Source organism: Ptychodera flava, chromosome 2, assembly GCF_041260155.1.
Source record: "Ptychodera flava strain L36383 chromosome 2, AS_Pfla_20210202, whole genome shotgun sequence".
Classification (NCBI taxonomy): domain Eukaryota; kingdom Metazoa; phylum Hemichordata; class Enteropneusta; family Ptychoderidae; genus Ptychodera; species Ptychodera flava.
In genome coordinates this window covers 16896768-16968856 of record NC_091929.1, presented here as the reverse complement: position 1 = coordinate 16968856, position 72089 = coordinate 16896768, and the positions used below count along the sequence as shown (strand labels likewise).

Genomic DNA, 72089 nt, shown 5'->3' with positions numbered 1-72089 from the left:
ACATATTTTCAATCAAAAGTTTCACACAAAAAACGGGGTCTCACACCCAACACGTGGTGTATTTTCTGTAAGGTCTATATTTGAAGAAGGTAAAAATTTTGTTAAGTTGTCAAAACATGCATTCGTATGTTTGCTTAAAGCAGAAACGTGTGATTTTGAGTTTTTTCACTTAAAAAAGTATAAGTAAGAATTGGCAGCACCCCTAAGTGATCTGTTAACGGCACTGGACAGCTGGATATACTGGGTGGAAAACCGTGTTTTGGATTTTTGAAATTCGCATTTGTTTCTGCACAGTGAGCCTTTGAAGTGTAAAATTGTCGGATTTTCGCATAAATTATCGTCGTTGTTCACGTTTGTCAAGTTATCGTCACTTCAGGGGGTTTATCAAAAATCTAAAACACGGTTTTTCAGGTCTAATCATGAAGTGTTAGCATGCGAAGAATTTGGGAAATCCGCCCACGCGTCGCCGACTTACACTCATTTGAAGGTGCGCATACATAGCAAAAATCGGAACTGAGAAAATCGACGATTTGTGTAAACGTCCCATTTTTCACACAAAATGGCCGAAAAATTGGAGAATTTCTGACAAGTCTGAACACTGGTTCGCCAAAAAAGATGAAAATTGTGCGTGGAAATGTGAGGCTGGTCAGCGTAAGCGGTTGGTACTATTTACACGATAAACACTAGAAAGATAATTCAGGGCATAATCTGTTTGTCAAATACGTATCTAGCTTATAATTATATTAACTGTACATTGTTTGGTAACGGTTAGAGTCGGGTTTCAAGACTAGAAAAGTTTTAAAAAATACAGCCGGAATGGTTTACAGGTCTGCGTTCTGCCGACGACGCGTACTCGCTTGCTCGCAAGCGCTCGACTTCCGGTCTCATAGCCCGTAATTTATGCACGTACCAAGTGTGAAATGGTTGTCAAGTTCATTTTAGCGCCGATTTTTGTGCCTATAGTACAGGACGTCACTTGCTTGCTTGCTTTCGAAGATGAGATGACCAACTCTCGATACTCTAAACAATTCTGTAGTTGAGAACTTTCAAGGAATACGGGTAAAGTAGCACTTGTTTTTGTAGTTTTCACATGTGATCTGCTGCAGTCTTTTTGCTCACCATCAGGAATGATACCGGGTTTTTCGTGCGCTATTTCGCTTTCGACTGTGACATGTACTATTATGGCCCCGTGTATGAAACCAAATCAACTTCAGTTACACGTAAAAGCGATTCTTCATGACTTAAAATAAACGACTGAGGCGATACTCGACAGATTCACTGATTGTAAAATTGAAACGGAACGTGTCGCGACACCCAGCGACACTCTCATGTTGACCACAGATAGAAACAGACCAGCACCAATCGTGAAGCGACGTTTCGCGCGCTGTGCTCTAGACCGACATAACAGTGTCGAATTGACAATTTACAAACTAAGTCCAAAATATGGGCTGCTGTTTTAGAACCATATTTTCCAGTGAAGATTAAATAGAGTCTCGTGGGGCGGCAGTGTAATCTACAGGGCTGTACGTGCGCGCATGGAGCCCGGGTATCAACATCACGCGTGCAACCATATTAAGGACCGAGCACAATTAACGGCAGGGGGGCGGAGAAAAATGGGGGGGGCCACGAAAAAAAATGAGTGTTCTTGGGGTGGGCCATGAAAATTCCAGGGAAAGTAAGGGTGGGCTACCAAAATTTTTTACACCATGACAGACAGAGAATATTTTTCAGCATTTTTGTTGGAGTTCCTTGTTAACCCCTTGACTACCTATGGCGCTAGATATATCCGGCGCCATATTGAATTACCATATACCTTGAGTGCCGGAAATATCCGGCACAGTTAAATAGACGTATTTGCTCCGTTTTGTCGCTAAAAATCCCATAATTTTGGCGTCGGCACGTAGCGACTAAGATTGATGTATTCCGATCTGGCCTGAATGTGATTGCGCCCCAGTATGTCCGAGTATGGCCAAAATCCGGAAGCAAATGTTGTGACCCATGACCTCGACCCTGAAAGGTCAGGTTGATCACAGAAGCTTCGCGCTGATTGTTTACAGTTTTCAGAAGTACAAACGATCGCGAAGATGTTTATGGTTTGTTTTTTTTAAAGAAATGAAATGTTTATTTATTGAAAACAAATGATTTATATGTAAATATGTTCTATTAACAGCAATATTCGAGAATGAAACTAGAGGAAATACAATTTTTTACTATAAGCCAGTGAAATTTTATAGCAGCCATATTATCAATATGACTGGTCACATGACTGGTTATGTGTTTGGTCATGTGATATGTTGTTACCTAAAATGTATTTTTAAATATTGTGAATTATTGTTTGATAAATCATAACCATTTTAGATGCATGTTTCTGCAAGGAAGACATAAAGCAGGTGTTTACAAATAAAAATATGTTGATTTTCAAATACAGAATCATGTCAGATGCTGATGTTTGTGGTTCATTTACACTGTCTTTTGTGAGAAAAATCTTAAATAGGTACATCTATAAATAAAGTAAAGGGTAGTTATTATTATATATATGTAAAGACAATGCCATGAAAATTGCAACTGTTTTCAACTTTGCGTCATTTTATGGACTCAAACACGTCCTGATGCTTCAAATATTCATATTCTTTGCAACTCTTGTCGCATGATGTGTCATGTGATCAGTCAAGTGACCTGGAAATACAAAACTTATGTATGAAAAAATGGGAAATTTCATGCTGATTCAGAAAATATATGGTTTATTGGTACTTACTTCATTTTACTCTAAGCAGTGTTCATGCAATGACCACACCCAAGATTTTATCAATATTTACATAAGGGGCCTGGTATATAGGAATACATTGGCCTTGGTAGTCAAAGGGTTAAACTTCTTGTAGCATGATGAAATACCAAGTCTTAAACCTCACAATGCAGTTGTTATGTGTAAAATGCGCAATATTATTATTGAAAATTGACTTCATTTGTCAACAGTAATAATGGTTGGTAATGATACAGAGGCTCGGTTGAAACTGGTTATTTCATCATGCTATAGGAAATTCCCTTATAGAACAGGAATGCCTGTCAGTACCATGTGAAATTAGCATTCACATGGCTAGTTGGCATGGCTTAATGCATGTGCATAGGGAATAGGCAGTCAGGCAGTCCACATTCATTTCAGAAGCACGTGGGTAACATGTGTATAGGCCGAAATATTTAAATGAGCTAGCCATTCACATACATGTGAACGAATGGTTATTCTGAAGCCACTCACACATATGTGAACGAATGGTTATTTGAATGCACATATGAATGACAAGGTCATCCTGGCAGAAAAAGAGCACCATGAAAAGTACTGATTTAACACCCGATTTTACTTATTTTGATGTTGCCGTTATGAATTTGGTACATTTGGTTATATTTGCATGTTTGCAAGGTGTAAGCAAACATCAAATAAGTGAAATCAAATTCCAGTAAAATCAGGTACTTTTTACACAGCCTCTATTGGTGAATTATATGATACAATTGGTTGGAGATGTAATTTAACCATATTTGGCCTAAAACTAAGACAGGCCAAACAGAGTTAAAAGCAACTCTGACTCACCTGAACACAGCAAACACAAGCAGACTCACCTTTCCAAACGTTCAAAATAAAAAGCACAAAACATATCTGTAAGTCTGATGACCAATTTAATAAATTTTTGGCTTCAACAAATTTCATAGACACAGTGAAAAGTGATTTAGTCAAAAATTAGTTTTTAAAAGAGTTCATTTAACTCTGGCCAAGTCTCGTCTTTATGTCCTATTTTGTTTTGAAATTTGACATTGAAGACTTCTTTACGTAAGTCATGATTATTCTTGCCAAATTTCTCTTGGGTCTTGGCTGACATGCACACTGAAATGAAACAGAAAGAAGAGAATGAACTTAGCAACATTTATTAAGACAACAACTTTACAATAAAGTTTCAGAACATGTGTGTGATTTGTTACATACACATAGAGGAATTTTTTACATACATCTTTGCGAGTACATTGAAAGTGTAACATATATGTCTAGAAATGTATTGGGTTTGTGTATGTTGTATTGACTTGACTAGTTGCCACAGCCACTTATACCGATTAATTTGTGTACATCTTTACAAAGTGAGGGCATCACAATTCATAATTTGAATCAATACAAGAAAGTATGTTATACATGAGGCAAACAAAGTATTGAACTCATTAAAAATTACAGCTGCTGTCCCTTGAAAATTAAGACGTATCACATTTCTAAATATTTTTCTGTCTTTCAATACAAGGCTTCTTACCTGGCAATATCATATTAACAATGGATTTTAAAACTTACCATGTATAAAGTAAAAAATGCAAGTAAGACCGGGTGGTACAAACAATCATAAGTTTACATAGCCATGTTCATCCTACGATCTACCGGTAGTTTTTTTTTTAAATATTTTCATTTCGCCTATTTTTTTTTATAGCAGTGTTTTTGCACTGAGTGAGACCATGGACGCAAACTAAGCTTAGGCGTTGTTCAAGCCCAGCTTTGTTTTGCGTTAATGGCATCACTGTACACCTCCCTCCGCCCTGTCCAGGTATACAGATACGTACTTTCTTTTCAGGAAAACATCAATGTGCAGAGAAAAGCCTCTAATTATAAAATTACGAATACAAGAATGACAACAATGGTATAGTCTGTCAAAATTTTTAATGACAGACATTGAAATCCAAGCTATGGGCTCATGGCGGTCACAATTTCGCAGGCAAGTATGAATTTGAGCTGTATTTCACCAAAAAATTAATACATGACTGAATTGCATACAAAGTGACTGGCCGTTTTTAAATTTGTGAACCAATGAAGTAAGTGCAGTTGATACATAACAAAAATATTAACAAAATCAAAAACTTACAGCTTTATACTGTCACTTTGAAATGGCAAACCGTTGCTTCTGTATCCACTAAATATTTAAGTCTGAGAACAATTTAACTGGTAAATGTGACCCATGTGCCATTTCTATAGTGCAAACATGAGTAATTTCACCTGAAAAACTTAACCCAAGTAAAATCAACTCTACACATGAGTGCCGCCTAATTTATTTAAATTAAATAGACAATAGGGATGTGAAAACATGAGAATTGACAACAAGTCAGTCCTTGGAGTTTATTAATGCATGTCTAAATTTTTACCGCCACATGTGTAAGCTACCATTCAATCCATTGACAATCTTCCCTTCTATCATGAATTCAATAGGACTGCTAATGAATGGTTACTTCACATGGCTGAGTCTGATTTCACATTCATAGCCAGTGATGAATGTTCAAATTTTAACATGTCATATTTCCAATACTGGCATGTGGCAGGTACGACTGCTATGGACTGCCTATTTTTCCTCGAATAACCATTCAACCTGTTCCTCACAGGAATGTGGACTGGCTAATAGGCAGTTCAGAACTAGAATACGTAGTGGACACACAGGAAAAAAATACTGAAAAAAGGAGGAAAAAATGGCATTAATGGGTCTTTTATAGTTAGCCCATGAAGGACTATTCCAATGGCAGACTGTCATTACAGTGGAGTAACATTGAATATCTTGGGTAATCATAGAAAGGCAGACACTGGGTTGTAGAAGTGCATTGAAATCACAATGGTCATGTTATACATTTTTCCCCAACATCTGAAAACATCTTACAGATACTCAGTTGAAGTAAAGTTATTTTATTTGTTTATTATTTATATATTTATTTGTTTATTATTCTATTTCAAGAATGCAAGAATGTTGTTTTCACTAAAGCATATATTAAAAGTTATAAGGATTATATATATTGTTACAACTTTGTACCTATGTAATCTTTCTTTTTTGGGAAGGGGGGGGCCACAAAAATTTTGTCGCCGGTGATGTGGGGCCGCTAAATTTTTTGCTGGTGTTAGGGGGGGGCCTGTAAAAAATATACGCACCACATATTTTCTCTTCCGCCCCCCTGCCGTTAATTGTGCTAGTTCCCTTACCATAGTACCAACAAATGTTTCAAACTCAATGGCAGTTGTAGTATGAGCCAAGGTCGGAAAGTTTCAAAACTTTCAAAACGCTTGCGTCCATCAGCTTTCCATTTTGCTCTTTGGCCCCCGTTTACGTTTTCTACACCGCTTATAACTGCCGGCAGTCGTCAGCCATGTTGGAATAGCGTCTCTTATGAAGACGTGCGCGCATGCGCAACATAGTGCGTAAAAATTTACATAATCTCCTTCAAGGTATAACGATAACGCTGACAGTAATCCGGACCGTTAAAACAAAAAGAAAATAATAACTCACGCAGTGGTTAGAAGGCCGTGTTTTCACTAAAATTTCAGACATTTCCTAGTATAATGTTACCTCACAGTTTTCTCTAATAGAAAGATCATATTTCAGGGGTTCAGAATATGAAATAATCACAAAATTGCTAAAATTGACCAACGAACCTGAGTCACTACCTTAAACTCTCATGATGCAAACATGTGAAACCATCCATGTTACTTCCAGTGTCAATGGCTATTCGGGAGTGACTTATCCAGGATAATCCCTCCAAGGTAGCTGCCAAAGATTATCCAAGTATTGTTATGCAAATATAACCTTTAGCTTTATCACTTCTTGACCTTCAAATGGTAATAAGCCTAAATTTTAGATCTCCTTGGAGTTACAATACACCTCCTGGGACCGAATAAACGGACCTAACATCTCTTGCAGTTTACAAAAATAGCGATTTTTGTAAAAGATAGAAAAAGGATTGCTGTATAACTCCTGCCACATGAAAACTCGTCGAACTCAAGGTTGATGTAATAAAAACTCACGTATGTGACGAGCTAGCTGCAGTACAGTAGCTCGAGGTTTTGCCTGGGTATTTGGGTCGGACAGGAAGACAAGCCGTCGACCCAAACACCAAGGCAAAACCTCGAGGTACGGGGCAGCTGCTAGTGACGAGGATACATACCTACGAAGGAAGGTCCATTGGCTGTCCGAGGGCTGCTGTAGGGGCATTGCTACGGCGACCAAGATCATGCAGTGTTGTCTTGTTGACGCTGGCGTGGAATATCTGAGTTCTCTGTTGTCAAACGGGACCCTTGAGTTACCCTGAATAGGAGTGAAAAAATGTGGTGCCATGATTGTTACTGGCAAAACTTGGCTCTCCCGGGAAATTCGACTCATTCGATGCGTTTTGGCTATCGACACGATGATCGTGTCGGTATTAAGCAAGAATAGAAAGCAACTTAGCGACACGATCATGATAATTTGCGATCAAATGCAAATTGTACACTTATGTCACCATTTTGCGTTATCAAGTGGACTCAAATGTACGGCTTTCGAGTTGAAATAAAGTTTCCTCGTGTGACAAAAAGTGTGTTCTCAATAATTTAGCCTTAGGCCTACGTACTCAATTGACAATTGAATTGCTGGCATCGCTTGCTAAAATCCATTGCCGTTTTATAATAAACAACCAATGAAATCTTGTTCGCGATCTCAATATTTCACGTTTTCGAGGCTCAAACTGCCAAAAAAATTGAATTAGAAAGCATAAAAAACAAATCGCAGCTTGAAAGAGACAACAATACTTCTTTTATTTATATTGCTTATTTTCTCCTCTAGATGTATCGATGATCCGATGTGCACACCGTGAACATAGACTCTCGCCAGTCGCTTGGACTGCTTGGTCTTGCTTAGCTTTCGGTCAAGGCCTGATTTCGGGAAGCATCCAGCTGCCCAAACAGCAGGCCTTGGCAAGCGAAGATGATACACACTGTATACGGTACACTACATGTTTACTTGTGCATAAAATGAAATAAAGTTTACCGTCAGTTTGTTTCCCACTCATTGTGATTTTAGATTTCACACCAAATAGTAGAATTTGAAAAACAAGAAAATCCAAATACTACAGTACTGTAATCCAGAATCTAACATTCATACATGGTACATACCGGTACATAAATCAAAAGAAGCACATTACGCTTGGATTTAATAAAAGCACCAAGGTTCTCACACAACGACACTTTCACACAAATTTCTTTTTAACACCCTTGGGCCTTGTACATTTAAGTTGCATTTATAGCTTGGGCCTCTTAAAGCTGACCCTTGACCTAATGGCTAAAGCTAATGATATGTACACTGTGGCAAAGTTGAAAAACACTTACATGGACTACCGTAGAGTTTTCTGAGGTTAAAGGATCATGAAGTATTTCAACCTTCATGCAAAGTCTCCCCTTCTCTTCCCTGTTTGTAAAGAAATTCTTTGTAGTAGCAATCTATGAAACCATATGACAAGAACAATTCCATATACTCATCACAATTTCTATGCGGGATTGCTGTGGCACTAAATAGCATTTTAGGGTCTCAAAATTCATTGCTGGCTGGTCTCTCATTCACCAATACTGCATAATTTATTGATGTAGTTTTGCAGAGAATGAAGATATATGATTTTCCAGTGTTAAGAATTTATGTTTCTCTACAATTTACAACGTAGAAAGTTTTTGTACAGTTTCTGGCCTTCTTCTCAGTGAATCAAATGATAAAAAGGGGACCATTTGTTTCAAATTGAGTCACACAGAATAAAACTTTCAGTTTCTACTTAAGTGACTCAGTGACATGATGCTACACAAGCTTCATATTTTGCTTGTTTGTTTGTTTGTCTTTTTGATCATTTGGATTTGTTAAATGATTATACATTAAAATTTAATTCTTTCTATTGAAATGTGAAAGATGAAGTGGTTTTATGAAGTCTGAACTCTTTGCAGTTTGTCTTTTTTCATGTCTTTGCAAAAAGTGAAGATATGTAAGTTCTATCACTAAGACAAAAACCATAACCCTGATTTACTTCTGGCTATAAAGTATGAGTCTTCTCCTAAATAAAGGCTGTGTATTCCAAAACAGAAACTTTTTAATAAAATTTACACATCAATAAACCCTTTCAATAATAGCAGTGACGATCAACCGGATAGAATTTTGAGGCACTCACATGTCACACATATTACTTAACAAATTTTATGCACATATTTGTTTAATGCCTTTTTCAAAAGCTGAAAATTTTCATTCCTGAATTACGACTTTTAAGTTTGAAATTGCAACACTGGTTATCACACCTTACAACATGTTCTTTAGTCTGTCACTGTCTGTGTGGGAGAGAGTGACAGCGTGTCAAAGCACATGTACGTTGTGTGAAAGTCAATGATGAATGCAGAGGTGACAAGCTTTGTTTCTTACATTTCTCTTTCTTCTTATAGTATACCGTGATCTTCACACGTTGCTGCTGGACCAGGCGACCTTTCTCTATATTGAACTCTTCTTCTGCCTGAAAGAGCAGCAACCAAACCATCTCAGTTTACCAGGAGTCTCATGACAACCAAGTAATGTACAACCAAATTATATGGTATTATCTAGCATCAGACGATAAAGTTAGCAATTATTAACAATGTCCTAGCAGCCATCACCTGTACATCCATCCGAATGGATATACAAGTTTTATTGCCATGAAAAAAGGCTAAATACATGTAGTAATAAAATCACACTATACATGTATTTCCTGTTTTTATTATGTATCTTAACCAAATAAATGTAAGATCAAACAAAAGCTAAACGTTAAATTAATAATGTTTTGATGGTTGATACATATTTGATGAACATATTGTATTATTTATTTATTTAAATGTAGTGTGAATTGATAATTATGTTTTGACATACTTTTACACTTGATTCAATTTCCTGCATTGTTCAAATATTAAAACAAAGGTCATCATAGTGAAAATTTATTTCACCTTTAAAACAACTGATCACTAGAATTTGAAATATCTGAGTAAAAGACATACGTTATATAATTGCAGGTTAATTAGAGATACATTTAAAGGTACTGATATCCTTCCTTTTGCCTGTTGGTGTTATTTTAATATTTACAAGATGTGGCAGGGAGGCGGCGTAGCCAAAGCCGGACACTCTCGCCATACCCGTAGGGCTATTAGCCCTAGCTACGGTCTATGGAGATAACTAGGGTCTCTGCAGCGAGATTCAAAATGGCGATCTCCATGGGTAAACAACTTGTCGAGTACGTTATGTTTCAGAAACGTCCGGACCGCAGAGACCCCAGTTATCTCCATATACCGTTGCAGGGCTGTGATGGAGGCCGTACAACGCCGGAAACACACAGACCTGTACGCAGGGTAGCTCTGCATGGCAGGGCTGTGTGTAGTGAGAGGCCGTATAACGCCGGTAACACCCAGCCCTGCCGTGCATGCAGGATACGCAGGGCTACCGTCGCCAGGTCCATGGAGCTACCCGAAGATGCTCGGACGAACACCGTCAAAAATGTTTTCATTGCTCTCTCAATGGCACAGTGTGGAATTTTAGATTACCTGGATCCAAAACATACCTGTTATGCACATCTGCGTCACTCAAAGCCATTTTGATGTCTTACATTTGATTATTCACGGCAAAAAGATCAAGGTCGCCCTTGAGATGATCACATGACCATGTGGATATGGTTGAGTGTACTTGATAGACAGGGGTGTACGTTTTTCTGTATGTGGCTTTAAGACATATAACATATTTTCCATGAATGAAATGTGAACCGAACACGGTAAATTTGTATAAAATACTTTTTTTGTCTTGAGCAATTCATATTTCATACATTATTTGACAAAAACTCGAGGCATATCATGTTATAAGTACAGTTATATTCCCACGCCGCAATCCTTATTCAGTCACCCACTGTATCTGGTCACCTGATCAAAGTCACCCATGACCTGCATGCTAGTAGCACGCTTCAGACTAAGAATCTTTTTGCAATCATTGCATTTTGTTCACATTGTCCAAAAGGGCTTTCGATAATTGTTTCACTATTTTTGTCAATTAAATGTCGACTACAGTTTCTTGTTGTATTCCAGAAAATATGTTTTTAAGGCATGATTTTTGTGTTACCCCCATTGCGTGAGATACAAATTGTTGAATTGTCAACTCAGCCTATAAACTGCAATGGTAGTTTTGAAAAGTAAATTCTGCGGACTACAAGTTACAATTTAAATGTAAACGTGATAGTGCATTATACACATGTATACATGCTGAGTTTACGTGCCTAACGATTGTTGTTTCTGTGTTTCAACAGTCGAGGGGTAGAACAAAAACTTAGAATATTGATATACCAAAGAAAAGCAGTAAAGCAATATAAAATGTTACTCATTTAACTGAAACTTGTATATAATTTAACTGGAGAAGGAAAGCATTACAAAAATGACAAATGAGGCAAGTATGATGTACTGTATAAACTTGTTGTTAACTTTATTTGTTTTAGTTTCATTGGTTGAGTATTTTGAGCGGTTCTTCTTTTTTACGTTTTTAACCCAGCCACCACTTTAGCGAGGGGAATATAGACCCACATCTAATACCTTTTCGATTATCAACATGTGCGATTATATTATCGAGTGATTATCGTATCTATGTAGTAGCAATATTCTTATGAAATATAAAATATTTAATTTACTCATGCCCTATATAGTCATTGACGCGCATCACAACAAAGATCTGAAAACGAATCACAGTTAGAAAATGTTGTAAAATGCCTGGCGGGGTATTCGAGGACATTGATAAGATCTCGAGAACTACGCACCGTGTACGTGTAGTACGCCTGTTGCACACTTCTAATTGCACTGTGTCTTATCCAGAAAGACGTTCGATAAAACTTAAAGTGGAGGTATCACGTACACATTCGACACGGTAACAACCACAGGCTCTAGAGTCAATGCAGGCGAACCGCCAGCCGCCACTGTATTTTATTGTATCAGTGGCGGCTGGCGGTTCGCCTGCATTGACTCTAGAGCCTGTGGTAACAACTGTCCCCTTTTGTCCATTCGAACAGTTTTCTCAGCTGATCGCTTTCGGAGATCGTTTGAGGGTGGGTACCGCTCCAGGTAAGACAATGATACCCTGACTACTGTGGTTCCGTAGCCAACAACTTTCACCGGCGATTTTGATGGCCTTTCCTCACCGCCCAACATCGCTGAGGATAGGGTTTTCAGGTGATTTTTAAAACTAATTTCAACACAAATAAAAATAGTAAAAATGGATAGAGCTCACAATAAGCAGCAAAATGCAATTTACTTGAACAAAATCGGACGAACCGTTCTCAAGTTACACATATTTTTAGGATCAATTTTTTACCTTAGTTTCAGACAACAGTGAGTTATATAACTAATTAATTAATAGGAGGGGCCATGGCACCAATTTTATGATCTGAATTAACAAAATTGAATGAAATCCTGTATATTTTTGCCATTTCTCCATCGATTTGCTCCAAATTTTCAACACTTTCCTTTGAGATACAGAGTGTCTGATGGAATGCACAAACACCCAAAAAATTATATTTGCCTTGATGAAATAAACAAATAAACAAACAAAAAACAAACAAATTAACATATATTGATCTTTATTTGCTAATTAATTAACAAATTGACTGACATCAGTCAATTATATCAATTGATGATACATTTTGTTGACTTGCTTGTTACTTTCATCAATAGAGATATCATTTTGTTTGTAAACAACATGAAAATAAACAAACAGCATAAACAAATTATCGGTAAACAAATCCTCAAAGTCTTGCCATTTTGCAGTCAATATTGAATAATTTAAGCGACAATCAACGTTGAAATCGCGATACCGATTGAATTAATAGATGGATAAATAAATAAATAATAAATAAACAAAAACAAAAGTAAATAAATAAATAAATACAGTGCCCAGTGTACTTGTTGCAATATTAAAATTCATGTGAAGACCTTAGAAAAGTGCGATGTACCATGTGAGGCTGTGGCAGAGTAGGAATGCACTGTGTTGACCCGACGATCATCGCAATTTTTCCAGACAAAAGGTTAGTCTATTTTTTTCATTTGCTTGAATTTCTTCTTAAAAATAAATAAATAAATAAATAAATAAACAGGTACTCATTAAAAATAATGTGGAAAATATATAAAAAGTTGTTGCTTTTTGTAATTAAATTCAATTTTATATGAAAGTGATAAATGCAATTACTTTTCATATTACATCGATAAATGTTATGATTGCTAATTGTGATATATTTTCTGTATTTGTCAACAGAAGGTTCAATTAAAGGGACAAAGTCGCTCATTTTTAACATTATTCCGGTTATTTTTGTTTCTTTTGAAATATTATTTGTATTGTTCTGCTCATTGAAATGGGATTCAATCACTGGTTGCCACAGCTCAACTCACACACTGTACATGGACATAATGTATGGTTTTTTCAATCATTTAATTTTTGTATGTACCAAAAATTGCTATATATGCTATATTGCTATAACCATGCATTATGTCCATGTACAGTGTGTGAGTTGAACTGTGGCAACCAGTGATTGAATCCCATTTAAGTGAGCTAAACAATACAAATAAGATTTCACAAGACACTAAAATAAATGAAAAAAATGTCAAAAATAAGCTACTTTGTCCCCTTAATGGAAAACAATTCCACGAATTATATGCCGGATTGAAGATGCAAGATACTTCCATCTTTTTACTTCCAACAACCAGTTGATATCTTTCCATCAGCACTGAAATAAATATAGGAAAAATATGTCATCGAAGGCAGCATGACATGTATGATAACATTTCAAAGCACATTACAGTAACAGTATTCTTAAATTTTCACAAGATTGACAAAATTACTTTGCTCACCTATAGGAAAAAATCAAAATTCAGGATGAAGTTTTCAACATACAAATGACTTTTTTGTATTTGTATTACCTCTGTACACTTCAATGTGACAAATAAATATACATCTGAACAGGAACTTCCTCAGAATATTGATTTTACAGTATATGTTTAGCATTAGAATCAGTTTTTGTTGATAATGTATCCTTCAACGGAACATCTCTATCCATCTTATAAATATTTCAAAGTTGCCACTAGGGGGACGACATTCTTTCGTTTTTATTCTCATAGAAAAACATGTGAAAAGGGCGCCCCAATTACCGGCACATTACCGCGCAGTAAATTACAGGACGTCGTCAGCTTCACCAAAAGAAGTGACCCATAAACAGATAAAATCATACATTTTTCACTAAAATCTGCCCTCGCAATATAAATTCTTTAATATTCAATCCAAGTCAAACCAGTTTCAAGTAAATTTAGTGCCTTACCTCGGAATTTTCTCGATATTTCCCTCACTGGTCGCCATCGTGCATCGCCGACGCCACTTGCATTTGTTGTTCAGCAGAGCACCAGTGACGCGCGAAAAGTGAGGCGGTACCATTTGGAAATATTCTGTTCCGCACAACAAATCCGTACATAATTTTGAAAATAACACTTTTTTCTTTGTCTATGATAATAAGTCATGTTACTAATCAATCAAACAGGCATTTTTTTGCTTTTTATCATAAAAAATCAACCTGTAAACTCTCATTTAGACCGTATTTCCTTATTTTCGGCCGATTTTTACGTTTGACCCCTCAAAATGTACCCTGATCCCCCCTCTTTCACACAGTGTACGTTTTTAATGGTACGGTCCGTTTTAGCAATGCGGCCGACTGCGTAAACTGATACTGCAATGTGACCTGGTAGCTGTGCCGGTGACCGCACGGGACCCGGGCTACAGTTGCCCCAAATCTGAAATTCGTGACGTCGTTGCTCCGTAAGGGGAAGTAGTAACGCATTCATTTTTTTGCATATATTTGACGACTTATCAGGCAAAATATATGGAAAGTTTTGTTTCATTTTGATCATTTCTTGCTGTTTTATTCAGGAAAATGTGAAGCAAGGTATGCATTTCACACTGTGTCCGACTGAAATGATCACGTGACTGAAATCCCTAGTTAGGAATGTTATTTTGCTAGGGAACTGCGGCAATGAAAACGAAAGAGATCCAATTTCTTTATTCTTTACTTTCACAAAAGACAAAATCACTTTCCCCAAACAATATGTCCAGTGTTCAAATACTTAATGGAATAGAATGTCACTACACATCCTACAACTCATGCGTCACGGTCCCATGTGGTTCGATACTGGGCAAAGGCCCCTACCCTGTAAGATATTTCTAATGCTTTCAGGGGCCTTCACTACCATGTATCGAACCACAAGCGATGGTACTAGTGCTACAACTACTGGTTGCCCAAACTAGGTGATATGGCCATACCCGCTTTGGTGGTAGTGGAATCTTTCAGTCCACATGTAGACACAAGGAGAGTGTCCACAGTGGCTTTGCCTTGTGATACAATGGAGTGCTGGCTAGAATTCAGTCTGGGAGTAGTATGCTGCATCACTAAACAAAAGCAATTTATAGGTCTCTGCATAGTGGCCATTAATATGGATATTCAGGTGTATGGTGACAATGTTGCAGCCAGGAATTTTAAATGTGAGCAGAGGATACTGTGTCCCAACACCGTTTACTTTGTGGGACATTTCGCACAATCCAGGGGACAATGTCAATCAAATTTTGTATAACTTTATTATAAATCAGTTTCACATTTAACAAATTTCAAGCTACCGGGACCGCGTCGCTATGATTAATATCAAGCAAGTGTAACAGCATACCATATCTGCCTCCCATCAGAACTCAGTTGGACTAGAACCAAGTGCGGTGTTTATGTTATCACAGCTTTCAAAGTTCATAAATATAAGCCTCAAAATAATTATGCAAAACAAAGGCAATTGTCATTAACAGATATCACATGCAGACTACACCCATTGAACTCAGTCAACTCATGAGTTCGCCCGAGGTGGCCCGCAGTGCGCAAGAATGTGGGACAACGGGTTCCATTTTGGGGACATTGTTGCAAGGGCATGTCCTGGCTGCAACACTGATGGTGCACACCTAGTTGCTATATATGTAGCCCTTGGTATGGTAGAGTGCAATGTAGAGGATATACATCCTGGTATGTGAATAACCCTATTATCATAATAAATCTTTTAAAGTCGTAATTTACTAGTCGAAAGTATAGTGTTTTCAGTTTGTCTTGTACATACACTGTGTTGCGGGGCTATTTCACATAAAATCACAGATATCTGTGAGGTGTTTGACTGGCCTTCATTGACTACATTACTGGGTGATAGAGAGATGTATAGTTTTTAGAAAGTTATGAGATCTTGTAGTTTTCCCAATGTTTACATAAAATGTGACTCTGAGTTTGTATCTTTGATATACATCAATGGGCAGGTTTTAATTTGGTTTATGTTGTACCGGACACATCAAGAAACAACATCCATAGGTTTGTGTGGCGCCCCCACATTGGCCTCTTGTTTTACCATTTGTTTTCATTGCTCTATTCCTGCATAGTATTTGCAATCTTTCATGACAGTTACATGGATGTGTTTATGAAAATTAATGCTTAGTGACAAATGATAAAAGTAGACTTCAGTTAGATCAGTCAGTTGCTGAACATTCTTGTTGTTTTACAAAGTAATATTATTGTTGCATTATATTCATATATTTGATGGCCTGCTGTTCTCACACATATTCTACATCTTTCTACACAGGATGAAGACTCAGAGATTGATGATTTTGAGTTTGAACATCTCAGAGATTTTCATCATGGAACAAGGGTAACAACAATAGCATGAAGCCCAGAAACTTCATTAGAAACTCTACCAAGACAAGTCAAGTAAGTTCCAATTCTGTAAATCAACCTCTTCGTTATTATGGTACATGGATTGTCTCATTGTTGTGTAGACTTTGAATTCTAAATATGTCTATGGCAACCATGCATGATCATACAAATTGAAGGTCACTGACTGTTGGTTTCTGAAAAGAATGTTGACTATAATGATGCATTGCAATGCTCTCCAAATGTTGCCCTTTTGCAAAATTGTGATACATGTTCAAAAGACTGATATGTGACCACTTTGTACCATATTCCTAGAAAGTGTGACAGATATTACTTAGGTAGAAAGATTATGTAATGGAACAGAACTAGGATGCATCTTATATCTGTACCATAATACGGTACAGATATAACATACAAGATAAATATATTTTTCATAGGATTTCTTCATTCGAATAATAGCACTCATTTTTCAAACAAAAGAGCCTTTAAAGGTATACTGTCACCTGTTCCAATTTTGCCACAGTTACCATAGAAAGATAACATCTAACCAATAACAAATTTTTAGCGGTTGGCCGCTTTTTAAAAACAGCGCCCTCACATGGCCATTTTGAATACCAAGGAACGCCCCTTTGATCACATACGGGCATATTAAGATTACAGGTGACTGTATACGAATACTAGTACTCATTTTTTAAACAAAAGAACCTTCAAGCTGACTCAAACAAAGCTTAAATTTCAATTTCCATACTGGTTCTGAAATTAGGCATCAATCTTGTCACTTGATGAAATATCAACCAAAAGGCTGTGTTACAATCAGAAGACCAATGTCACTGCCAGATTGGCATCACATCCGCTGTTTTATGACATATACACCAAAACTAGAGAGGGCCTTGCAAAGATTTCATGACATTTTGGTCTGATATCCAATCACAGCTCATACTGTATAAACATGTACAATGAGGAATTATTTTGGTCAAGTCTGGTGACAAATACAACAGAGCAAAATTGTGTATGAGTGAGAGGTCAATAATGAAAATTATATTGGCTGAAACCTGTGTGTAGACTGTGATATTTCTCACTTGTAGCAAATTTCATAGGAATACGTCATTGCTCAAAGCTTCTCATTCCCTGTCAGTCCCTGAAAGTTCTGTTTTATAATTAAGGTGGTAACAATTTTGACAATATCCTTATTCATATTCAAGTAGACATATTGACAGCAAATTGTTTGCAACATTGTGTAATGTTTGAGACATTTAGGAAAGTAAAATTACAAAAATGTTTTATTACGTGAAAATCAATAAATCAGTCATTCAACCTGTGATATACGTACAGTTTTCTCACATTGTTCAGCAAAACACTAACTTTGCAGTGTTCAATCTAGGATGTCAAACGGGGCCACTGTTGGCCCCTACTTCTGTACCAAGGGGGGCATTTTAGAAAGTTTGGTGCCATCATCAACACACATGTAAAACCTCGAATTCTCTGCAGAAAATACTATAGTCAATCAAGTCAAGAATAGGAGAATGCAAGAGATCCTAGACCCCCCCAACCCCGATCCTCGCAACCAACCAAGCCCCACTGCATATCTGTCCACCATAGGTACACAACAGGCCCAACAATGGCTACAGCAAGTAACTTTTTTGTTTGATTCAGTTGTTTACGTAACTTGTGTGATGAATTATTGATATACCGGTATATGTCGGACTTGAGCAACTGTACGTATTGCTAAGGATTGTATTTAGCTGTGGAGAGGATCAAAGCTTAGTGTACCACTAGGAATTCTCCGAGAGAGGCCCCCAATTTATATGCATCGATCCTGGGCATTGACAATTACTCATACACTGATATAGCTGCAGTACAGTAGCTTGAGGTTTTGCCCGGGTATTTAGGTAGTCTGGTTTTGCCGTCCGACCCAAATACCCAAGCAAAACCTGGAGCTACTGTATTGTAGCTAACACTGATACACCACGAGAGAGTAACCCATACGATCTACATGATTGATGCATCAACTTTTAAACATAACCTGTATGTATTAAGAAATTTATGATCAATGGTAATAATCAAAGGGTTGTACACAGTGGTGTTGTTCTATGCATAGAGCCAGCTACTCTGGAAAACAAGATATGTCCGACTAAAAATGTATTATTAAAAACTATTATCTGGCCCACCACGATGATTTTCTTGCAGTGTTCAATGTTTGTGTGGACAGTAGACGTCACAGACATTTCAAAGGGTCCTATTATCTTTGTATAAAACAAGGGTTCATCAACTACTGGCATTACAAGTCCAAGTGGTTACTAGCCTTTCACCATTACGTGGTGGCTACTGCCATTGTTTACATTCATCGGCCATGCCACATGCACATGACTGGAATCTGCATCTCTTTCCTGAATATTTAACTGTGCAGCTAGGAAATTTGGCGAAGTTTTCAACATTACGCGGAAGCTTGATTTGGCTCTCTTTACGCTCATTCAGCGTATGGGCGGCAAAAAATTGTCACAACTTGAGTGAACAATATAGAGGCCATTTTGCCAACAGTGGATGGACTCCAGAGGGCGTGATTTCCTTTGTACCACCTGGTATGTCTGTGTGCTGGCATCCAGATGAACCGGCTAAGGTAACTTGTCACTGAGCCAAACAAACATTTCTGTACATACTTTTGTTTGGTTTTTTCCATACAAATCACAGATCTTTAATAAGATGGTGCTCTTTTGAGTATGAAACTAAGGTTCTAATCAGTGTTTTCAAAATCAACACAAATCTTGAACAATGGGAGTGGTATTTTAACCATTGACAAAGTGAGGTGTGGTGTTTTAAACATCATTCATGCATCTTGAATAAGGACAAAGCTCTCCCTACAATATGAAAACACAAACCTGAAAACTCATAGCAACTGTAAATACAGTAAACAAACAATTGACGGATCTTGAATAAGATAAGTGCTCTTTGACCTGTACGAAACTGAAGTTCATTCTTTTCAACATAAATCACAGATCTTGAATAATGGGAGTCGTCTTTTAACCATTGTAAAAGTGAGGTGTGGTGCTTTCAACATCATTCACCAATCCTCAATACGGGTATTGCTCTTTTGAATTCAGTGAAAATGAGGTCTCAGTCTGGTGTTTTCGACATCAATCATGCAGCTTGAATAAGGAGAGAGCTCTCCTTACCTGTACGAAATTGAAAACTCACACCAACTACGAGTGTAGCAAACAAACAAGGGTGACCCATTTCAGATAAACATTACTGATACACTCTCTCTCTGTTGCTGGAAATACCATTCACTGAATACCGGTACTATGCAATGTTTCAAATGATATGTCAGAATCCTTAAATTGTTATGAGTCTGTATATCTTGAAATTTCGACGCCTATATCATCAACACATAAAAGAGGACTGACACCATTCGCTAAAGTGTACTGGTTACAGTGGCACTTATTTTCAATATTGCGATGAAACAATCGGATTCTACGACCCCTATAATTTTATCCTCTTGTTATCATGTTTATTCTGTATTTTTAGCCGAATAATTTTATCTCAACATTTCTCTAAGTACTACTAGTTCATGGTGGCTGAAAAGAAAGGCACAATCAGATTTTATCTCAAAACCCAACAACCAATTCTGTCAACAGATGCAGGTCATGTGACCCTAATGTCGGCTGATATCTGCTTTCTTGATCCAGTTCGTATTGGTTGTATTGCGAATGGATGAGGATAAATTTCAAAATCTCCTGTAGAAAGAGTGATCATAGTGCCAATTTTACCTCTGCGTTTTTAGTTTTAGTACATATGTACATACGTACTTACGCTACGTGTATGTGTTCCGGGGAGTTGCAATGTAGTTTTTGAATCCTTTACATGAAAACAACAAATTTAGCACGCCATGCAATCTGAAGAGAGAAATTCCTTTTCTAAAACAAAATATCACCTCAATCTTGAAATTTGCTTAAATGAACAAGCATTTTTGGTTTGTCATCCTTCCCTTCAATTTACTGACCTTGTATCTTCATCAGTTATATGTATTTGTACTTGCTTTGTAAAACCGTCTCATTACATTAAATCATCACTTGCTGTGAATTACTATTATTTGATAGCTTTTGCATGAGGAATGACACACATGTAATGATATTTTCAAACAACTGGATTTATATCATTGGACTAATTGCTAAAACAAAACTCTGACAGGTTAACAGTTTGTCCTGTTTGTTTTCAGGTAATGGATTGTCACACAAGTTATGTCAATGATGTTTTCTTTGAACCAACAGAAGGGCAACAAATTGCCAGTGTAAGAGATGATCACACTTGCTGAGTCTGGGACTTGGCCGGACTCCAGAGGGCGTGCTTTCCTTTGTACCCACCTGGTATGTCTGTGTGTTGGCATCCAAATGAACTGGCTAAGGTAACTTGTCACTGAGCCAAACAAACATCTTGCATGTACTTTGGTTTGGTGTTTTCCATACAAATCACAGATCTTTAATAAGGTGGTGTTCTTTTGACATATATGAAACTAAGGTTCTAATCGGTGTTTTCAAAATCAACACAAATCTTGAATAATGGCAGTGGTCTTTTAACCATTGTGAAAGTGAGGTGTGGTGTTTTAAACATCATTAATACATCTTGAATAAGGACAAAGCTCTCCCTACAACTATGGAAACACAATCTGAAAACTCATAGCAACTGTAGATACAGTAAACAAACAAATGACCGATCTTGAATAAGATTAGTGATCTTTTGACCTGTATGAAACTGAAGTTCATTGTTTTCAATATAACTCACAGATCTTGAATAATGGGAGTCGTCTTTTAACCATTGTAAAAGCGAGGTGTGGTGCTTTCAACATCATTCACCAATCCTCAATACGGGTATTGCTCTTTTGAATTCAGTGAAAATGAGGTCTCAGTCTGGTGTTTCAACACCAATCGTGCAGCTTGAATAAGGATAATAGCTCTCCTTACCTGCGTGAAAACGTAATCTGAAAACTCATACCAACTCCAAGCGTAGCTAACAAACCAGGTGACCCATTTCAGATAAACATGGCTGATACACTCACTCTGTTGCTGGAAAATACCATTCACTGAATGCTATGCAATTTTTCAAATGATATGTCAGAGTCCTTAAATTGTTATCCAGTCTATATATCTTGAAATTTGGATAAGTTAGTTGCCATTGATTCCTACAACACATCAAAGAGGACAGACACTCTCTAAAAGTGTACTGCTGGTTAAAGTAGCACTTATTTTCATGAAACATAAATGAATTCTACAAAACCCAATCATTTTATCCTCTTTGTTATCATGCGTAATTCTTATATTTAAAAAGAAAGGCACAATCAGATTTTATGATCTCACAACCCACCAACCAATTATGTCACTAGATGCAGGTCATGTGACCCTAATTTCGGCAGATATCCACTTCCTTGATCCAGTTCATATTGGTTGTATTGGAAATGGTAATTGGATGATGTTGGATTCCACAAGTACCGGTACAAGGTGTACTGCTGTGTTACAATCAGAAGACCAATGTCACTGCCAGATTGGCATCACATCCGCTGTTTTATGACATATACACCAAAACTAGGGAGACCCTTGCAAAGATTTCATTACATTTTGGTCTGATATTGAACACAGCTCATACTGTATAAACATGTACAATGAGGAATTATTTTGGTCAAGTCTGGTGACAAATACAACAGAGCAAAATTGTGTATGAGTGAGAGGTCAATAATGAAAATTATATTGGCTGAAACCTGTGTGTAGACTGTGATATTTCTCACTTGTAGCAAATTTCATAGGAATACGTCATTGCTCAAAGCTTCTCATTCCCTGTCAGTCCCTGAAAGTTCTGTTTTATAATTAAGGTGGTAACAATTTTGACAATATCCTTATTTATATTCAAGTAGACATATTGACAGCAAATTGTTTGCAACATTGTGTAATGTTTGAGACATTTAGGAAAGTAAAATTACAAAAATGTTTTATTACGTGAAAATCAATAAATCAGTCATTCAACCTGTGATATACGTACAGTTTTCTCACATTGTTCAGCAAAACACTAACTTTGCAGTGTTCAATCTAGGATGTCAAACGGGGCCACTGTTGGCCCCTACTTCTGTACCAAGGGGGGCATTTTAGAAAGTTTGGTGCCATCATCAACACACATGTAAAACCCTCGAATTCTCTGCAGAAAATACTATAGTCAATCAAGTCAAGAATAGGAGAATGCAAGAGATCCTAGACCCCCCCAACCCCGATCCTCGCAACCAACCAAGCCCCACTGCAAATCTGTCCACCATAGGTACACAACAGGCCCAACAATGGCTACAGCAAGTAACTTTTTTGTTTGATTCAGTTGTTTACGTAACTTGTGTGATGAATTATTGATATACCGGTATATGTCGGACTTGAGCAACTGTACGTATTGCTAAGGATTGTATTTAGCTGTGGAGAGGATCAAAGCTTAGTGTACCACTAGGAATTCTCCGAGAGAGGCCCCCAATTTATATGCATCGATCCTGGGCATTGACAATTACTCATACACTGATATAGCTGCAGTACAGTAGCTTGAGGTTTTGCCCGGGTATTTAGGTAGTCTGGTTTTGCCGTCCGACCCAAATACCCAAGCAAAACCTGGAGCTACTGTATTGTAGCTAACACTGATACACCACGAGAGACTAACCCATACGATCTACAGTGGTGTTGTTCTATGCATAGAGCCAGCTACTCTGGAAAACAAGATATGTCCGACTAAAAATGTTATTATTAAAAACTATTATCTGGCCCACCAAGATGCTTTTCTTGCAGTGTTCAATGTTTGTGTGGAAGTAGACGTCACAGACATTTCAAAGGGTCCTATTATCTTTGTATAAAACAAGGGTTCATCAACTACTGGCATTACAAGTCCAAGTGGGTACTAGCCTTTCACCATTACGTGGTGGCTACTGCCATTGTTTACATTCATCGGCCATGCCACATGCACATGACTGGAATCTGCATCTCTTTCCTGAATATTTAACTGTGCAGCTAGGAAATTCGGCGAAGTTTTCAACATTACGCGGAAGCTTGATTTGGCTCTCTTTACGCTCATTCAGCGTATGGGCGGCAAAAAATTGTCACAACTTGAGTGAACAATATAGAGGCCATTTGCCAACAGTGGATGGACTCCAGAGGGCGTGATTTCCTTTGTACCCACCTGGTATGTCTTGTCACTGTTGTCTGTGGCTGGCATCCAGATGAACCGGCTAAGGTAACTTGTCACTGAGCCAAACAAACATTTCTGTACATACTTTTGTTGGTTTTTTCCATACAAATCACAGATCTTTAATAAGATGGTGCTCTTTTGAGTATGAAACTAAGGTTCTAATCAGTGTTTTCAAAATCAACACAAATCTTGAACAATGGGAGTGGTATTTTAACCATTGACAAAGTGAGGTGTGGTGTTTTAAACATCATTCATGCATCTTGAATAAGGACAAAGCTCTCCCTACAAATATGAAAACACAACCTGAAAACTCATAGCAACTGTAAATACAGTAAACAAACAATTGACGGATCTTGAATAAGATAAGTGCTCTTTGACCTGTACGAAACTGAAGTTCATTCTTTTCAACATAAATCACAGATCTTGAAAAATGGGAGTCGTCTTTTAACCATTGTAAAAAGTGAGGTGTGGTGCTTTCAACATCATTCACCAATCCTCAATACGGGTATTGCTCTTTTGAATTCAGTGAAAATGAGGTCTCAGTCTGGTGTTTTCGACATCAATCATGCAGCTTGAATAAGGAGAGAGCTCTCCTTACCTGTACGAAATTGAAAACTCACACCAACTACGAGTGTAGCAAACAAACAAGGGTGACCCATTTCAGATAAACATTACTGATACACTCTCTCTCTGTTGCTGGAAATACCATTCACTGAATACCGGTACTATGCAATGTTTCAAATGATATGTCAGAATCCTTAAATTGTTATGAAGTCTGTATATCTTGAAATTTCGACGCCTATATCATCAACACATAAAAGAGGACTGACACCATTCGCTAAAGTGTACTGGTTACAGTGGCACTTATTTTCAATATTGCGATGAAACAATCGGATTCTACGACACCCTATAATTTTATCCTCTTGTTATCATGTTTTATTCTGTATTTTTAGCCGAATAATTTTATCTCAACATTTCTCTAAGTACTACTAGTTCATGGTGGCTGAAAAGAAAGGCACAATCAGATTTTATCTCAAAACCCAACAACCAATTCTGTCAACAGATGCAGGTCATGTGACCCTAATGTCGGCTGATATCTGCTTTCTTGATCCAGTTCGTATTGGTTGTATTGCGAATGGATGAGGATAAATTTCAAAATCTCCTGTAGAAAGAGTGATCATAGTGCCAATTTTACCTCTGCGTTTTTAGTTTTAGTACTATGTACATACGTACTTACGCTACGTGTATGTGTTCCGGGGAGTTGCAATGTAGTTTTTGAATCCTTTACATGAAAACAACAAATTTAGCACGCCATGCAATCTGAAGAGAGAAATTCCTTTTCTAAAACAAAATATCACCTCAATCTTGAAATTTGCTTAAATGAACAAGCATTTTTGGTTTGTCATCCTTTCCCTTCAATTTACTGACCTTGTATCTTCATCAGTTATATGTATTTGTACTTGCTTTGTAAAAACCGTCTCATTACATTAAATCATCACTTGCTGTGAATTACTATTATTTGATAGCTTTTGCATGAGGAATGACACACATGTAATGATATTTTCAAACAACTGGATTTATATCATTGGACTAATTGCTAAAACAAAACTCTGACAGGTTAACAGTTTGTCCTGTTTGTTTTCAGGTAATGGATTGTCACACAAGTTATGTCAATGATGTTTTCTTTGAACCAACAGAAGGGCAACAAATTGCCAGTGTAAGAGATGATCACACTTGCTGAGTCTGGGACTTGGCCGGACTCCAGAGGGCGTGCTTTCCTTTGTACCCACCTGGTATGTCTGTGTGTTGGCATCCAAATGAACTGGCTAAGGTAACTTGTCACTGAGCCAAACAAACATCTTGCATGTACTTTGGTTTGTGGTGTTTTCCATACAAATCACAGATCTTTAATAAGGTGGTGTTCTTTTGACGTATATGAAACTAAGGTTCTAATCGGTGTTTTCAAAATCAACACAAATCTTGAATAATGGCAGTGGTCTTTTAACCATTGTGAAAGTGAGGTGTGTGGTGTTTAAACATCATTAATACATCTTGAATAAGGACAAAGCTCTCCCTACAACTATGGAAACACAATCTGAAAACTCATAGCAACTGTAGATACAGTAAACAAACAAATGACCGATCTTGAATAAGATTAGTGATCTTTTGACCTGTATGAAACTGAAGTTCATTGTTTTCAATATAACTCACAGATCTTGAATAATGGGAGTCGTCTTTTAACCATTGTAAAAGCGAGGTGTGGTGCTTTCAACATCATTCACCAATCCTCAATACGGGTATTGCTCTTTTGAATTCAGTGAAAATGAGGTCTCAGTCTGGTGTTTCAACACCAATCGTGCAGCTTGAATAAGGATAATAGCTCTCCTTACCTGCGTGAAAACGTAATCTGAAAACTCATACCAACTCCAAGCGTAGCTAACAAACCAGGTGACCCATTTCAGATAAACATGGCTGATACACTCACTCTGTTGCTGGAAAATACCATTCACTGAATGCTATGCAATTTTTCAAATGATATGTCAGAGTCCTTAAATTGTTATCCAGTCTATATATCTTGAAATTTGGATAAGTTAGTTGCCATTGATTCCTACAACACATCAAAGAGGACAGACACTCTCTAAAGTGTACTGCTGGTTAAAGTAGCACTTATTTTCATGAAACATAAATGAATTCTACAAAACCCAATCATTTTATCCTCTTTTGTTATCATGCGTAATTCTATATTTTAAAAAGAAAGGCACAATCAGATTTTATGATCTCACAACCCACCAACCAATTATGTCACTAGATGCAGGTCTCTGGGGTTGATCGCTTCGAGTGTGTTGATGAACACAAGCAATGGCTGGAATCACACCTGAAAATTTATTTGTCCTCCCTTTCTCTTGCAATGCTAGTAGTCAGTGTCTCCAAATATGATCTAAATATTTTTTCTGTGTAATATTCTGTGAAAACATGTCTGTTAACTGAGCAGAATAGGAAAGACAACTGCAGAAATGCATCTAGAGTTTAGGCACATATTTTCCCTTGTAGCGTCAATATGGCGAACTCTTGATACGTATGCTCACACAGTAAATGCCTTTTAACAATACATAAATGTGGAAACATATCACTCACAATACTATATGTCAACACAATAACAGGTTTGGTAATGAACTACTCAGCCGTCAATGTTAATATTTGGCTGATTGCCTGCCTTCTTGATTTCGGGCAACAGTCCATGACACCTGCGAACAGTGCGTCGCCATTTTGTTTATCGATCGTGATCATAATGTGACCATAATATGTCATTCCTTTCTAGCTTTATCCAGAGGGGCAAGATTACCCATTTAATGAAAAATATAAATTGTTTAGTGTTTCTAAAGGGAACAAGTTGTAATGTTTTGTGATATTCTGAAAAATAACAACCCACAAACGTCATGTTTTTGAACAATCACATTGCGGCTGTCATAGGATCGTGGGGTAGCGACATTGATATAACGGCCAGTTGAACATCGTCGGGTGTCCTTTGTTTAAGGTGTGAATGGTTTGTTTGTTCGTATCACAGATGTCACAAAGAAACCAGCCACGTTTCCAGACCGGTGGATAGTACTGTGTCACACAATTCACTGTATCTCAGTTGAAGATTCCAAATCAGGTCAGGATTTGAAAGGAACCACAGTTAAAATTCTGAAGTTTATCTAAGTGCCATCACCCTTGTGACATATTAGTTTATAAGTTATTCCAAAAGTGGATGCACCAGTTGTACTGGAAGAAAACAATGTTTACTTTTCCCTGTAGGGTTTCTGAGTTAAAGGTTGTATGTTGAAATCTGTCCATGTATGTTGTGTATGAGCAAAATGTAAACATTGGTTGCATATGTTAAGCATTTCAAGCAAGGTTAGGGTGACATTTTTTATTTCTGTGTTTTTCATCTCCCGACCGACAGTAAATTTCAGCTCTGACATGAAAATAAAAAACTTTTTTATTTGCGCCGCCTCTGAGGCGATCATCCTAGCAACAGCACCACCATCATCACTAGTGAGATTGCGGCGACTCAGACTGAAAGGACAGAGAGTACAGAACACTGAACTGAAAGACAAGGAATTGAAGTGACTGAATGGACAGAACAATGAACTGAAACAAATTCCCCTTTTTTGTACTTAAAAATTGTAGAGACTGAATGGACAGAACATCAAACTGAAACAAAAACAGTTTTTTTGGTACCTGTTTTTTTTATTGCGACCGCCCGCCCTGCCCGAATATTCTCTGGAGGTGAGAAACGAAAAAAAATAAAAGGGTCACCCTTATTGTTTCATGAAAATCAAGAAAAGGTAGCTATTGCCAGTATTTGTGTACACATAACTGCCTTGCAGGTTGATTGTCTTAAACATTATCACATAAGTAGAAAGAGGACAAGAAACTAATCAAATTGATGTATAACATTCACCCTTATTGCCTGTATATAAAACTATTTTATCATTACATCCAGCTGTTTGTTATATGTTCAGTGTTCAAATACTTAATGAATGATTATAGAATGTCACTACACATCCTACAACTTGCGCGTCACGGTCCCTTGTGGTTCGATACTGGCAAAGACCCTACCCTGTAAGATATTTCTAATATGCTTTCAGGAGCCTTCACTACCATGTATCTAACTACAAGCAATGGTACTAGTGCTACAACTACTGGTTGCCCAAACTAGGTGATATGGCCATACCCGCTTTGGTGGTAGTAGAATCTTTCAGTCCACATTTAGAGACAAGGAGAGTGTCCACAGTGGCTTTGCCTTGTGATACAATGGAGTGCTGGCTAGAATTCAGTCTGGGAGTAGTATGCTGCATCACTAAACAAAAGCAATTTATAGGTCTCTGCATAGTGGCCATTAATATGGATATTCAGGTGTATGGTGACAATGTTGCAGCCAGGAATTTTAAATGAGAGGATACTGTGTCCCAACACCGTTTACTTTGTGGGACATTTTGCACAATCCAGGGGACAACGTGTGTCAGTTGTCAATCAAATTTTGTATTACTTTATTATAAATCAGTTTCACAAAACAAATTTCAAGCTACCGGGACCGCGTCGCTATGATTAATATCAGGCACAGCATACCATATCTGCCTCCAATCAGAGCTCAGTCGGACTAGAACCAAGTGCAGTGTTTATGTTATCACAGCTTTCAAAGTACATAAATATAAGCCTCAAAATAATTATGCAAAACAAAGGCAATTGTCATTAACAGATATCACATGCAGACTACACCCATTGAACTCAGTCGACTCATGAGTATGCCCGAGGTGGCCCGCAGTGTGCAAGAATGTGGGACAACGGGTTCCATTTTGGGGACATTGTTGCAAGGGCACGTCCTGGTTGCAACACTGATGGTGCACACCTAGTTGCTATATATGTAGCCCTTGGTATGGTAGAGTACAATGTACCAGGATATACATCCTGGTATGTGAATAACCCTATATTATAATAATCTTTTAAAGTTGTAATTTACAGGTCGAAAGTATAGTGTTTTCAGTTTGTCTTGTGAGTATAGTGTTTTCAGTTTGTCTTGTATGTACACTGTGTTGTGGGGCTATTTCACATAAAATCACAGATAATCTGCAGTGTTGTCCTTAGAAGCCGGGTGCCGGGTAAATAACCCGGCTGTTCTGCATTTTTTCCCGGCTACTTTTAACGTCATTAGATTGTTTTATAGACCTGTAATTTCGGGATTGCACTGCCAGCTGTTAGACGGCACACGATTAGCAGACCCCTTTCCCCGCATGGAACTGCACAAACATAAAACAGTTTCTAAATACCCGTTTGTGGCTTTTTGAGCCCGATCTTTTATTTGTTAAATAGTGTGATTGGCTGATGGACGCGCCTATGGTGCTGTCTTTGTTACGAGCAGTGCAATTGGTTTGATTAGTATGAAGGTCATCTTAGGTCATGATTTTTAAGGTAGAACGTACCTCGGGACAGACATTCTGACTCTCAAACTTTTACAATTCTCTTCTGATATACAGCATGTGGGGATTCATTTTAAAGCTCTTGGTAAAGAAAAACTTTTCAATGGCTTAGTTTTTCGAAATTCGAAAAAAAGAAAATTTTCTCCATAGAGTTAACACAGGGATGGCGGCCATTTGAATTTCTAATATCGGTAAATCTTGGGTAATTTTGTTTGTCTAGTACCAAAATTTGCATGGTGACCCCCTGTTTTTATTCTTGATTTTGAAAGAGAATGATTGAAAGATTCCTTGAGGAAAGATTGAACAAAAGTTTAAGCCTTTCACTTTCGAGGTGCATACTACCTTAACGATGGCGTCAAAAAGAAATGTGGCGTCGGCCACTGGCACCTTGCCGATGGAATATTTTACCCGAAGAAAGCCCGTTCGAAAGGTATACTTGATTCCAAAAATATATTTAGTTTATGTATGAAAAACTTCAATTTCGCCGAATTTGTGAGAAAAAGCGCCGAAAAGATGTGATTTAGATCGACGATTCGAAGTTCATGAGACTGAGAGTTTTCCGCCGCCGCGCTGGCTGCCAACGTCACGGTCACTACGAGTATGATCTTCTCAACAAATCAAGTTATTCTAAGAGCAATACCGACGCATTTTCTAGATTTAAAAAAAAATGAGCTAGAACTGATTTTTTTAGAAGCAACTGTTTATTAGAATGGGTATTTTTTTCATTGGTTATTTTTACGTACTAGAATCCACAGTGACAGGCATGTGTGTTGCCGACCGTTGCCGACCGGCGCATCATCGTCACGGCTCACGGCTTCACCGTAGCGCTGATCCCCTGTTGTTTAAGACAACAGGACAATACGTCGTGGATTCCGGCATGGGTTCAATTTCACTGCGCTTCTCCATGTTCTCCATGTTGGGTTGCCCGATAGTGTCTTTCGATGGACCCTCTGAATCATTTTTTTTTTCACGGACTCGTGGAGCAAATGTGAAAGAAAATAGAGTTGTTTCCTTCCGACGCCTTGCTGCATATCTACTTTGATCAAATTTGGGGACAGCGAAACGCGATGATCGTGCGGTTTGCATTTAATTTGTTGCAACATTTCTGTCAATCACGCACTTTGTGTCATAAGTTTCAGAAACTATCGCTAGCCTGAAAATTAGCAACTGACATGGTAACGTGCCTCTGACTCGACGATGCCGATTTTTCAGACTACACTCAGACAATCCAAAACTTTCCACATAAAATGAGTAACTGACAGAAATGTTGCAACAAATTTAATGTTAAGCGGGCTCTCATCTCGTCTTGATGTCGCCTAAGCTCAGTCGCGGAGAGTGCTTTCGCAACCGTTTGCGTATAGAAAACTCATAACAATGAAAAAATGCGTAGAGACTCAATCCAATGCGTAATATTATTACGCATTGGATCGACTCTCTACGCATTTTTTCATTGTTATGAGTTTTCTATATACGCATTTTTTTCGTAAATGCGAACAATGTTACAGTGAATTATCTTACCGATGTTTTTCTTAAGAAAAACGAATGTGTAGAATAGAATGAGTTTGATGGTTCGCGGAAACTACTATGTGGTAATGAAGAATGGGAAATGAGCAATGAAATGAGCAGACAGCGGGTGATTTAAGATTAAACGTTACATCTTCCCTGAAAATAAAACCATAAGTGTGTCATAAATAATACAAACAAAACAAAATCATGTTTGTTTGTTTTGTTGTATGTGAGCCACGTCTAAGACACACAACAAAACTACTGTTTCAGTCTCAGCTAATTAAAATGTCACCTCAGATGCCACCAGAGAACACCATTTCCACTCCAAAATTTCATTTTTCGCCTTGCGAGAGGGGGGACACCCCCCTCTCGCGCTCTTCCCCCCCCCTCGTTCGCTACGCTCACTCGCCGCTCGGTCGCTTCGCTTCCTCGCAGTCCACCCGTCTACTTTCTTAAATTACCCGGCTACTTTTAAATATAAGGACAACACTGATCTGTGAGGTGTTTCACTGGCGTTCATTAACTACATCACTGGGTGATGGAGAGAGATATGTATAGTTTTTAGAAAGTTATGAGATCTTGTAGTTTTCCCAATGTTTACATAAAACATGTGACTGTGAGTTCAAAGGTCTTTGAGGCTACTAGTCCCCATAGTTAGGCAATTACAATTCTGCTTTTTTGTATGTTTGTAACTTTGATATACATCAATGGCCAGATTTTAATTTGGTTTATGTTGTACCGGACACATCAAGAAACAACATCCATAGGTTTGTGTGGCGCCCCCACATTGGCCTCTTGTTTTACCATTTGTTTTCGTCACTCTATTCTTCCATGGAGGTAGAAAGAAAGATGTTTCTTTCTACCTTCATGATTATTCCATAGTATTTTCAATCTCTCATGACAGTTACGTCAATTTATGAAATTAATGCTTAGTGACAAAATTATGAAAGTCGACTTCTGTTACATCAGTCAGTTGATGAACATTCTTGTTGTTTAAATTATTGTTGCATTATATTCATATATATTTGATATCATGCTGTTCTCACACATATTCAACATCTTCCTACACAGGATGAAGACTCAGAGATCAATGGTTTTGAGTTTGAACATCTCAGAGATTATCATCATGGAACAAGGGTAACAACAATAGCATGGAGCCCAGAAACTTCATTAGAAACTCTACCAAGACAAGTCTAGTAAGTTCCAATTCTGTAAATCAGCCCCTTCGTTGTTATGGTACATGGATTGTCTCATTGTAGCGTAGACTTTGAATTCTCAATATGTCAATGGCAACCATGCATGATCATACAAATTGAAGGTCACTGACTGTTGGTTCTGAAAAGAATGTTGACTATAAATGATTGCAATACTCTCCAAATGTTGCCCTTTGCAAAATTGTGATATGTTTTTAAAAGACTGATATGTAACCAGTTTGTACCATATTACTAGAAAGTGTGACAGATACTTAGGTAGAAAGATCATTACATAATGGAACAGAACTACGATGCATCTTGTATCTGTACCATAATATGGTACAGATATAACATACAAGATAAATATATTTTCAGAGGATTTCTTCATTCAAACACTAGTACTCATCCTTTCAACAAAAGAGCCTCAAGCTGACGCAAAACAAAGCTTAAATTTAAATTTCTACTGGTTCTGAAATTAGGCATCAATCTTGTCACTTGCTGAAATATCAACCAAAAGGCTGTGTTACAATCAGAAGACCAATGTCACTGTCAAATTTGCATCATATCTTCTGTTTTATATGACATGTACACCAAAACTAGAGTGGCCCTTGCAAAGATTTCATTATATTTTGGTCTGATGTCCAATCACAGCTCATACTCTGTAAACATGTACAATGAAGAATTGTTTTGGTCAAGTCAGGTGACAAATACAACAGGGTAGGATTTTTAGTGAATGGGAGGTCAATGATGAAAAATAAGTTGGCTGAAATCAATGCGTAGACTGTGATATTTCTCATTTCTAGCAAGTTACATAGGAATACATACACCAATGCTCATAGCCTCCCCTTGCCAGTCAATCCTTGGAATTTCTGTTTGATCATTAAGGTGGCAATAATTTTGACAGTATCCTTATTTTTATATTGAAATAGGCATGCTGACAGCATATTGTTTGAAAAATTGTTCAAAGTTTGAGACATCGCATTCAGGAAAGTAAAATTACAAAACTATGTTGTTACTTTGTGAAAATCAATAAATCAGTTATATCAACCAGTGAGATGCTTTGAGTTTTCTCACATTGATGCTTTGAGTTTTCTCACATTGTGCAGCAAAATGCTACCTTTGTGAACCTATTGACATCTACAGTTGGTGATGGAAGTAGTGTAGGTAATAGTAATACCATATTTATTAACATATACAAAGTGGACTTAAAGTTTTGACAAAGATCTGCAGGAAATAATGCCACATCCTGTCCTTGTGGTGTTCAAAACACAGTACCATTACAGTGGAATTTGATCGAGTGTCCGTTTTGCCTTGCAGAGCTCGACAAGTCTACATGTTGCTTATTATTAGAAAAGTAAACATTTGCAACAAATTGAGTATTTGGTGTTAGATTACAGTGCACGCGGCGAACGTTTCCCAGACACTCTACAATAATGACAGTCGTTTCAGCATGCCACTCATGCACAACAAGCTTGACACCGCACTATAGCTATAGCACATCATCAAAGTTTTCTTTCAGCTACAGCTTTGTGTACTTTGATTTGGGAAATATAACTCAGACAAAACTCACTGGCATATTTTTCGAGTGTCGGATCTATATCTCGAGGAAAGTCCTCAACATCATTCCCTGTGTGCGTTCCTAACACACAGCGTACAGTGCACTGCGTACGTACGCAGGGCTAGCGAGAGAGTTGCCGACATCGACGGTTATTTACGTAAAAAGAATAAAAGACTGTCATTTTTGGAAGCGATCGAGTAGCTGAGGTAGGCTGGGATACGACTTGGGCCCAAGAACGCTGAATTTGGCTTTTTACGTCAAGTCCAAAAATGGATTTGAAGTCACCAACTCTACGTACGGGTCTTTGCAGGGCTGTGGTGAGCGGGGCTATTATAGTATAAGCTGTAGCGGAACACACAGCATCGTACGCAGGGCTATACAGTGACACATTGTATTTTTTCAGCAAGGTAAAGAATATTTTGAAGGCAGAGAGATATCATCGTCCCCTCCATGCTAACCCGTTGCCGTGTATGATGCCGTCCGGGAAATTAAGTGCCAAAATACGGTGAATTATTTCAGAAACACTTGGTGTGTTATTCAATGGCACAAAATGTACCGTGTTGATTGAATTGCACTTGCCTGTGCAAAATCAACACTTTTCTTCAAGTCTATTTTGTAGCTCAGAGAAGTGTCAATTCAGAGAGAAGTGTCAATTGAGAAAGTTTCATTTAGCTGAGACAAAAGAGAAAGCGGGATTAAAGTTTCATTTAGGAGTGTTTAGCATTTTCTGGTTGACAATATTCAGTGTTGTATCGTTTCAAACTTGTTGATAGAGTAGACTGCACCCGCAATGCTACAGACTGCATGCTAAAACTGTTTCGTGATTGCTGACATCGAGAGGAGAAGAAAGGTTTTTTTTTTAAAAGAATTTACTTGTTTCTTCATAAAGTTCCCGATTTAAAGTAACACCTAAAAGAAACTGATGATGTGCATGTAGTGCAGTGTTATGCTTGTTCTCATGACATGCTGAAACGACTGCAGTGATCGTGACGAGACAGTGTATGGGAAACGTTTGCCGCGCGCTGTAATCTAACACCAACCAAAGACGAAGACTCAATTTGTTGCAAATGTTTACTTTTCTAATGATAAGCAACATGTAGACTCGTCGAGCTCTGCAAGGCAAACCGGACACTCAATCAAATTCCACTGTTACTCTGCAAAAATGTGGTTAATTAATTACCATTAAAATGCCATTAAACAAGAAAGATAACAAATCATTCAGCTTGATTATTTCTTTGTTTACTTTGTCTACAGATTTTGTACAGCAGGAGCAGACAGTCAACTCAAATTGTTTTCATCAGATCTTAAAGTGAAGACACTGTGACAGTAAATAATATCAATGTATTCATACAACAAAACATAACTATTATTGCATAGAATAATTCTGCTTTGAAATTTGTACCATACATTCAGTGTTCCGGCTTAAAGGCTTATTTGCTTGTTAGTTGCGCAGTGTCTCTGACTGCTCTCGCAGTGGATCTTAATGTTTTGCACAAGTATAGTATTTTAGTCATTTTCGATCGGTATTACTAGTTTTGGTAAGGATAAAATTAAAACTCCTGCAAAAGGTGAGATCTCAGTGCCAATTTTACTTCAGCGTTTTGAGTTTTAGTGCTTGTACTTGTGGTGCAGTTGCTACCAACACATGTATATGTGTTCAGGGTAGTTGTTACATACAAATGCATGATAGACATTACATTTGCTGTTTTCATTAAAAACAGCAAATGTAGCTCACCATGTCAATCTGAATAGAGAAGTTCCTATTCTAAAACAAAATATCATCTAAATCTTGTAATTTAATGATCAAGAATTTTAATTGATTTCATACTGGTTTGTCATTCTTTCCCTTAACCTGTTCACCCCCAATTCCCTGTAAACAGGTCCATGAACACCATTGATAACAATGGGTTTGGGCTAAACCATGGTGGTGAAAGACTGTGTCTCTTCGTCAATTATATGTATGGCATGGCGAAAACCATCTCATCACATCAAACCATCGCTTGTTTCGATCATTTGGCTAATTACTACAAACTCTGACAGGTTACCAGTTTGTCCTGTTTGTTTTCAGGTAATGGATGGTCACACAAGTTATGTCAATGATGTTGTCTTTGAACCAACAGAAGGTCAACAAATTGCCAGTGTCAGTGATGATCACACTTGCCGAGTCTGGGACTTGGATGGACTCCAGAGGGCGTGCTTTCCATTGTACTCACCTGGTATGTCTGTGTGTTGGCATTCAGATGAACCAGCAAAGGTAACTTGTCACTGAGCCAAATACACATTCCTGCATTTACTGTTGGGTGGTATTTTCCACACCAATAAAGAACAAGAACAAGAGTGTTGTTGTTTTGACCTCAGTGAAACGGAGGTTCAGTGTTTTCTCACATCAATCACAGATCTTGAATAATGGGAGCTCCGGAGTGGTCTTTTAACAATTGTGAAAGTTAGGTACTGTGGTGCTTTCAAAATCATTCATGCATCTTGAATTAGGACAAAGCTCTCCCTACCCCTATGAAAACGTGACCTAAATACTCATACTAACTGCAAGCGTAGCAAACAAACAAGGGTGACCCTATTGCAGAAAAAAACATTACTGATACACTTTGTTGCTGGAAAATACCATCCACTGTATGTAATGCTATGTTTCAAATGATGTGTCAGAGTCCTTACATTGTTACACTGGAAAAATAAACCGAAGAAAGACTGGCAAACAGCATGACAACTTCAATAATAAGAACATGACCGTGGCTTTACTGAATGCACACTCTATAAATGATCCACAGCGGCGTACAGAAATTTCAACATTTGTCACTGAACATGCCATTCAACTCATGTTTCTCACTGAAAATGGCTAAAGCCTTAGGGAGATAATGCCAAGTGTTCTGACGTTACACCTCCAGGATACTGTATAAAATCTTTTCCTCGCCCCTCTAGGGGCGGTGGACTTGCCATAATCTACAATGAAGTATACACATCTCGTATTTCCTTCAATGATACTTTTTCATTTAAACATACATCGTATGAAGTCGCACAGATCTCGATAACTCTACCTCAACAAGTCATCCACTTCTTTTGCATTTATCGACCTCCACCAAGTCGGAAGAATAAACTGACAGACTCGTTGTTTTTAAATGAATTTCCAGATCTGCTCGAGCATTGTAATACACTCTCTGGTTCTTTCATTATTCATCGTTATTTCAATATTCACTATGACAGTCCACAAAACCCGACTACTTCAAAAATGATGAATCTTCTTTCTATATTCAGCCTAAATCAAACTGTCTCTGAACCCACCCATGACAAAGGTCATATTCTCGACTGGTTGATACACAGATCAGACAATAACTTAGTTCTGTCCACTGATGTTTCCAGCGCTATTGCAACTGACCATCTCTCCATCATCTGTCACCTGAATGTCGCAATACCACGCCCATCAGATGTATTCGTGACAGCACGTAACATTCGCGACATAAACCTTACCGCCTTGAAGGAAGATCTTCACCACAGCCTTGCTAGCGTTAAAGAACCTACAGCACAAACTCTTAACTTCTGTCTCCAATCTGCTTTGGACAAGCATGCGCCAGCAACAATACGTAAAGTTTCTAGACGAAGGAATGCCTGTTGGTTAATGCTGTTCGTGACAAATTCAAGGCAGCCAAAAAAGAGCGTCGGCAAGCAGAGAGACAGTGGCTGAAAACTGGACTTACAATCCACAAACAAATATATAACCATACGAAGAGAACTGTCACAAAACTTGTTCACTCAGCAAAAACCACCTATTTCTGTAATAAGGTTAGTGAGAGTCGTACATCGAAGCAACTGTTTGGTATCACACATAAATTACTTGGGTCTAAAAAAGCCTCCCCTACACCAACAATATTCCCTGCAGTAGAACTTCCACAGCGTTTCTGGACTTTTTCAAGAAAAAGTTGAGACAATCAGAGCCAGTCTTGATTGTCAAAATATCTCCCAGCCTTTGAGCTCAGAAAGTTGCTTTCGAGGTATGCCTCTCAGTAACTTTAATCCTGTAACTGATGATACTGTAAAGAATGTCATTTTAAGTTCCACTGCAAAGACATGCGACCTAGACGCAATGCCAGCCGATTTGTTGATAAAATGCTTAGACACCGTGTTACCATTCATCACACGGGTTATAAATCGTTCCCTTGCATCGGGCACATTCCCTACTAGTTTCAAAACTGCTCTTGTTAAACCACTGCTGAAGAAACAATCTCTTGACCCAAATCAACTAAAAAAACTACCGACCTGTCTCAAACCTTTCTTTCTTGTCTAAAATACTTGAAAGAATTATTCTATCACAATTAAGTGTTCATCTTACTTCCCACAACCTTTTGAATCCTCTTCAGTCTGCATACAAACCACACCACAGTACTGAAACTGCTCTATTGAAAATAGTCAATGACATTCTGACCTCCTTGGATTCTGGCAAAATTACCATTCTCACTCTCTTAGATCTATCAGCTGCATTCGATACTGTCGATCATGGCATCCTCCTCCACCGTCTTGAACATACTTTTGGCATCTCCGGAACTGCTCTATCCTGTTTCAATCTTACCTCTCAGGCAGAACTCAAACTGTAACTATCAATGGCATACGATCAACAACATCATCTATCTCTTTTGGTGTCCCGCAAGGCTCAGTTCTTGGACCTGTACTATTTGTTTGTACACTGACCCTCTTTTTAGCCTCGTCAGAAAATACTCATTAAATCACCACGCCTTTGCCGATGACAATCAATTATACAAGGAAACCACAATCGATCAAATAAAATCAACTGTTGAATCTGTGCAAAGTTGTATCACTGCCATCAAGCAGTGGATGACATCGAATAAACTCCAGTTGAATGACAGTAAAACAGAGGCAATACTTATAGCTTCACCCAGACAAGCTGCCAAATCATCTCTTCATTCATCCATAATTCTTGGCGATTTTGATATAATGTTCACCTCCAGTGTCAAAAACTTAGGAGTCACACTCGACTCTAACATGAATATGTGTGAACATGTGCAGAATATTTGCAAAGCTGCATACATTCAAATTAGCTCTATTCGTCACTTTCTCTCCGTACAGGCTACTCAAACGTTGGTCTCTGCACTTGTTCTGTCTCGTTTAGATTATTGCAATTGTCTCCTTTCTGGTTGCCCTAAACAGCTTATAGACAAGTTGCAAAGAGTGCAAAATGCTGCCGCTCGTCTCGTCTGTAATGCTAAAAAGTATGATCATGTTCAACCCCTTTTGCAAAAATTACACTGGCTGCCTATTAGTTCTCGTATCCACTACAAAGTTGTATCTACTTGCTTCAATTCACTTGCGGGCACAGGACCGCAATATCTCTCTGAACTTCTACATCAATACACTCCAAAAAGACAACTCCGCTCTTCCTCAGATTCTCGACTTCTCAGTATTCCAAGAGTTTCCACAAAGACTTTTGGCGAGAGATCTTTCTCTTACATTGGCCCTGCATTATGGAACAAACTTCCTTCTGACCTTCGCCACTCCAACTCTACCCTTTCCTTCCGCCGTTCCCTCAAGACTTTTCTCTTTAAACAGTAGTTTAACCTTTTTCGTTTACGTAGTCTCCAGTCCCGGTGGTTCAACATGTCCTCTGTTATATTGTATTGTCACTATTGCGCCTAGAGCTCTGTTAAGAGATTAGGCGCACTACAAATGTACTTTATTATTATTATTATTATTATCAAGTCTATATACCAGTATGTTGAAATTTGGATAAGTTACTTGCCACTGATTCCTGCAGCACATGAAGAGGACGGACACTCTCTGAAAGTGTACTGGTTGAAGTGGCCTTATTTTCAATATTGTGATGAAACATAAATGAATTCTTCAAGACCCAATCATTTTATCCTCTTTTGTTATCATGTTTAATTCTATATAGTTTATCTCAACATTTCTCTACTACTATCTAATGGTGGATGAAAAGAAAGGCACAATCAAATTTTATGATCTCACAACCCACCAACCAATTATGTCACTAGATACAGGTCATGTGACGCTAATGTTGGCTGATATTTGCTTCCCGATCCAGTATATTGGCAATATACAGTGGTATATGGTGATATACCACTGGGGGCATATGCACAAGCTCTCAGCTTGAGCAATAATCATTTTTGACGTACCACGCCAGCATTCCAATATACTGTTATGATATAATAGCAATAAATCACACACAGTGGGCACTGACGGTATACCACTTGATTTTGACCAGTTCACTTCATATATGCACTCACTATCGCTCATGAATGTATTCGTGAACTGGTCAAAATCTCGTGGTTTACTGTAACATCCAGATGAACTGGCAAAGGTAACTTGTCAGTGAGCCGAACAAACATGGGTGTGCTTTATAAGCTCCTCTGTCAGTGACACAGGTTTCTATATATGAACTATATATGAACTAAGTAATATACATGTAAATTGAATTTCTGATGAAACCAGACTTCATTGTGCCTGTGGAAGAGTTTGCCAGGATTGTCATATCCGGCTGTAATTCTGTATTTCGGGGGCAATTAAGAGGAGAAAATCACTCCCTTGCAGGGAATATGGACATAATACTCAGGAACATAATTTGTGTAAGGTACCAATAGACTTGCTCCAGGACATTTGAATAGCCATCAATTTAAGAAAAATGCACCAAGGGACAGATTTTACAATTATTTTCTGATCACCACTCATTAGGGTTCAAGTTAAAACTCTTGGTGAGAAAACCTTAGACTGTCTTAGTTTTTTTTAAATTGTCTCCTCAGAGTTATCACAGGGGGGGGCAGGCATTTTGAAATTCAAATATTGGTATATCTTGAACAGTAACCCCAATTTTTATTCTTGATTTTAGAGAATGGTCAAAAGTTTCATCGAAGAAAATTGGAGGAAATATTTAATATTTCACTTTTGACACACATATTGCTTTAAAGACCAAGTCCTGACATAAGCTACACAGTAAGCTATAGTGTTTTAATGTACCGGGTAATTGTACCAGAAGCCATAACAGTAAAGGGCAGTACAAGATCACAGATGTCGGATAGACTTGCTCATCAACCCATTTTTTTTTTCATTGCTATCGTACTTGTTTAACCTACATGTATGGTAGTCCCCATCGATAACCTTGGAAATACTTCAGAATGTGTATTATGAGTGCATTGATCATTATGCATTGGACCGGCATCTATATTGAGATTACATGGCATTTTACCAAAAGCCTGGCCAGCATTAGGATTGAAGTGCCTAGTGGGTATTCCAAACTCAGTATTTTGAGTGTCTTATTTTCAGAACCGCTTCAAACCAAAGGTTACAAAGGAGATCGGTGCCCAACTCTAGGAATAGTACATAGTATGGCCTTTCCCCCTCCGCATGCCCTGACGATTTCATCATGAAATCTTGACTTAGACCAGCTACATGTAAGGGTGATTTATTATGATTCCACTGCAGTCAACACATGATCCACTTGACAATGTGAAAGTAATAAGGATGATCACATCATACCAGTATAATGAAGACCATCACAGCAACAATCATTACCATTTTATGAAGGGTAAGAATGAAGTGTTTTAGCATCAATATAATTCCATGCAAATGTCACAGGGAGTGTACAGATCAAATTCTAAGTTCTCATCCAGCAATAGATATGTGGAACTAAAATTTGAAGGCCAAGAGACTTTGAAGAATTTTACTTCAGCATCACTACCGGGTATTCTTTTTATTTGCAGATTTTGGTGTTTTGTGAAAAACAGCACATGAATCTACAATACTTAAATCTTAACTGTACAAAGCTTAGTCAAAGACATTAGTCTTGTTGTTTCAACAAACAGCAAACACATATTCAGCATACTAATATGTTGTTGCCAGACAAATGATGTACACCTGGTGAATGCACATCACATGCTCATTGAGTGTTAATAAACTACAAGGACTACTTACTGGCTTGTACAAAAACTAAGATCAAACTTTCTTTCATCATTTCTGGTGTCTTGCCAAGAAAATCTGAGGCAGAGTAAATTTTCTCTTCTGTCTGAAGGAACTACGCTCAGACAGAACAAAGGCATTTCATAGCTGATACAATAAATTGTAACATGTACCTGTCTGTGAAACTCGGGTGACAAATAAATGTACCTCGAAGTTAACTGTCTCTCGAGCAAAAGGTGTCGACCAACAGTCAGTTTATAGGAAGTGAGTCATTGGTCTCTCAAAATGCTTGGTTCTATATTCTTAAGATAATATTTTAATGTATCCATTCAAGAACCTTCAGAACAGACTGATGTCTTGCTGTTGTCAAATAGTTGTCTGTACTCGCATTCCATTGACTGAGTTCTTATTTCTGTCATCCACAGATGTACTTTCCTATCTCCGCCAACAGCACAAACTGGTAAAATAGCATGCAAGGTCAGACCCCCTGCTCTGACTGTTTGGTAATGAACTTGACACAGGTACCTGTAAACCAGTGGAAATTCTTATTGATGAACTAGTAATCTGGTTTATTATTTTTTCGATCAAGAATGGGAAGCTACTTTTCAAATTATGTGACATATACAAATGATCACACACTTCATTAAGATAATTCTATTTGAAATCTATCAACGATAAAATGTTCAACACTAAGTCTGTCAGATAGACGGTAAGTGTGCTATAGACTAAAATCACAAACACCACAAACTGACAATATTCTGTACCAGTACACCAATGGCAAGAGAAGAGTAAAACTTTGATGACTAATAATTCATAGTGAGACTTGAGTGGACACCAATCGGTATGTATTAGGGAGAAAATGTATTGGCAAAGAAAATCAAATCCAACCAAACACTCAACGCAGTCTCTGTTAGAAGAAGCTCAAAATACCGGTATGTGCATAGAATCGTCAAGTTAGCTTGAATAAATTTGAGAAATGGCCTAATTATGAAAAAAGCAAATTACTAATTAACGTGCTGGCGAGGCCCAACAAAACTGACTTTTGGTAGTTTTACATCATAGCAAGTTTCGTCAACTTTGGTCAAGTCAATCCAGATATATCGGTATATCCCTAATTACGAAAGTTAATTAAATATGCAAAATAGAAATTGGCTGAAGTAAAAATCCTTAATGACTTTCAATAATATTGTATCATAGCATCTTCCATGTACCGGTATATAGCAAATTTTGTCAACTTTGGTCAAGTCAATCAAGACATACAGTAAAGCCCTAAATAGAAAAGTTCAATAAATATGCAAATACGGAATCAGCTTAAGGAAAAATGCTGAAGACTATCAATAATGTTAAATTATAGAATCTTTAATATACACAGCAAGTTTCATCATTTTTGATCTATTAAATTCAGAAAGATATACCTAACTAGGAAAAATTTACAAATTAACAAATTAAATTCATGGCCTTCACGGTGCCTAAATCCTTGTGTGATCAACATTTGTACCGTAGCAAATGTCATCAAATTCTGTTCTCAGTGTATGTCTGTTTGAGAAATTGTTGAATATAGCCTCATTACAAAATTCACTAAATACGCAAATGAGATTTAACTAAGCCAACCCACTAAACTTGCAGCATAGTTATGCTTTAGCATAATGAATGCATGTGCAAAGTCACATCAAATTTGGTCAAATACTTCTTGAGATATGGCCTAACTTTAAAATACATTAAAAATATGCTAATGAGTAATTAATGAAGAAGCCACATCCTGCAAAATCTAATCAGATCTAGATCTTATCATGACAATGCTACAGACCAAATTACATGACATTGGACCCAACAGTTCTTAAGTTACAAGTGGAACGGACTGGACAGATAGACAGACAAACAGACAGACAGGCTGACAGACACACACACATAGGACACCTTAGGCTCTTTGTGTCACGGTGTCAAAAAAAGCCTATATACTAGTATATCTACACTTGTTTACACTAATAGAGGTCTTTGAAATATTGTCACAAGAACACTAATTCACTTCTGAGTTTGTTACCCACAAAGACAGTTCGGCAGAAAAATAGTGCAGACCTTGAAGTTTTGGTACCTGCATAGATAGATGCTTGTTTAATTTGAACTTGATCTTGAAGTATTTCTGTAAAGATATTTTTCTGCTTGAATCAAAATGCAGACTGTTGTGAATAATGGCTGAAGCATTCTATGGTTATACGTGGAGTTCTTAAGACCAATAGAAATCATAACTTACAATCAACCTGAATTTTGTCAAAAACGCCACTGAGGGTGCTATTTTCATCTCTATCTCAAAATTATTGCAGACTTGCCACATGAAAAATTCATCAGTAGTCATGCTGACATTGACCTAACACCTCTCAAGAGGATTTGTGCTGCTGAGGAAAATTTAGCTGAACGCCACTGTGGTTGCCTATGGGAAATTAATTAGTAGTCTTATGCCTAATAGTCACATGACAAACATTTTGCTAAAATCGGTTTTTCCTGTCTAGAGCAAACAGGCTCCCCAATGTATGGTTGAAATTTATGCATTGACAAGCCTAAGCAAGATCCTTCAAATCCGTGTCTACGATTTTGTTCAGAGTCTCCATTCACTGTGGTGTGACGATTAGAATTCCTCGAGAAGGACCTTAGTCTAACAGCTTTAATAGTGAATAACAAACAACAAAGGCATTTAAAGGAAATCCCAGACACGGAATTGCAGGTATTACCATGACTTGTCAATACACAGATTTCAACTGGAAATCATGCAGCATGTTTGCTAAAGGGAGGAAAAACCGATTTTTGGAAGGTTCAGCAAAATACTTGTCCACGTTAATAACATGCAGATAATGACTATGTTCTGTGCATGGTCGGATTCAAATATCAGGGTTTTTAGGAAATACATACTTTATTAGGGATTGGGACTTATATCTTAGAAAAAGCTAAAATCTGAAAGTGTCTATTTGGTATATAGCTATACCTTAAAGGATAGAAAAATCATATTCACTAATTCAGTGATCATGTCTGTGAATAGGCAGGTCAACAATTGTTTACTGGTGTCATATCAGTGAATATCACGCCGGTTGAGTCAAGGACACAGATGGACCAAAACGGTCATGCTGTCCTATCCTTTCAAAAATGACGAAGGTATTGCCCCAAGCTATGCATTCCTGCATGTATATGGGTTCTATATCAGTCACACATTTGATTGTCAGTGAAATTCTCTCAACTTCTTAAAAGGCTGTACTTTGAACTAGGTCATCCATAAACATGACAAGCCGAGAGTTCAACTGTAGTTTGACAGAATCCAGTAAACTCTTCACCATTACCATTGTAATTATTAGTGAGACATTTTAACGTATCATCTGGAGATGTTCAAAAAGTGCCCTTTAAGTTTAACTCATGAAATCCTTGCATCAATGTCAGGAACCGCTGCTTATTCCATCAAATTAAACTTTTGTAAGTGATTTGCAACTTGTGCGTATACAAATTTATCGGCTAGTCTCCAATTGTTTATGAGAAAGGTATTACTATTGCAGTAATATTAGAAAAATTTAATTTTGAAATGCTATGCTTTTCAAAACTCAATGATTACATGTTGTGTTTGTGCAGATTTGTCAGTTAAGCCTCGGTCACTCCACAAAATTGTGAATGTGGAGTAAATAGCAGAACAGTCTGTTCAGTCACAGTCAGGTTGGCATCTTTAGAAAGTTAGTCTTCCGACATTACAAAGGATGACCTTGAGACAATAGATCAGCATGAGTTTCCCATGCGGGAGATAAGCGAGACAAGGCGTCCATTCACAAACATGTGTTTGTGTTTTTGTTAATTGGCACTTTTCTTGATTACCAATGTAATCTCCCAACCTACGGTATAAGAAAGGTTTATTTTAATCTAGGTTAAATATAACAGCAAGAGGATAGATTGTGTCCTCAGCAAGACACTAACAAGTAAAACTCTATACAATTACAATGGAGAGACATTTCACTGACATTCACTGATTCACAAATTGTCACTGATTCAATGATTAAGTCTGTGAAAAAGCAGAAGGTCAACAAATTACTGGTGTCATATCAGTGAATATCACGCCAGTGGAATCAAGGACTCAGATGGACCGAAAAGGTCATGCTGTCCTATCCGCCCCAAAACGGCGAAGGTATGTTGTCATTGCCCCAAGCTACGCATTCCTGCATGTATATTGGTTTCGTGTTCTTCTGTACCAGTCACACATTTCACACACATTTCAGTGAAATTTTCTCAACTTCTTAGAAGGCTGTACTTTTAACTAGGTCATCAATAAACATGAAAAGCCGAGAGTTCAACTTTAGTTTGACAGAAACCAGTAAACTCTTAACCATTGTAATTATTAGTGAGAATTTTAACCTATCATCTGGAGATGTTCAAAAACTGCCCTTTAATTTTAATTCATGAAATCCTTGCATCAATGTCAGGAATCGCTACTTTTTCCATCAACTTAATCTTTTGTAAGTGATTTGCAAATTGTGTGTACTTTGTTTAGCATATAATTCAGGCGTTATATAATCCCCCCGTATTCCGAACGAGTGTGGCTGCGTCGCGGACGAGTGATTCCCCGTGTAGCGGCCGTATCCCTCCGAGCTGTAGGCGAGGGGAGATACGGCCGCTGCACGGGGAATCACGAGTCCGCGACGCAGCCACACCAGTGAGGAATACGGAGGGATTATATATTTATCACATGCATAGACCCAGTTTTCCGTGAATAAACCTTTCAGGAATGATAATTACTGCGAAATAAGGAGAGGGAGTATTTTGCAAGAACTCATACGCTTGTGTTATGCGGTCGTTGCTGGGTCACAGCTGACTTGACTGCGCTCTGCTGTACATGTCGAGGTTAACTTCGAGCACGCCAAAGCTGCTCCTATGGATAATTAGCATCTCGAGTAGGGCTTTTTCTGTGCGAATCAAGCAAAAATAGGAAAGACTATGGATTTTTAATACAAGGTATTTATTTGATAATTACTATAACATCAATTTGAATGAAAATTCATACATAAAATTATTGGACGTGCAAGCGCTAGGTGCGGGACGTCGCGACTCTCAGCCGCGGTATTACTGGGAACGAGTTATTTTTGTCAATATTCAAACATCATTCAAAGAATTATTTTTTGCAAAGTTTGTATGAAATTTTTAAAATTACCAATTATTATGTGTTACGAAATTATCAATTGTATGTTTAATATTTTACGAATAAAGTGAGCTTGTTTAAATATAATGAAGAACAGTGTTCGGCACTGACTCAATCGGTAAGACTACGAGCAACGAGTCTTTCTGAGCTCAGACGCGAGACGACGGAAGTTAAACAACACGGTACAATACAACAGGTGCACAACATGCACAGACAAAGCAATAGCTTGCACTGATAACCTCGTGAACTCGTCGCTCTTGAAAAGTAAAATAGCGTTTCTTCTGATGAGTCCGGAGTATCGTCATTGCTGTAAGAAATGATGAACGCCCTTCGCTTCCTCGGCTCGACCTGAGGGCTCGATTCGTTGACTATCACGGCAGCATTGATCGTGATGTTGAACTTCAAACCCGTCAATGTTGCTTCAGTAAACACTCTTACTGCTGCATGGATGATTGGTATATGTCTTGGGTTATCGGCTATGCTAATCATGTTGTTTGATGGACATCGACAGGGGCTCTTTTGATGAGGTAGACAACACAAAATGCTGGTAACATAGCGTATTAAATGTCAGTGGTGTAGAAATCAAACGTTTCAATCGCAAATCAACGACGAAGAAACACAAATTCATTGCACATTCTAGTATCGACGGTATTTTGTATTCTACACATATATTTTAATAATCTATATTTCCTTGTGCTTCATTACCCTCCCACTTTTGCATTTCAGGAATTTGAAAATAATTTCTGAACAGCTGATTTTTTGTTTACGTTTTAAAAGTAGTCCGGGTCCCATGTCCACCACATGTGGAATATGGATTCATCGTAGTCATATACCTATAGTGTGACGTCATACTATAGGGATAACTGGGTCTATGTATGTGATAAATATATATTATCACATGAACAGTCTTCTTATTTTTCTTTGATGTGGATGGATCAAAATTAATGTCACAAAGTGCATGATTTTTATCGCGATTTTGTGTTTTATTTACGCGGATTAGTTTTATTTAATGAGTAAAGCGGCCCGTCACCCTGGAGATTGCAATGTTTACAGGTATACTTTTGGACCCAAGTTCAGAGAACCTCGCAGGATCAACTGGAACCATAATTTTAAGATCATTATGGACTCAGTTGAAGATTATGCCAGGAAATGGGCTAAAAGGGAGGATGTAGAGTTGGACACACTGTCAGAATGGGTCAAATCTGTGAGGAAAATAGTGCGTGGCCGTATTGGTCGACTAAGATCACATGTTTGCAGAAGACCCTATTCTGTATTTAAAGATCCTGATGCTGTTAAGTGTTTGAATGATATCCATGACAAATATGTTGTCGTCCCTGCTGATAAAGCTGCCAATAACATTGTATTGTCTGTAAGAAGTATTATTTTGAATGTCTTATAGACGAACTTGGTGTAACTAAGACCTCAACCAACTCCACTTACAGACAATCAATGTTCAACAAATCTGAAATTTTGGCAAACCATAAGTCATTCAAGGATAATTTTAATATTACAACAAAGGATGACCATAATAAGTTGCCTAGCTTATACTGGATACCAAAGGTCCACAAAACACCTTACAAAGCTAGGTTTATCGCAGGATCTTTAAAATGTTCAACAACAGAGTTATCGAAGATACTGACTTCTGTTCTTTGTACTGTTAAACGGGGACTTCAAGCATACTGTGATGTTGTCTTTTCTCGGAGTGGTATAAATCAAATGTGGATATTAAAAAATTCGAAGGAACTCTTGGAAAATTTGAAATCAAGATCTGTTTCAAAAATAACATCTATTAAAACTTTCGATTTTTCCACATTGTATACCACAATACCACATGATAAATTGAAAGAACGTTATTTCATTGAATAACTCTGAATTCAGTAAATATCTCACTTTGATTTATCCTCCAGAATTGGAGATTAGAGAAACTACAGAAACTGCCTCTTCTGCTTCATATCTGGACATTTTACTTGAATTTGACTCCAATGGTCACCTTTCTACTAGGCTATATGACAAGAGAGATGATTTCAACTTTAGTATAATCAATTTTCCACACCTCATCAGTAATATTCCACTCTCACCTGTTATGGGGTATACATTTCCCAGCTTATTCGATATGCAAGAGCATGCAGTTCATATGGTGATTTTGTAGAGAGACATGGCCATCTCTCTTACAAACCGTTAAATCAAGGTTACACCAGAGCAAGACTTGTCTCTACATTCAAATGTTTTTTGGCAGGTATCGCAAGCTGGTAGATAAATACAATATCTCTCTTTGACAAATGATCCCTGATGGCATCGGTGACATTGGGCCCTAGTAAGTGACCACTACCTATCTGACTTACAGATTGATATATGGCGGGTGCCACATGTGGGGCAGGATGCGCTTACTATTTTCGAAACACCTGACATCACTTCTTGGTCTTTTGGCCAGAGGTCCATATATCTTTCTTTCATGAATTTGACTTTGTTTGTACCGTCTATTTACTGTCTGTTCTGTGCTGTTTTGTGTCCACGTTTACAACTATTGTCTTACAAATTTTGACCTAGTGTTATTGGATTATGGATTGGTATGATTGCGATTATTTTTCATTCATAAATCCGATTAAGCCTAAATTTTGTTATACCGAATGGTATCTCAACCAATCAGACATACGGATTCGGTCACGTGCGCCTGTCAATCATTGTCTCGCGCTGGACCGATGCCGAGGCAAGTCTGCCATCGGCGGATATAGCTTTCACCGCGCTAGGTACGGATAGTATTTTGAGTTTTTAGAATATTTACAATTATATTTTTGAAGTTCATGCAATGACACGATCGAAACAGTAGTTATCATTCTCAGAGATGCCGTGGCTTTTAAAATATCACAAGTTTACGACCTTTGCGAGCCCGCAAGATTCACATCAATGACACACAGAGTGTAAGCTTATACGCTTGTAGTGGCCACTGCCGTCACCGGTATCCGCCGGTGGCCATCTCGGTCGTCAATGTTTTCGTATTACGGACTTTGATGTTTGCTGTGACACATATATCGCCCGTAGGTACATCCCAATTTTGTTACTTGACGGGAACTCTGTTCTGTTGTGACTGTTGTCAGAGTCAACTTTCGAAATGCATCGGATTCTACAACGCTGCACTGCAGGTCGACAGCTTATGTCTTCACTACAGCCATACGCTGCAGGTTTGATTCCGATCAAGAAACAACAGAATAATTTGTGTGATGAAGGAAATTTATCGTTGTTCGTCGAATGTGCCTTCTATGTCGCTTTCCCGAAGATTATACGGTACTCATTTATTAAGTTGAACTTTCGTTGAGGTGTATCTTTCGGGTTTATCGCCAACCGGGATTGCCAGGTACATCCTGCTTGGCGATCGATCGCCAGGTACGACGACGTCCACATTGAGCCTTACGACTGGAGCCGTGACGTTACTGAGCCATTAAAACGATCTACGGTATCCTTATTCGATTCTTGGGAATAGCTAAAGCTTAATCGACTCGAAATTTCGTGGGCATGCCTTGTATGTTTCCAAATCTGGATATATCGGGTCACCTTTTTATCAAAATGCCATGAATACACGGCATCAATCACGACAAATCGGTCTGTGTCGCGACGTGCACGATCAAACGGTACCATTGCAGGGGTAATATGGATTTCTTATCTGTGCTGGTGTACGTCACACAGGTGGAGATACGGGCCAGTTCATGTGATAAACAAATTTGTTTTCTTTCACCTGTACAAATGCTGCTGACTCTCTGATTGAAATTTGTGTAATCAATTTAAGCTTAAGAGTCCATAGCAAACAGCTGGAACAGATATGGGAAATCTTAGATGAAATCCCCAAATACATACATATACCGTACTTGTCCGAGTATAAGCCACCCGTTCGGCAACACTACGGTAAATGGCGGTAAAAGTAGGGGAGGGGCTTATACTCGAGCAACCCTGTGTTTTCTGCCATGTGCGCTTAATTTATGCTAATTTTATGCACAATTTTTGTCAACACCACTCGATCTTTCTATCGCTTTCAAAATAGACTTACACATCCAAAGAAATTGATTGTACAATCTCTAAATACAGAAGTGACATTTTGGTGAAATTTCAGTGTCGAAAAAAACCCCAAACTTGAAACAAAGACATCATGTATGCTGCTGATCAACAGTATAATGTGAACAGGCATGCATTGCCTACATGGAAAGGCAACTCAATATTCCAGTATCAAACTGTCTACATCTTGAAAAAACAACAACATAGCAGTGAAAATTGTAATAGTCACCAGGAGAAGTCTTCACAAATGAAAGGATAATTGCTTCAAACAAAAGGAACTGCATGTTTAGAGAATGAAAACATCATGGCCGTAAATGAAAATAAACAATGGCGGACTTGAGTGAGACTATTCTATTTAGGTTATGGGGGTGAGCAGGGTCAAAGAATCAAGATAGTACTGGAAAAACGTGCCATTTTCCTTACGATGTTGTCAAGGGAACTCCAGTTTCCCATTATTTTAACATCTTTTAATAGTTTCTTTATTATCTAAAAGTAATTTTACCAAGTTAAATGACTAAATATACTCTCCTAATGTTTCTGTATTTGAGTTACACTCGGGTAGGGGCTTATACACGGATGTAATGCATTTTCTATATACCTCTAAAATCAGTAGGGGACTTATACACAAGCAGGGGCTTATACTCAGACGAGTACGGTATCTCATTTTAACTTAGAGACTAGACAAAAATTGCAGGGTGGGGTTAAAAGTGACACTGCCTGAAAAGTAGTGACCTTTCAAAAGTGTTTGCAAGGGAGAAGTCACTCTCCCCTTTGCAATATATGGTTACTCTCAACTGCATGCTACAGCTCACATAAATACATCGTGATTGACATATGATTTCTCATTTGACCTTTGATCTTTTCAAGAATTTGGTTTAATCTTTACAAATAATCACTTTTATGCAACATTTCAAGTCAATGAAAAAGATCACGTTTCAAGATAAATGATTCTATCAGCCTTCTTTAAGTACAGTTGGCTGTTCCAAATCAAAAGGGATGAAATATTTGGGGATGGACCATCTGATTTCTGGGGATGGGGCTGAAAGATTTTTCCGAAAAAAAAATGTTGTGGGCATATATAGGAAAATAGGAAATGAAATATTTGTTTTCCAGTGGCATGGCAAAATTTTTCCCATGTACCGAGAGATGCTTAACTGTGTCTTCATTAGTCTCTGGAGCTGCTGCCTATGGCAGTTAAGTATGGCCAAGCTTTCATAGGTTGGTTTATGATTAAGTTTGTCTATATGAGTTTGAACATTCATTTTGTCAGAAATATTGTTCTATTTTTGTACATGTACTATATTTATGAGTTTCATTCTTCACATAATTTGCTAGGTATGTGATCTTTTTAAGCAAACTTTGAACATGATTGAGTTTCAAAACTGTATTATTACTGGCTTGGTTTGCACTTAAGAGTATATTTTATTTTGTTTAAACAAAATGTCGAACTTCTGGAAAAGTAAATGAACTACAGATGGCAAAATCTCGTTGAAGTCCACTCAATGGCGTCTGGGGTCATGACCTTTCATCAGCTTTGATGAAGCTGGCCAATCACATGTTAGGAATGGAAACCAGTCAAACTCACCGACGAAAACACCAAGACGGCAAAAATAATTTTGATCAAGGCAAATACTACGACTTCTACTTCTACTGGTGATAGTTATAATAATTATGACATCAATAATTATTGTACTTGTAATTGTATTGCTTAACGACTTTATGATATAATATCTTAAAAAAGGATATTCCATGAAAAGAAATGAATAATCAGCATATTTATTGCTGAATATACCGTAGAGAGAGAGAGAGAGGGGGTTATCGGTCATTTGACGAGAATTTACCACTATTCGAACCATTGCCCGCATCTTTATAAGCGATGCCATCTAGCCCAATCTTACAGCATTGTTCACACAATTGACTAAACATTACCTTTATTACTTACTTGGGCAACTGACGAGGGGGCAACCCATTTCTACACCCATCAGGGCAGTCCATGGTCTAGCATAACAACTTTCGATCAACCTTAAACCCAATCAAACACGTTTGCCACAGAAAGTCGATTGCCACAAAAGTGCAAAAAAATTATACTAAGAAAGCACTGCCATTCTAATCGTTCTTATCTTCACTGAAAGAAGGAATGTTTGTTCACATATAACTCAAAAAGAACGATTTTGGGAAATGATTGAATTCTGAACGGTTTGTCATATTGGCTTGCAACACGCCACTGAAAGTTTTTTCTAAATAACGATATGCGAGACATTTACAACTTCAAGTTGTGTTTAAGTATTATTTGGAATGAATTAATACACTTATCTTGCTTCGCCTCTCTATTTTATGTCTGTCATGGTATCTGTCTCTTCCCTGTCTGCCTCTGCCCCCTCTCTCTCTCTCTCTCTCTCTCTCTCTCTCCCTCTCTCTCTCTCTCTCTCTATACACATGTATGCATGACTGTGCAGGATTCACTTAAAAATCATTCGTGAAATAACTAAAGCAGGTCTTTCAACTTTTTGAGACGACCATAGCAGTTTGTTTATTGTATTTGCATAGCTAGCAATCCTATACACTTCTGTGGAGACTCAAGTAAGTAGAAATACTTCTTCACTTTGCTATGTGTTAACTCTATTCACTCAGCATAAAGACATCAGACCCTGTCGACTATTCACTCTCTTTGCACAGATGTCGACATCACGCTTTGTTAGATCATTAATCTGGGATGTTAAGCACCAAGACATAAATTACTTGTTGACTGAAACCAATCAACGGACAAAACTAAACCAGTTCAGCAGTCGCAATGCCTCTTTCCGTCTGATAGTTTATCCCCTATTCTGCATGTATGTATCTATGTATGTACAATGTACATAAGTTATGTATGTATCAATGTATGGATACACACACGACTGGTTCAATGTGCCTTGTGCAATCATGTATGAAAGTTGTTTTCAAAATTACCGTATGACCAGAGTACAAGAAGCGTCCGGTAACTTGAAAGAAATCATTGCCACCTATGAGCGCGGCATCGTGGACAGTGAAGCAAAAGAAAAAAGTAGCAATGCATTTGTTGGTCCATACAATTGCATAAGTTTGTGCAAGGTAACTATGGTATGTATCAAATATCAAGGCAATCTTGCTTGATATGTTTGAGTTGTAGCATTTTTACTTGGTCGGCCTTTTTACTTCATTTGAATGTATTTGATACAAATGTGTTTATTTGAGCAAGTTCACATGTCCAGCCTATAAGGCAACTACACATCAAATATTGAGACAGTAGCAAACTAATGTGGGTAACTCTGGAGTAAAAATATGTGCATCCTTCATGGCCATTGGTTGCCATATATTGGACCATATCATGAAACAAATTAATGTGCACATGGATGAGATTCGTTGAGACAGTTCATGACCAAACCAAATAGTCCCCTTGACTACATCCGTGAGGAAAAAATGGTTTGATGAGCAAGTATGTAACCTACATGTATGAGCCGACACTGCCCTTTACTTCGAATATTTACTTCTATGGCTAAAATCATAAAAACCATCATGTTTTCTGCTCAGATTATGTCATAACCTATGGTAGGTCTTTAAGGTATTATGCAACTCAAAAGTGAAAACCTAAACTCCGTTCAAACTAATTTCAATGAAAGTTTCAACCATTCACTTTCAAAATCGAGAGTAACAAGTCATTGACAATGAGATAGTCCCCCCTTGTAATTGGAACTTTGTCACTTGAAGTGATTAAAATTGAAGTCAGTATGATGCGCATGAAAAAAAGAATGCTGGTACCTGGGGGGAACATGCTCTGAGAAGTGGTAGGGGTGTGCGGCTGCACGTAAAAAACTCGGGGCGCATTTTAGACCTAAAGTCTTGTTATTTTAGGACCCCATTTTAGACTTTATGATCTTTGACCCAGGTCAAAAGTCATAGTGTCAATATAAGGCACATCTAGTTTTCCCATGGTTGACCTGTTATGATAGTAGTAGTAGTAGAGCCACTTTGTTTCGATATTTTCTATGGGCAAAATTCTTCCATATATGGAGTTCTGACCAATAGTGACAGTGTTTTAAAAACAAAGTCTATATTTACTTTGGCTAAAACCAGGGGATCTCTTTAATGGTTCCCCTGCCACACAAACAGATATCAATGCTTATTGAGTGCAGCTCAAAACCCTCTATACATATTGGCAAGTAATGAAAGTGAAACCCCCCTCCTCCCGGGTGCCGGTACCAAAGCCCTGTCTGTGACTTATGTTTATATTGGATTGGATTGTAAACAGGTAGACATCAGTAATAGTATAAGTGGCATAGGTTATGTCCTTTTACCAAGTTGGACAGAATTATGCCCTGTCATGCCCGTAATTGCTTTTTAAATGTCAAAATTCCACTAATATGGAAGAAACAGGTCCAGGTATGTCTGAGTTATGGTTGTTGATATAAAAAAGTCAGCTTGTCGCCGCATTGTCTGGTTGCCATTTTGAATCATTGTCTTCACTGTTGTGTAGATACGGGAAGCTTCTTGCAGCACAAATGTTTCCCGATGAATGAGGATGTGACATAAACTGTCATCCTTCTTGTGAAGCTTATTTTCCATATTTAGCACGAAAGCAGATAGCCTGACAAGTCATTTTAATTTACTCGATCATCGCGGCGATCGGCCGTACGTGACATGTGACTGTTGGTGATCTCGTGAAAAGACCATGTCACTAAAGCAGACTAAAATATTTAGGCACTAAGCTTACAATGTTCTCTTGTGTGCTGCTCGCTGGGTGTACATTCTGAGCAAAGGAAGCCCTTGCCTCACACCCTTACGAACATGAGATTTGCGAAGGTGTGAAAGACTGTTTGCCCGTATTAAAGTAGCACTCCCACTTGGTAACATTTAAAAACACATTTTTTAATGGCAACAGTCGATATTTGACGTGGCAACTGCGTGTGGATCAAGAGATATTGATAAAAACATGTCATTTCCCAAGCTATTTTTCACATCCTGAAGTTTTACGATCGTTTCTGATTATGACCCGAAATCCCCTGAAGATTTTATGTTGTGCTGACCGACGATATTCTAGGGAGTCCGTAATAAATTTGGATGACGCAATTAATTTACTTTCCACTACGAAGACTTTATATACAGCATTATGCCTTTAGCTCAGTTAAGTTTTTTAAAACGTTTCCTTAGTTTTTGTCGTTTTCATTATTTTCAATCAGTTGTATCATATTTTAACCAATAGCTCATAGATATCAGTTTTCATGTGTAAAATATTAGCCGCCTCTTATGACTGCATTTTGTCGTCTGCCATACACATGGTTCGATACATAGCGGCCACCGCGTGGTATGCGTCTATGTATACCACGCGGCGGCTGCTATGTATCAACCTCACCTCACTGTGCTGTCCCCTGTGCGAATTCTGGTTAAATCAGCAAACTTTTTTTTTCGATTTTTTTGCCGAGTCAGTAAGACTCGGCTTTCTCCCACCGGGCATGACCGATCACCAAGGCGAGTGGTACTGTTGCGTACAGCAGTGTCAGCGTAGACTCGTACTCCATAGCTTAGTTGACAACAGCCCCATTGCCAAACGTTCAATGTTCGGAAGCTGAATTTAGGTGGGCCACCGGAATTCAAACTTGTACTATTTTAAGGACATGTTTTTATCGATATCTCGTGATCCGTGTGCAGTCGCCACGTCAAATATCGACCATTGGCATTAAAAAAAATGTGTTTTAAAAATGTTGCCAAGTGGGAGTGCCTCTTTAGATAAGTCATTGGCTGAATTCGAAAAGCCAAAAAAGTCGATCGAGTTGGGCTAGGGGTACACGCCCACTCATAACTTTTACTTGCCTTTTATCTGGACAAAGGGGACGATACGTAGTGCAAGGCAGCCTGTAAGCTAACTCAAGACTGAAAGAGTGATTTTACGTTTGTTAAATAGGTCAATAAATAATTTATCAACAGGATGTCACTGTTCACTTTTACACTACTGGAAGATCAACATTTGCACCATGTTTCATACAATATGATGCAGGATGTCTGGATGCATCACACTAGTTAGGAAAAATTATTAAATATGCAAAATTGAAATTAATTAACATGATACTGATACACGTCCTTGTACACAGTTAGAGCAACATGAGCTCAACATCGATACCAAGTTTCAACAATCTGATGAAGTACCGGTACTTCCTCACCTATCAGCGTAATTATAAAAATTCATTGAATATGCACATACACAATTAATTGACATGATATGATTAATGTTTTTGCATGTTACTACAACAGACTGAGTTTGAGATCAACATCTGTACAGAATTTTATCAAATTTGGTGCAATATTTCTGGACACAGCTCACATACAAATTAAGAAAGTTCATTAAATATGCAAATTTGCAATAAATCGACAAGACACTGACAAATGTCTGTTTGCTATTATAACACTTTGAGATCAGAATCTTTACCAAGTTTCATCAAATATGCTGCAGTATTTGAGATATATTTCCTTAATTATAGAATACATAACAAATCAGAAATTTAATGACATGAACCTACAAAATGATTTTGCACACAGTTAAAGCTTTGGTATATGAATATCTATGCCATGTTTTATCAAATTTGAGTAGGCATTTTATACCGAAAAGAGCTTATATGATGTGTCTGAGTGGCGTCTGTAGGTCTGTATATTTGTGGGTATGTATGTGCGGATGTATGTCCGTCACACACAAAGTCTCCCATACCGCCAAAGCTACCGTCTCAGTATTGATGTACAGGTAGATATAGGGGTTGAGATGTGAATTTGTACGAATGAACACATCAGTGTCAAAAATGTGCAATTGAGGTAAGAAAAAGGGAAATACTGCAAGTGTGCAGGATTGGCGGCAGTGAACTGAATCAGCCCACACATCTAAATAAGAGGATTTTGACCTTTAACCTATTTGTATGCAGGGTACCAATTATGTTTGGGAGTGGTAGCAGTAACTGAAACAGCTAATTGGTCATTTCCTGTCATTGTTTATGAACTGTTACATATTAACAGATCTGCTGAAACCATGTATGTCTATTTTGTACATCCATGGTAGAAAGATTCTCTGCTATGCATGTTGCTAAAGTTGACCTTCAGTACCTAAAGTTTCAGACCCTTTTTACTTTTGTCATTCTTAATTTTCTGGTTTAAATATTTCTCGTTGTTTTTCTGGTTGTTCTGTGCAGAAATTGTCATAAATAACATCAATGTATAATTTCCTGCACTGAACAGATAGAAATAACACTTATTGTTGATATTTGGTATGTACCAATTCTGATCAAATTGAGCGACACCGTATAATTGCGGTATTTTTGACATAACACCCTAATTACAAAAATTCATCCAATATGCAAATTTGTTATTAATTGACATGATCTTGCTAAATGTCTGTGCACAAAGTTACAGCTCTGGTATGTATACATCTGTAAGATGTTTCATCAAATTTGAGTCAATATTAAGGAAGTATGAAAAGTCATAAAATATGCAAATTAGCAATTTATCGACACAATACTGACATATGTCTTTGTGTGCTATTAAGGTACTTGTGACTAACATGTGTACAAAGTTTCATCAAACAGTCTCTTAAGAGAAAGAACTCTTTTTCAAAAATCACTAATTATGCAAATTAGCACTAATTATGCAGTGCCACACCAAAAACAATACACGTGCATGTGTATGCCATAGTGTACTATCCTTTACCAAGTTTGAAAAAAAATTGCTCAGACATGTTCGAGATATCTGTGTGAACGGACAGATGCATGGACGGACAGATGGACGGAACCCAGACCATAAGTCCCCTGGACTTCATCCAGTTGGACTAAATATAATGAGTCACTGTCTAAGCTTGGTATGAGAGAAAAAATTTCCCAAGATTTAGGCGCATTCATAAAGGCCTCTGGAGGCAAAGGGGAGATTTCAAAGGGGAACTTGAAAAAATTACAACATGACAGGAGGGGATCTGAAAAAAATGACAAAGTGGGGACTTGATCATTTATTGAATATTAAATTTCTTTTAAAATACCTTGCGGCACTTTCATTTGCTATTTTCATTTTCGGCGCATTTCAGGGGCAAGTTTTAGGATATACCGCATTAAACAGTGTATGTATGATTCCTGAGGTAAAGATTTAGGTTGTCATGATTTCTACTTACCCAACCCAACAGCTGTGCAAAACTGTGCTCTATAATGACTAAAGTTTCAACTTAACCTTTCAATAACAATTTTATTTGATAACATTCTCTATTGACAATACATTGGGTCCAGGTCATTGTCAAACATTTATGTCGTCGTATGTACATAAGGACTTTGACAGAATACAAACTATTAAGAATAGTGCATAGTATCATCATCAATAAGAACTGGAAGCTTCAGGTCAAACAATCTTTGAATAACACTTTGGGAGTAGATAATCTATGTGTTAATTGCAGTTTCCTCAGTCATAGACCACAGTGTATTGTTAATCAACATTTTCTGTGAAATTCTAAATCAAATACACAGATTTTGCTACGTTTTACTGTAAAAAAAATTCATACTTTCCTCATGGACTACAATACACAGTGGATCAACATTTTCAGGCAACTTACAAAATCAAATTTCTTGTACACATATGCGCATTTAACCACCCTTTTCTAAACAAGTATAATTATGTCAATTGTTCAGGGTCCATGTACAAATATTGCAAGTTTTATATTAGGAGAAAAAATATTCACAGTTTTGTCATAGACTCCCATGTATAGTAGATGAACATTTTCAGTCAAATTCCAAAATTAAATTTCTTCTACACATCTGCACCTGTAAATACCCCATGCTAATCAAGTACATTCATATCAGTTATGAAATGTCTATAGATGCAAAGATATTGCTAGTTTTATATAGGAAAATTAACATTAGTTGTTTTCTCAAAGACTACCATGTATCAACATTATTGATGAAATCCGAATATCATTTTTTGTACACACATACACTTTTTACCTGACATTTCAAGCAAACTACATTTACATTATCACACATTTAAATGTAAAGATATAGCTTGTCTTTGCAGGGAAAATGTTAATAGTTTGCCTAATAAACCCTCACGCATTATTTTTATATTGTGGACGAAGCTCTTTATCAGTCACATTTTACCTTCCTTTGAGGGCGGCACTTCAAAATTATAGCAAATCAGAAGGGAGGGATCTGCAGACATTGCGAGTTGTAAGGGGGTGTTTGAAAAAAAATCTGAGAACTCTTTTTTGGAATCCCCCCTTTAAGATGTGTTTGACAATTCAGCTGAAATAATATTTCAAATTCAAAATGGCGCTAACTCTATGGAGAAAAAGAAAATTTCGCAAAACTAGGACAGTGAAAAGTTTTGATACACCAACGAATTTAAAATGAACCTCAACAAGTGGTAGACCAGAAAGAATTGTTAAAGTTCGAGAGTCCACATATCTGTCCCGAGCTGCATTCCAATTTACTAGCATAAGTCTACCTGTACGCTGATTCTGTCACTATGTATTGTATCCTTATTCTCTGCAAGGCATACAGAATGTATCAAGAGGGGAGTGATTTCTCTTCGAAATGGATCAAGGATTTCTCTAATCTCAAATCCAACTAAATTTGTATCTAAAGTGTATTGTTAGACGTGCATAGAGTTTACCTCATTTGGTTTCCAAAACCCTGCCATGCAGACATTCATTTACTTCAATAAACAAACCATTAAATGTAAAATACAAGGCAGAACAACACACACACTCTGCCAAATTGTATTTGACTATAGATCTTGGGGTGTATTAATTAGGGATAACATGGTTGGTGGTCATTTTAAATTTCAAATATCGGTAAATATAGGGTGATTTGTTTCTGTATAGTACCAAGACTGTGACCCCAAATTGTTATTCTTGAATTGAAAAGACAATGGTTAAAAGTATGTTTGAGGAAAGTTTGCCAACTCAGATTTCCACTTTTTACCATCTCTTTGTGAGACAAACAGAACTAGCCATTGAAATTTTTTTTTTTTTTTTTTTGCACAAAGTAGTAAATGTAACTTTAATTTCATGATGTTAAATAGTGGTATAATGAACCGGTACTTCCCCACGAAAGTACCGTGCATCATGGGAATGGAAACCAAAATATTGCTGCCAAGGAATGTATTTACTCTATATCAAAACAAGAGCACTATCAGTGATTAAACCTTTTGGGGGTTGGAGATAGAAGCATTTCCAGGATTATATGACAATGTTTATAAGAAATTCAGCAAATCAAGAATGCTGATGCAGAGAAAAATTCTCACACGTCATTTAGCTTTAAGACCTTTCCATTGTTCCACACACCAATGCTGGATAAATTAAAGGGGAAGTTCACCAAGGCTGATCTTTATAACATGATAGTTTTTCGGTCATTTACCATTTCAGAAAAGCCATATTTTGTTACTTATAATTTGCACAAGTTTGAGCTCGCATTTGGTATATGTATATATACCAAAGAGAGGTTATCGTATAAGGTGAATCAGTTCATTTGCATCCCATTTGCATGTCTTTATGTCTGTATGTCTGTCAGTATGTATGTATGTATGTTCGTCCATGTCAAAAACTCCTAAACCGCAGCACCTACTGTCTTAGTATTTGGTGTACAGGTAGTTTTTTCAGTTTTTATTCAAAAAAATCTTTCCCTCTGAGACTGCATGTCCGATTGCTTTGAAAGCTGCAATTTTCACAATTTTGGTCAAATTTTTTTTTATCCAAAAACTACTGATCTGATACCTTTGATAATTGGTATAAAGGTTCCTAAGGTTGTTCAAAATCTGATGTATCCCTATTCCGATAAAATCTGCAATTTCGTATTTTGGGGACAATTTTTCTCATTTTTGGTCAATTTTTTCCTCAAAAATCACTTGCTGTCTGATTGCTTTTATACTTAATATACAGGCTTCTAGGGTTAATCTTCATATGATACATTGAAATTAGGTTGAAATCGGGAATTTCTTATTTTGAGCAATTTTGCCATTTTTGGTCAATAAATTTGTTTCTCAAAACTTATTGTCTGATATATTAAATATTTTGTAGACATGTTCCTGCAGATGATCTCAAATTAATATATTCAAATTATGATAAAATCTTTAATTACCGTATGTATTTTTGCAGCCATTTTTGCCATTTTGATCAAGCCGACCTGAAGTGGACTGTCGAAGATTTCCTCCTTCAGCAACATGTGTTGTCACAAAAAGTTATTCTCTACATAACACAAAGGAGTACTTTCAGCTGCTAGGTTGCCAATTTTAAATTTTCGGAGAAATATCCTCAATTTTGTGTTTTGGTAAAGTTATTTCCTAATTGTTAACAGAAGAAAAATCACAGAAATAGTCTGCTGTACAGCATTGATTTTAAATTTGGTTTGTAAATCCCTACAAATGTTCTCATACATATATTACCATGTCAGAATGAGATGAACAATTGCAATATTGTTTTTATTTTTCTTGTTCTTGTTAGTAAAAAATATCTTCATAAAAACCACTTCCAATGCTGCTTTGAAAATTAGCATGAAGGTTTCAGTGAGTGGTAGTACCATAACTTATTCAGATTGTGTTGATATGAACAAAATTAATAAATTTTGAGAAGAGATTTTCTTAATTTTGCCGATTTTATACCTACAGGAACTTAGAGTACATAATGTGGTGATTTAGTTAGTAGGTAAACTGTATTTGGAGTTGAAATGCAGTAAAAAAATCACTAGAAAGCAAAGGTGAAGGTGATTTTAGCTGGTTTGGTCTCCAACAAATATAGTCCATAATTTTTTCAATGTTGAAGAGTATCAAGGTTGTAAATAGTCACTTCCTGCCATCTGGCCATGGAATAAAACAATGTTTACTTTTCCCTGTAGGGTTTCTGAGTTAATGGTTGTATGTTGAAATTTCTCCATGTATCTGGCGAATGTAAACATAAGTTGCATGTTATGTATTTCAGTCTATGTCAAATATTGTTCATGAGAAATCAAGAAAAGTTTGCTATGTGCCTGTAAAAGATAAAATATTCGTCAATGCATATAAACTGCCCTGCGGGTTAATTGTCTTAAAGTAATCACATATTAAGTGGAAAGAGGACAAGAAACTAATCAAATTGATGTAATATACCGGTATTTACCATGAGTGCCCGTACACCAGCTGTTTGTTATATCTTTATTACTGTCCATGGGTCAAAGCATACTGGGAGGCTAAGACGAAATTTTTGGAGCTTATAACCTTAAGCACCATAAGCTGTATCTTTTGGCTATTTTTTCAGAACTTTTGTTTTGTGGTTTCAGTACACTTTCTGCATTGAATCCCAAACTGTAGTTAATGCCAAGTATTTAGCATATCAACACAACCTATATCTACATTCATATTGTTAAAAATTATATTCAAGTCTGGATAAGAATTTATTTGTAAACAACAAACAATGATAACTACACACATACAAGCTGTGTTGATAAAAAGAATACTTGAAACTTCAGCATGACAAACGGGTTAGGGTCAGACACGGTAGTTCATATATACAGATTGAAGCAGAATACTGAAAAACTCGCAACAAGTTACAGCTTATGCCCCTTTAATAATTTCCACATTAAATGTGGCCAGCTTCAATATGTGGAATGCTTTGATAGTGATCTATAACAGAATGGAATTTTGTAGATGTTGATAAAAGAATTAGAAAAAAATTATTCTTTCCTAATCTGCAATATTTCTATTGTTAAGAGAGTTATTTGTTATTTGGTACATATATTGGTGGGGAAAATGTATGTGATTGAGACTTGCGTTTATGGCATGACAACACTCCGGCCGTGGACTTGTTGCTATTTTACATGGCATTTTCACACTTGGTTCCACTGTAACAATATATTCATCATTAGGAGTACCACCACAAACTCTTCCCAAACCACTCGATCACTCTCCGGCTTGACAGTTATTTGAGACTTGCACATAGCCTTCACATCTCCTAGGACGCCTTCCTTTCCGACAAAAGTCTCTCTTTTCATCAATAAGTCACATGTCCTCTTGCCTGTAGTAGACATACGCATTGACCGAATTTTCTTCTGTTTCCTGGTCAGAGTACCACTGTCCATGAAGAAACTTAACAAGTTAGTGCCTGTAGTCACTGGTACTTGTACATTGTAGTCATTGTCAGCAGCCATCAAAACTAAGACATCATGGCTCTCTCCTGATGCAAACACAGACATGGGAAATGACATAGTTGCTTCTATGTATCCAAGGTATGGTAGATGTTCTCCTCCAGCACCGGTTACTACGAAAGAATCATCTAACAGTTTCAGTGGTGCATCTGAAAGATTTTGTCTATAAAATGTGTATGATACTGTGGTGATTTGTGATCCCGTGTCAATCAAACAAGGACACTTCACTCCATTTATAAAAACATACTCCTCAGGTGTTGGTCCGACAAGCTGGTACCATTGTCTACTATTCATCAAAATGGATTTCTACTTTGTGTACCAGTCTTTACTTGCCTTGTGATAGACTTTCTCTTGTGCTGAAAATTATGCTTTAATACTGATTTCTCCGAGGCTGGATGACTAACAGATGGACAAACTCTTTGCACATGCCCTCTTCCTCCCCAAGCATTATAGCACACAACTGTAGTCACACCATGTTCACACGCAAACTCTTACTGCCAGACTGTGTAGATTTCTTGACTTGTTTATTAGTCCCCACGGACACCGTCCGGGGGGACTTATAGGTTTGGTCATGTCCGTGCGTGCGTGCGTGCGTGCGTCCGTCCGTCCGTCCGTCCGTTCACGCAGATATCTCTGAGATGCCTGGAGCGATTTCATTCAAACTTAATACAAGGATTACTTCATATGGCATACAGATGCACGTCAATTTGTTTTGTGATACGATCCAATATGGCTGCCAGGCGGCCATTTTATTACGATTTTTTCATGTACAGAGCCATAACTCAGGCATGTTCCAACCGATTTTATTCAAAGTTGGTACAAGGACATTGACCAATGTCATACAGATGCACGTCAATTTGTTTTGTGATACGATCCAATATGGCCGCCAGGCGGCCATTTTATTACGATTTTTTCATGTACAGAGCCATTACTCAGGCATGTTTCGACCGATTTTATTCAGAGTTGGTACAAGGACATTGACCAATGTCATAGATATGCACATCAATTTGTTTTGTGATACGATCCAATATGGCCGCCAGGCGGCCATTTTATTACGATTTTTTCATGTACAGAGCCATTACTCAGGCATGTTTCGACGATTTTATTCAGAGTTGGTACAAGGACATTGACCAATGTCATAGATATGCAGTCAATTTGTTTTGTGATACGATCCAATATGGCCGCCAGGCGGCCATTTTATTACGATTTTTTCATGTACAGAGCCATTACTCAGGCATGTTTTGACCGATTTTATTCAGAGTTGGTACAAGGACATTGACCAATGTCATAGATATGCATGTCAATTTGTTTTGTGATACGATCCAATATGGCCGCCAGGCGGCCATTTTATTACGATTTTTTCATGTACAGAGCCATTTCTCAGGCATATCCACATGTTTTGACCAATTTTATTCAAAGTTGGTACAAGGACATCGACCAATGTCATAGCTATGCACATCAATTTGTTTTGTGATGCGATCCAATATGGCCGCTGTGCGACTATTATGTTATGATTTTTTTCATGTCCTGAACCATAACTCAGACATGTATCAAGCGAATTCATTCAAAAGTATTTTTATCACAGACCTAATGAAGAGGACTCTATCCTCTTTGAGGACCTGTAATCAAAATACTGATTAACAAGTGGGGACTGCAGTGATCTCCCCAGGATTTTCTGATAGAGTGGCGGCTAATTTGCATAACAATAACTGTAATTGATATGGTAATGAGTTTCTGTTGTTTACCAAAAATTATAGAGTGGCAGCCACCACTCTATAATAGCTCTGGGGAGAACACTGGACTGTGTCATTGTCAATGACTTGTTGCAATGAAGATTGAAGATGATTTGATTCAAATTACTGCACAACCTTTTTATTTGTAAAATTGGGCATTTTCTAAAAAGGCATAGAAAAATTTTGATTGGATCAAAAGTTTTTGGAGTCAAATCAGGAATAAGTTTCAAATTATTTTATTCAACTCACAGATCATACCGGGTATATTCAGTTCAGTCTTTAAGGTGGCTGGAAAGGCTATTTTTCACCAATTCTTTTCTCAGAGTTAATGTCAAATTTGAAGTGTTAGAATCAAGATATTTCAGGATAAGTCCCTTACTAATACATTCTCCAAAGAATATAGAAATTGTATATTTGCAGCCATGATTTTGAAATATGACACCAGTAAATATTAAAAGTTAATTTTTAATATTTTTTTTACATATTTGAATTTAATAATAATTGGATGGTACTTAATATTACCAAATCGGTTATAAATATGTTTACACTATTAATTGTAAGATGTGTACGGCAGGATTTGTAAATACAATTTGTTTTTATGGTTTTACATGGGTTTACATATCAAGAAATTATAAAAAATTCTGTCAAATTTCAAAATGTGATTTTTCAAAAAGTACTCCAAATACAGGAATATTGTGCCATAGTCATCTTGTCTGTATTCTTGATAATAGGTTGTAAAAATTCCATGTCCATATCTCATTTCATAGGTTGGATTCAATTGGCATAAAATTATGTAGGAAAACTGTTATTCTGTCAAAAATGTTGAAAACAAGCCATATTTGCACCCCTCTTTTGAAGTCACAGAGCAGTCTTTTTGGTTAATCTCACTTTGACACCTCTTTGACACTCAAAGAATCTAAAAATGCATTTACAATAGCAGTCACTCATTCTGAATGCAAGCACTGCCTTGTCAAACTTTCCTGAAAAACAGCAAATAATGACTTTCCCTTTTCAAACATTTATTAAAAGCTAGGGGACCTCTACCATAGTTAATACACTAAGGACTCCCCAACTTCTTCTTATTTGGTCAGTTTTTCAGAAGTTTCAACAGGCTATAACTCTGCAATGCCTTTGACCCAATATGTCTAGTTTTTTTATTCCACTGAGAATATGAACTTCATTTTTTATATTATAATAGTTTCATTGAAGATTGTAACTGCCTTTCAAGCCACCTTAAATAGCCTAACGCTCCCACTTTTGATGTTTTTTCTCCACCAGTGAAAGTGTCTGAAAATCAGGAGGAAACAACCAGAGATGAAGCTGCTGAAGGCAATATAGCCAGCCCTCCAAATGGCATGTCAAATGGTGTATCAGTCACAGATAATGCTGAGGAATGTCAGCCTTCACAAGGCATGGAAAAGGCTCACCAACAAGCTGCAGAAGGTTAGTTGGAATATTAGTGAATGAGAAAAGAATATTAAATCCTCCTTGGAAAGTCTGGTGCTTTTACATGGATTGGATGAAGACGATGACTCTGAAAAGAATTGTGAATATGGAAACCAAAATCATTTCAGTGTCTGTTTTTAGCATGAAGATTTGGTTGAATTTATTGCAAAACCTTTCTGTATGTATAATTGCATGTTTTCTGAAAAAAGCCATAGAAAAATTTTGATCTGATCAAAAGTTTTCAGAGTCAAATCAGAAATAAGCTCCATATCATTTTATTCAACTCACAGATCACATATTCAGTTCAGTCTTTAAATAGTCTAAGATTCCTAGTTTTGATGTTTTTTCTCCACCAGTGAAAGTGTCTGAAAATCAGGAGGAAACAACCAGAGATGAAGCTGCTGAAGGCAATATAGCCAGCCCTCCAAATGGCATGTCAAATGGTGTATCAGTCACAGATAATGCTGAGGAATGTCAGCCTTCACAAGGCATGGAAAAGGCTCACCAACAAGCTGCAGAAGGTTAGTTGGAATATTAGTGAATGAGAAAAGAATATTAAATCCTCCTTGCAAAGTCTGGTGCTTTTACATGGATTGGATGAAGACAATGACTCTTTAAAGAATTGTGAATATGAAAACCAAAATCATATTAGTGTCTGTTTTTAGTCCCCACGGACACCGTCCGGGGGGACTTATAGGTTTGGTCATGTCCGTGCGTGCGTGCGTGCGTGCGTGCGTCCGTCAGTTCACGCAGATATCTCTGAGATGCCTGGAGCGATTTCATTCAAACTTAATACAAGGATTACTTCATATGGCATACAGATGCACGTCAATTTGTTTTGTGATACGATCCAATATGGCCGCCAGGCGGCCATTTTATTACGATTTTTTCATGTACAGAGCCATAACTCAGGCATGTTCCAACCGATTTTATTCAAAGTTGGTACAAGGACATTGACCAATGTCATACAGATGCACGTCAATTTGTTTTGTGATACGATCCAATATGGCCGCCAGGCGGCCATTTTATTACGATTTTTTCATGTACAGAGCCATTACTCAGGCATGTTTCGACCGATTTTATTCAGAGTTGGTACAAGGACATTGACCAATGTCATAGATATGCACATCAATTTGTTTTGTGATACGATCCAATATGGCCGCCAGGCGGCCATTTTATTACGATTTTTTCATGTACAGAGCCATTACTCAGGCATGTTTCGACCGATTTTATTCAGAGTTGGTACAAGGACATTGACCAATGTCATAGATATGTATGTCAATTTGTTTTGTGATACGATCCAATATGGCCGCCAGGCGGCCATTTTATTACGATTTTTTCATGTACAGAGCCATTACTCAGGCATGTTTTGGCCGATTTTATTCAGAGTTGGTACAAGGACATTGACCAATGTCATAGATATGTATGTCAATTTGTTTTGTGATACGATCCAATATGGCCGCCTGGCGGCCATTTTATTACGATTTTTCATGTACAGAGCCATTTCTCAGGCATATCAACATGTTTTGACCAATTTTATTCAAAGTTGGTACAAGGATATCGACCAATGTCATAGCTATGCACATCAATTTGTTTTGTGATGTGATCAAATATGGCCGCTGTGCGACTATTATGTTACGATTTTTTTCATGTCCTGAACCATAACTCAGACATGTATCAAGCGAATTCATTCAAAAGTATTTTTATCACAGACCTAATGAAGAGGACTCTATCCTCTTTGAGGACCTGTAATCAAAATACTGATTAACAAGTGGGGACTGTGTCATCAACGATGACTTGTCTTTCTTTTTGGTCTTGGGATGGGGACATCGCGTTGATATGTGACCTTCTTCTCCACAATTATAACAGACAACAGACTTCTTTGACTTGTTTACAGGACACTGTCTCGAATAATGACCTTTACTTCCACATGTGTAACAGATGTCAACTGGTGCAGTAGGCAGTGTGGATACTGGCTGAAACTGTTCTGTTTCTTTTCAAAATTATTTGTCTCTCTTCCAACATTTCTATCTTTTCCTTCATCTCTGACATCATCAATGTATTAGCCTGAAGTGCTTTTGTCATCTTGGCAATGTCACTTGCACTCACCGACTGTTGCTCAACTGGACGCTCCCCCTCCAAATCTTCACCATCAGCTGTTGCTTGCTGTGTTTTAACAGAGCTTTACGGACTGGAGTAGCTGTTTTGAAGGCAGAACACTCTATAACTTCTTGTTCAGCACTTCTCACAATACGCAGAAGGTCATCATAAGTCCTTGCTTCTCTGTATCCATGTCGTGCTATCTCTCTCACCTGATCATTGTTAATGTTTCTCCAAAACACAGTTCGTAATGTGTGATCTCTCTCTTCATATGATAGTCCACCTCTCTTACATACCATATCTAAACTCAACTCTAATCTGGTCCAAAATCAGAAATGGACTCACCAGGTTTCTGTTTACTGTTACCATAGAAACGTGCCAACAGTTCATCACCAGACTCAACTTCTCCAAAGCGCCTTCTAACTTATCCAATATATCACCAACTGTAGCATCTAGTCCCATACCCATGATCAGTAAAGCAGCTCGACCACGTAGTGACTCTCTGACAGTTTGCAGTACCAATGAAGGAGAACTTGAATAGTTTCTCTCAAACCACAGAACTTCTTGTTTCCAAACTTCAAAGTCTGCACCTCCAGATGGTTCACCAGAAAGCTGATAATTTTGACCTCTGTGTAAATAAACTGGCTGTTGAGACCTCCTAGTACCATCAGTATTCATACCACTATACGTAACTTCTGTCTCACCTCTGACCCTGGATGTGTCTCTTTGTGGTTGACTAGGGAGCCCTGAAGTTGCCATGGACTGGCTGTCTGTTGGGTTGGACATAACTGTTCCATAATATACATCTTCACCTGGATATCCTTGCATATTTTTTTCTGCTTCAATCTCCCTTTTCCTTCCACTGCGTTCTCTTTCTATTCTGAGTCCTTCTGCCAGCAATTTCTCTCATCATCAAGTATTTGTTCAATTTTTTCCCTCTGTTCCTTCTCTTCAGTCAAACGTGTCCTTTCTATCATTTCCTGTTGCTCTTCACTGCGAGGTGGTTTCATGTCCTCCTAAAATTCTTCTCCTCCAGATGCCATACTGTAATAACACTTTGATCCAATTTACAACACACAGGTTAACCAATGATCAATATATACTGTAACTATTGCAAAAATGTCTTAACAGTTGCAATACAGTTCAACATCTAGTAATACGTATGCAAATTGTGATATCAAAGTAACAGAACAAAAAGATTTCCACGATTGACTTTTCAAAATAAAGTTATAAACTTTACAACAGTTTTGATTATAGCCCATATACCGTATGAAATGCTTTGAATTTCTTAATTTTGAAATCACTAAATCAAACCACTAGTGACAAACAGACTGAGTTTTCAAAAAATAATACAACTTCATGAAAACTACCCACACAATATTGGCGAAAATATCTCCAACCGAAGAGAAATATTTTTTTTTTATAATGCAATATGTTGCTCTTTAGTGTAGTAATACTACATATATACTTCACAAAATGATACCAAATAAATTTCAGACGTGTTTTGTTTACCCTTAACTCCGCAACAATGAAAACGAATGCCAGAAATAAATCTGTAACTATATTAGAACCCCACGTTAGGCGCCAGTTGTGTAGCCCAAGAATAATAACAACCCCAAATTTGACACAAACCACAATTTTATATTTTGAAATGCCAGACTAGCCGAAACCGTAAACCTTCTCGGCTATCACAAATTGTTATAATGTGGGTCCCATATAGCATCGCGGCACAACGATTTTCATGTCAGAAGAGCATTCATACAATAGCATTAGCAGGGTTACAAATACACTCGATACTAATTATACTGTGTTAATCTAAAATGACTGTATATTACTTTCATATTCCGTTCACAATATTTTTATGCAATGGTCTGAACCACTCTATTACAAACCATTCTCCAAATAGTGAATAACTGTTCACAAAATACTTCAACTTCCAATGTTCAGCATAATTACTTTTTTTATAATTGTGTTCACAATAGTTTCATACAATGATCTATACCACTGTTACAAACTATTCTCAAAAGTATCGTCTCTACAAATATACACTGATAGAATTCTCAATTTCTCTGTTCACTTATAATCAAAAATACACATAATGAATGCTTAGTAAACTATTGACACGTACGCTAAAAAACTACAGATCATAGAAATAAATATTCACCAAGGAAATTAGGTGTTTTCTTTGTACTACGCACACTCAAAAATATCTTTCAAATGAAAGCATGTTTTCACAATTACATCAAATTTGTCTCAATCAGCACGGCATCAATCCAGCGTTGACCAAACGTTTTCTGTATGTTGTCCAAGGTGGCGGCTCAAGGAACACTATGCGATGCCAATGAAATGTACGGAACGGTACTGACAGCTTACAATTCTTTCTGAAACTCTCACGACATCAGTAATGAACTAGTTCTGTTCACAGACGACTCTATTTGCATAAACCGCATTGCACAACATCTGGTACGCTGGTATTCTGTTTATGCAAAGTCTAGTCCAGCATACAAATAACAGCGACGAGGACTTTCATAATTCCATACGGCGAATACAGTCTCAGAGTTCGAGTACAGAGTAG

At 37.5% G+C, this 72089-nt stretch overlaps 2 protein-coding genes across 2 annotated transcripts in view; one reads left to right on the top strand and one right to left on the bottom strand.

Annotated features, from left to right (window-relative positions):
- Nucleotides 1–9311, bottom strand: part of LOC139115876 (uncharacterized) — a 38226-nt gene extending 28915 nt beyond the window's left edge. Inside the window, exons 1-2 of the mRNA XM_070678284.1 lie at nucleotides 9204–9311; nucleotides 6943–7082 (exon numbers count right to left, since the gene is read on the bottom strand). The gene's annotated coding sequence lies outside the window, so the exon portion shown is untranslated. The remainder of the gene's footprint in view (nucleotides 1–6942; nucleotides 7083–9203) is intronic.
- A 5810-nt stretch (nucleotides 9312–15121) lies between these two features.
- On the top strand, nucleotides 15122–41303 carry LOC139149128 (nucleoporin Nup37-like). Its single transcript, XM_070720694.1, has 7 exons — nucleotides 15122–15244; nucleotides 16472–16537; nucleotides 20753–20824; nucleotides 25382–25453; nucleotides 32277–32342; nucleotides 36025–36210; nucleotides 41256–41303. Exons 1-7 carry the CDS (start codon nucleotides 15122–15124, stop codon nucleotides 41301–41303), a joined length of 633 nt encoding a protein of 210 aa, XP_070576795.1.
- The last annotated feature ends 30786 nt before the right edge of the window (nucleotides 41304–72089 follow it).

Coding starts and splice junctions, on each gene's coding strand:
- LOC139149128 (XM_070720694.1), top strand. CDS start 15,122: ATGGCCATACCCGCTTTGGTGGTAGTGGAATCTTTCAGTCCACATGTA. Junction 15,245..16,471: donor TAGAATTCAGTCTGGGAGTA/GTATGCTGCATC, acceptor CTTTCTACACAG/GATGAAGACTCAGAGATTGA. Junction 36,211..41,255: donor ATTCAGATGAACCAGCAAAG/GTAACTTGTCAC, acceptor TCTTATTTTCAG/AACCGCTTCAAACCAAAGGT.